At 38.5% G+C, this 62,231-nt stretch overlaps 6 protein-coding genes and 1 non-coding gene across 7 annotated transcripts; 2 read left to right on the forward strand and 5 right to left on the reverse strand.

The window, feature by feature from the left end:
* The first annotated feature begins 748 nt into the window (after nt 1-748).
* LOC145469447 (uncharacterized) lies at nt 749-12,119 on the forward strand. The gene is made up of 15 exons (XM_081453168.1): nt 749-915; nt 1,852-2,175; nt 2,763-2,933; nt 3,017-3,187; nt 3,501-3,818; nt 4,547-4,717; nt 5,204-5,369; nt 6,202-6,422; nt 7,157-7,341; nt 7,863-7,955; nt 8,669-8,794; nt 8,999-9,213; nt 9,435-9,475; nt 10,299-10,395; nt 10,469-12,119. The coding sequence occupies exons 1-15, from the start codon at nt 774-776 to the stop codon at nt 10,662-10,664; spliced, it is 2,637 nt and encodes an 878-aa protein (XP_081309294.1). The 5' UTR covers nt 749-773; the 3' UTR covers nt 10,665-12,119.
* Nucleotides 11,223-11,295, forward strand: Trnas-uga (transfer RNA serine (anticodon UGA)). Its single transcript has one exon. It is a non-coding gene; the product is annotated as a tRNA-Ser (tRNA).
* Nucleotides 12,120-15,741: 3,622 nt separating the features above from the next.
* On the reverse strand, nt 15,742-21,605 carry LOC145469274 (mast/stem cell growth factor receptor-related protein Kit-like; the record flags this gene model as incomplete). Its single annotated transcript, XM_081452957.1, has 8 exons — nt 15,742-16,240; nt 16,402-16,536; nt 17,315-17,407; nt 18,680-18,864; nt 19,133-19,350; nt 19,962-20,136; nt 20,735-20,905; nt 21,266-21,605. Coding segments are annotated over 8 exons (1,536 nt in total), but the record flags the coding sequence as incomplete, so codon positions are not given.
* On the reverse strand, nt 21,598-23,371 carry LOC145469444 (uncharacterized). Its single transcript, XM_081453166.1, has 2 exons — nt 22,804-23,371; nt 21,598-22,034 (listed from the first exon to the last, which is right to left on the reverse strand). The coding sequence occupies exons 1-2, from the start codon at nt 23,030-23,032 to the stop codon at nt 21,826-21,828; spliced, it is 438 nt and encodes a 145-aa protein (XP_081309292.1). The 5' UTR covers nt 23,033-23,371; the 3' UTR covers nt 21,598-21,825.
* Nucleotides 23,372-42,344: 18,973 nt separating this feature from the next.
* Nucleotides 42,345-50,328, reverse strand: LOC145469450 (platelet-derived growth factor receptor alpha-like). Its single transcript, XM_081453171.1, has 8 exons — nt 49,959-50,328; nt 49,191-49,361; nt 48,541-48,694; nt 46,664-46,884; nt 45,919-46,103; nt 44,623-44,715; nt 43,004-43,138; nt 42,345-42,831 (listed from the first exon to the last, which is right to left on the reverse strand). Exons 1-8 carry the CDS (start codon nt 50,305-50,307, stop codon nt 42,613-42,615), a joined length of 1,527 nt encoding a protein of 508 aa, XP_081309297.1. The 5' UTR covers nt 50,308-50,328; the 3' UTR covers nt 42,345-42,612.
* A 23-nt stretch (nt 50,329-50,351) lies between these two features.
* Nucleotides 50,352-51,308, reverse strand: LOC145469443 (ectin-like). Its single transcript, XM_081453165.1, has 3 exons — nt 51,136-51,308; nt 50,882-51,052; nt 50,352-50,795 (listed from the first exon to the last, which is right to left on the reverse strand). The coding sequence occupies exons 1-3, from the start codon at nt 51,191-51,193 to the stop codon at nt 50,572-50,574; spliced, it is 453 nt and encodes a 150-aa protein (XP_081309291.1). The 5' UTR covers nt 51,194-51,308; the 3' UTR covers nt 50,352-50,571.
* A 19-nt stretch (nt 51,309-51,327) lies between these two features.
* On the reverse strand, nt 51,328-54,542 carry LOC145469442 (uncharacterized). The gene is made up of 3 exons (XM_081453164.1): nt 54,284-54,542; nt 52,196-52,519; nt 51,328-51,560 (listed from the first exon to the last, which is right to left on the reverse strand). Exons 1-3 carry the CDS (start codon nt 54,468-54,470, stop codon nt 51,328-51,330), a joined length of 744 nt encoding a protein of 247 aa, XP_081309290.1. The 5' UTR covers nt 54,471-54,542.
* Nucleotides 54,543-62,231: the final 7,689 nt, after the last annotated feature.

The raw sequence follows: 62,231 nt of genomic DNA on the forward strand, positions 1-62,231 counted from the left end.
AAACAATAGTCTACATTTGTCTCAAAAAATATGCACGGATATTTGACAGTGGACCAAGTTTTCATCTTTCACTTTTCGCCCATTATCTGTATTGCACTGTGCGTAAGGTTGGATTAACAAGTCTTTTTACAATTATTGTAGCATATTGGCCAGCCCGGATGAGGCGTTCAAAATGCGACTGTAAAAATTATAATAAGAATGAACAACGACACGGTACTACCATATATCTTTCTGATTGTTTCTCTGATAACGTGTTTGTCTAGTGACATATCTGAATATTGATCTGAGCGCGTCATAATCGTGATGACAAGAAGATTAATTAGATCTTTTTCGCGCACAACTTAGGCCAAAAGTGCATTATATTCCACCTGAGACCAAATCTTATAGGACCACAGCAAACGTCTAACTGAAAAATCACATGGCAGTTTTCCCAAAAAGATATTAGAAGCTAGGTAACACAGCTGAATTTGTCTGGTTTTCCAACCTGTTTCAACTTTCTGCACGAAACCACATTAAAAATCTTATCGTCAGCTTATTGAATTTTGTTTTCTTATATTTTCGCTCTTGAAAAATGACTGACTAATCGTCTTAAAGTCCTCGATACAACATCTTGTAGTCTGTTAAATAAACAATTGACTGGCGTTTTTTATTATTGTTGATTCTTAAATGAAATATTACCTCAACATCATCTGTTAAAGAGCGAATTGAAGGAGATTATATTCAGGTTTGCTGTAACTTCTGCCACGACTGTTTTTCTCCTCAGAGCTATCGCGATGCGGGTTCTTTCACTAGAGCATTTCAAGCGAGGGATCGTTTCCAACGAAATTTTTCATTGCGGATTGATGTTCATCGGAATCGTAATACTACAAGCTTGGCCGAATGAAGGCATCTCGCAGAGCAAGACATCGCAATCAAGTACGTATAGTCATAACACACGGTTTTGCAAGCAACAAAGATATAAAAACATTTGGCCAAAGAATAGTTCCTGTCAACGTTTTTTTTTTTGTCAGTTCTGTATCTTTATTCCATCACTCACTCAGAGACATTGTCCATGGAAACATTTTTCACGAGACGTTTAATATTATAGATGATTAGTTTGTTTTAAATTAAAACATCGCAAAATATATCTCTGACTAGGATTTTTAACTTTTCAACTGAAGAAAACAGGCTAAATATCAAAGAAAATTCAACCGAAAAGAAACTGATAAATCTTTCACAAAGTATTGTTACTTGACTTCAACGCAAAGCTAGTGCTGTTAACATATTCTAACGTCACCATTGTTTCAAGGACTGCAAACGACGGTTTCAAGTACTGTCTTCAAAGTTTTGAACCAATGTATTACGGCCTTCCCTATAATCACTACTTCGACATGGCAGAATTTTTAGTGTCGTAGTCCTGTGCTACTTACGTCATGCAACGTGTTTGTTCTTCCAGAGGATCTCACACAGAGTTCATAAATCAGTGATGTAGCAACCCTTCTTGCCTTAAGTGAAGAAATAGTTACCAAATTTATTTTGCCAGGGCTCTGGACTTTTTGTGAAGTCGGTAAACAGCTTGTTGCATATAGGCGGGAGTATCTCTTAATGGACTGGCTGCATGAGCTGTGTTTTATGATTAAAACGATATGGCCATAGCAGTTTACTTGCTTGAGCGCCCCTTCTAGTACGATGGCTAAATAAAAAATAGTGGTTAAGGAGTAAACGAGTGACTGTTAATGCCGCAAGATTAATAGGATGGTAGAGACTTGAGGACTTCTCGTGAAATGAGCAGCAGGAACCACCCGCTATGTGGGCTGCTAATTTATAGCTTGATGTCTCCACTAAATGACTATCTGTTCTTTTTTTGCGCAGATACAACGGTAGTGTATCCGTATGAACCAATAGGTTGTTTCAAAGATAAAAGAAATCGACGCGTTCTACCAGTAGAAGTCAAAACGTTCTCTGACATGATCAACGAATCAGATTTGGCCAGTTCATACGCAGCCATAATTCACGCGTGTGCTACCGAAGTGTACAAGAACGATTTCTGGTATTTTGGCGTGGAATATCGCCACCAGTGCTGGAGTGGGGTGAACGGTGCCATGACGTACAACCGACATGGCCGATCCGACAATTGTTTATCGAATTATGGCGTGGGAGCTACATGGACCATATTTGTTTACCGCTTTGTTGAAGGTAATTAAAGTACCAGTTCATCACTTCACCGGGAATTTAGCGCTCTGACAAGAAGTCATGGATGCCGGTTAGCCAGATATTTAGATTTTTTGCCATCTGAGATTAGTTGTTTCATTTATTTTATCGGCGGCCGAAAACTGTTGTTCAACCTATTTCAGGTTTGTTATTTTGCCTTTCGAATCAGTGTTATATTATAGTGTTGATCGATCTGGAAAATTCAAATAAGATAACAATTTTCTTGCGATTTGTTGTAAAAAAAATTAAACCTTTTCATTTTGCTTACTAATATTATGTAGGATTATTAGCGTTTGCGTCCGCAACAACTGATCTAAATATCAGCTTCCGTTAGTTCTAAACATTTGTATCAAAACTGGTATTACGCAACTGCCATGTTGAGGCTCTTGGCTTCTCCAGTCTATTGGATTGGAACGCTCAATAAAAACCGTAAGCATTTTTATCGGAACCGTGATTTGTTTTTGTACAAAAAACTCTATTTTAGAGCATAGGCCGATCAATTTTCTCTACAATCCAAAACACTAACTGTTTATACAGCATTTTTGTTATGGATTATTTCTTCTAATCATCAGTGAATGGCAGTTGGAGCCAGTGGTCGCCGTGGCAACCATGCAGCGTGACGTGTGGAGGGGGAAACAGGACACGTGCCCGCACCTGCTCTAATCCAGCGCCAAAATGGAACGGTATGGATTGCCCAGGTACAAATATCTCCACAGAGAGCTGCAATTTGCACAAATGTAAAGGTAGGTCACTGAAACTCTAAACGTCAACAGTTTATACACTTTTAAAGCTTTTTTTGCGATGAATTGTTTCTTCTAATCATCAGTGAATGGCAGCTGGAGCCAGTGGTCGCAATGGCAGCCATGCAGCGTGACGTGCGGAGGGGGAAATAGGACACGTACTCGCACATGTTCTAATCCAGCGCCAAAATATAATGGAGAGGGTTGCCCTGGGACAAATATCTCCACAGAGAGCTGCAATTTACAAAAATGTAGAGGTACTAGATGTCTTTATTTGAAAGTATTTTCCTTAAAATGATTCCGCTTTTTTTGATGCTCTGGTATGTTCCTTGCTTTTCATTCCCAAGCTGAGTTAGTTTCTGATTTTTTTTTCTAATTATTGCCTGGGCGCCCCTTTTCGACCATGAGAAATGTTTATACGAAGAGGTAAACGAGCGACAATGCCACGAGATAAATGGTATGGTGGAGACCTCTTCTCGCGAATGGCGCGGCAAAAGCCACAGGATATAAATCAGCAACCTGCATAGCTGGACTTCTCTACAAAATGATTTTGTGGTCTTTCCTACACAGATACAACGGCACTGCATCCGTATGAACCAATCGGTTGTTTCAAAGATAAAAGATATCCACGCGCTCTACCATTATCAATCGGAAAGTACTCTGTCAACGAGACAGATTTGGCCAATTCATTCGCCGACATAATTCACGCGTGTGCTACTAATGTGTATGAGAATGGCTTCTGGTATTTTGGTGTGGAATATCGCCACGAGTGCTGGACTGGAGTGCACGGTGACATAACATACAACAGATATGGGCGATCCGACAAATGTTTATCGAATTATAGCGTGGGATCTGAATGGACCATATTTGTTTACCGCTTTGTTGAAGGTTAGTTACCAGTTAATCACTTAACAGGGTATGCGGTGAGAGTCTGCGAGCTAGTATCACGGATGCGTAATTAAGAGCATGCCATATAATGGTTCCCATGCTTCTTCACATGAAGGTTCAAAACGCTAGTTCATAGGTGAATGTTGCTACTTTGTTAAATGATCAAAGATTTTTCTACGGTTCAAATTACTGTTGCATTTTAATCAGATATTTATTTTTTTGCCATCTGAAATAAGCTTTTCATTTCTTTTACCGATTTTGCCAAGAACTTTCTGTGTTTAACCTATTTCAGGTTTGTTTTATCTTTCAAATCAGTGTTAGCTTGATCTGTCTGGCAAATTTTAAGAAGAAAGCAATTTTCTTGCGATCTGTTTTAACACAAATTTAAACGCTTGTACTTCGCTAACTACTACTGAATATGTAGGATTATGCGTTTGGGTCCCCAGCCAACTGATCTAAATATTAATTTCCGTTAGTTTTGAACATTTGTAATCTGGTATTAAGCACCAGCCTTGATGGGGCTCTTGTCTTCTCCAATTCATTGGATTGGGATATTTAACAAAAACTCTAAGCCTTTTTGTCGTGAACCGAAAAGTCTTTTTGTACAAAACGCCATCTTACAACGCCGTTTTAGAGCATAGGCGGATCACTTTTTAAAAATTCAAAAATTTTGCAGTTTATACACTTTTGAAGCTTGCATGTCATGGATTGTTTCTTCTAATAATCAGTGAATGGCGGTTGGAGTCAGTGGTCATCATGGCAACCATGCAACGCGACATGTGGAAGAGGACACAGGACACGTGCTCGCATATGCTCTAATCCAGCACCAAAATGGAACGGAAAGGATTGTCCTGGGACAGATATCTCCACAGAGAGCTGCAATTTGCACAAATGTAAAGGTAGATAGATTCCTTTATTTGATGATTTTTCTCTAAATTGATTCTGGCTTATTTTGACGCTCTAGTGTGTTCTTTGCTTTTCACTTGGAGCTGAGTTAAATCTTGATTATTAAGGCGACTTTAAGGCTGAAGCATACACTCGACCCTCCTTGCGACGGACACCAAAGAGGCAGAAGTGAGAGTTTGCATCATGGAGGTGTCCGTGAGGCGAGGTTCCACCCGAAAGTGCTATTTAAAATGCTTACCAGAATGTTATTAAGACGTAATGTCAAGAAATGATGAATTGATATAAGCTATAGCGTTTGTCGAAGTTTTTGTACAATCAGTGTGTTTATTATATTAATATTTGTATCTTTCATGTTGTTTACGACTAAGGAATATTGATAGTACTATTAAATATAGTGAAATTCATATTCGATATTGAGTCGCAGAGATAAATTAATTTTAAGCAGGGTGTTGTCGTATTTCGTTCTTTATTGAATTCAGATTCTACAGGAGATGATATTCTCTACAACAATGAGACTTATCATGGTCAGGGCACTGGGGAATCCTCTCTGCCGCTGGTAGCGATGATTGTGGGCGGCTCGCTCTTGGCTTTGCTATGTTTAAGTGGAATATTATGGTTTGCTTTTAGACATCGTAGAAAGAGTCTGTGAGTATTTTATTTTTCACTGATTATTTATTGTTACTTTTATATTTTTAATTTGAAGCGGTGAGTAAGAAAAATAATCTTCATCGATTATAGTTAATTGTGCGTCCAGTTCATTTAATAATAAAAAAAAGGAACCCAGGTGTTATTTAAGATAAATATAAGAACGTATGTAAATTGTAGGTAACTTGTAGGTAAATTGTGTGACGCATAAACTTGTTGCAACACGATAAACAATGGTCCTTTTTCGGCGATACGGCGGCTGGGATGCTTATGCTTGTCCCCTGAGCATCCCATAATAGCTATTTAAAACAATAGAATTCAAAATGGTCACCTTATCGCCGAAAAGAACCATTTAAGGCTGTGGTCTAGACCACATGAAAGTAGTACCTATAGATATTACACCGCTTTCAGTGTGCATAGCGACTATCTTTCGACATGCCTTCTCTCGACATGCCACGTCAAAAATGTAAGCAGAACTGACTTCTTTACGGTCGAACTCGACTTTTAGTCAAGAAAGATGGACTTATTTGACATCAAACTAAGGCTAGGAGTGTCAAGAAAACATTCTGTGAGAAATAAATAGACTGTTTTGAATGTTTATTTACATCTTTCGAATATTAATTGAGCGGTAGCGGCCCAATTCTACCGTAAGTCACCATTGAGAGCCCATCGACTACAATAAAATCATTTGAATTATCCTGTAAATCGTGTTTAAAATTCTTATCAGGTCGGACTCAATTTACTGTTGAAATTTCGCATGGACGACTTCACAGAAGGAAATTCAAGAAAACCACAAATATAAAGATTCTTATACATGTATCCATGTTTTCAGATCCAATTCAGAACTCTTCCAGGATCCGTGGGAAATCCTATTTGATGAAATTTCCTTGAATAGGATAATTGGAGAAGGGGCTTTCGGGAAAGTATACAGTGGCAGGCTTATGAAGCAAACTATGGAGGTTGGAAAGGGACGGATTTCTTCGCAGCGTAAAACAGATAAGGAACAGCAGGAAATGAAGATGGGCCTGGCCGTTGCTGTGAAAATGTTGCAAAGTATGATTTGCTTATGTCAGCTTTTTCTAACCTACAAAATAGCTGTATACAGCTTTGGTCTTCTCCTCCAAAGATGTTACAGACATATTGGCATATAAGTGTGCGTGCACACTGTATATAAACTAGCAATATCTAAACATCTTTCCGTCTATACATGTCCTATGTTATCTAAAATTTATAAGCTAGCGCTCAATTACAGGGTTTATATATAATAATATATTGTCTGAGAGATGCATTATTCTCGAAGCCCTCAAAAGCTTGAAAAAAGGGCGGGAAAATCTGGCGGGAAAGGCATTGGTGTTGGGGTTCTGATTAATTCTTATTGGCTCAAACGATCGGCGACCTGTGTGGTAACAGCATAGTGGATGAGGGTCTTCAAAAAGCCACTCAAATCTTTACCTACGCAAAATGAAAAGTCAGAAATAGAGAGATATTTAGATTAAAGTTATAGAGGGGCCCGCACTCAGGATGAATAATGTATATAAAAAAGATCAAAAGTATATAAAAAATGCAGTCTTCAACGGGCGAAATGGCGCTACAAGTTCTAAAACATATATAGTGTGATAAAATACAACAGAATAAAATACGACAAAATACAATAGATTAAAATCGTGGAATAAAAGAAATATAATTTTGTTTCAAATTTTTGCGTACATTTGTGTCCTTGCTGAATATCCTTTTCTAAAAGATTGCCACGACAAGTGCTTTTTGTTTGTTTGTTTTTTCTCTATTAGATGGTGCCACTGAAGAACAAATGCAAGAATTCCTAGAGGAAATAATGCTTATGAAACAAATCGGGTATCACCAGAACATATTGAATTTATTGGCCTGCTGTACTATGACAAATCCCCTGTTCCTTGTAGTCGAGTTTGCAAAGAATGGGGATTTACTTCAATACCTCAGGAAAAGAAGAGAGCAGGTACAATAAGATTTAAAACACCTACTTACTAGCAGCTTCGTACTGCTCTCATTCAATATTCTTTAAGTTCGGAAAATTTGAAAACATAATCCAATTAGAAACACATAGCTTGGTTGAACGGTTACAGAAAAATAGTTCCGATCTCTCAGATTGTGTACATGTTTTGCTTCTTCAAGTTGTTTTGGGTTTCCTTCTCTACCTGGTTGTTTGATCATAATTTTTTCGGAAAACGCAGAAGATATCACAAACAATTTATTTCCCTAAGCACGTTACATACCCAAATTTTATAAATTCGAAAAATTATCGCCCGTGTAATTTTGAAAGGTTGCCTTAGCTTTCACAATTTGCCAGTACCCATTACATGTACTACTTTTAGGTATAGAGAGAGAGAGAGAGAGAGAGAGAGAGAGAGAGAGAGAGAGAGAGAGAGAGAGAGAGAGAGATTGTAAAAGTACAGGTTCTTGCCGAAGAGATCGCTTCTCACACCATTGAGCTTTTTATTCCTTTGTTTTACATTTCAGATCAAACAAGCTTTTGAAGCGACGGGAGAAGCAGCGCCCCAACTCTCAGTATATCAAAACAGAGGTGTCATAAATGAAGGCAACTTATATGAAGTAATTAATTACTCTCGTTTTATTCGCTTTGCACTCTTTGTTCTATGCAAAAAGAGAGACTGCGATAACCAGTAGTGGTCTGGGGTACAAATCCTCTAGTCCCTCCCTCTAAATGGATTTGTGTTCAGTAGTGCCGAATTCCAAGTTTTTTTGAATTAAAGGCATCACGGTCTAATACCCTCTTACTAACCGAGAGCGAGGGCCATACTGGGGAATATTGGCCCGAGGTCGTGACAGAACGGACCGAGCGCAGCGAGTTCTGTACAACTCGAGCAAGCTAGGTTAGTGCGTAGTTTATTATATGGCACTGAACTTTCCGACATTCGAAAGCAAAAGTTATACGGCTTATGACCGTTTCCATCGAAACGGTCCGTATGACAAAATCCCAACTAGGACAGAACCAATCAAAACGCTCGGATTTAGCGATTTTCTTTGAAGATTTTCTTGCCATAAAATAATGAGAATTAGCATTTGAGATTTTGGATCATGTCCTGAGACTCTGATAACCATCAGCCTGACTGAAATTTCTTGGGTTGTGCTGTAAATGGAAGTCTTCTACAGTTGAATTTTTTTGCATACTTTATTTAGAAGCAGTTGTTGGAATTTATCTTCCTAAAAAAAAAAATTCAGGATTCCGATCAAAGTTTGCAGGAAGACCACAGTTAAAAGCTGTGAAGGTTAATTAATCGTTAAAAAGTGTTATTACTTTTCAGTGCACCAGCAACAAAACCAGATCTGCAACATTAGCTGTCAAAACTGATACTGACAACTTCCATGATGATGATACTCTGGCACCCGCTGACCTAATGACGTTCGCATGGCAGATAGCAAAGGGAATGGTACGGTTATGTTTAAGATGTCGAGATTGCCCAATATGTTTTCAAGTTGCAATATTAAGATTGATACTTTGACGATTAGTTTTAACATCTTGCTGTTTTTGCTTGATATTGAAATGTTTCTTTTTATGTGAAAATGGATTTGATTCATATGAATTATGAACCTCTGTTGCAATGACCAAAATTTGTCTTTCTTATTTTACCTAGGAGTTTCTGTCGCGGAAAGGATTCGTCCATCGTGACCTGGCGGCGAGAAATGTTCTCGTTTGTGAAGGCAAGCTAGTGAAGGTAGCTGACTTTGGATTGTCGCGTAACGTGTACGTTGGGAAAATGTACCATTCTGCAAAGTCCAGAAAACTACCAATCAAATGGATGTCACCGGAAGCCATTCATGATCAAGTGTTCAACGCAGAGAGTGACGTGTAAGTTTAAGGCCATTGCCGAGTTACCTTGTACTTCTGCTTCAAAACAAGTCTTCGTTCAAAGCCTTTCATGGCAAAATGAGTTTGATTTACCAGAATATGAACCTGTATGTTCACGCAAATTTTCCAAGTTTGGCAGGTTGCTTAGCTTGATCGATGGTTCAGTTTTTTCCTTCCCTCTTCGAGGTATTTACCAATGTCTGCGTTATTTATATCAACAGGTGGGCGTATGGTATTCTGCTTTGGGAGATTTTCACAATCGGTGTGTACATCATTTCCACTCTTGACTTTTGCAATATATGTACTGTACGTTTTGCTTCCTAGCTAAGTTGGCAGAGTGTCACACCTGAGATCGTGGCTAGAATCATTTCATCACTCCATGTTCCACTCGACTGCAGTTCAGAGGGTTATAATTAATTATATTTAGCTCTTATTAAGCGAGCAGGAGGTCTGTATGGGAAAATCTTGACCGAGGTCGTGAGTACAGACCGAACGCACTGAGGTCTGTACACACGACCGAGGTTTAAGATGCTCCCAGAATGACTTAGCTCAGTTCAAACAAGAAAAAATTCAATTCGTTTAATGTAACTGGTTTGTACTAGATGACATTTTGCTTGCGATCGGCGATGAGCTGAACCTAAATCTAGCAAAGTTTGCTTGTTCTCTTTACTTTTTTTTCTCATCACGCGTTTTGACACTTCCACCAATACTTTTAGATGAAAATAATCAATGTCAGTTTGTATTTTAGTTTGTAACTTTTTATCGCAAAATGTAAGCCGTCTAGATTAATGGACGATTGCAGCAATCAGTGCAATAAGCTTCATCCTACAATGGGATAGTTTCCAAGTTTCCAAGCCTGCCACTCAAACTGACGAAAATGTTGTTATCCTAGCCTACTGGACGCTAACCAATTAGATAATTGCAAGCATGACGGAGCAATTGAAATCGGTGTCACCGATCACAAATATAGCTAGGGAAGAGGGTCGGACTTGAGTTCGGGACCTCCGGGTTATAATACTACCAACGCTCTAAACGACATGCTCTCGCTGCCCCATAAACTGATCTCCTTCTTTCTCTGTATCTAGGTGGGACGCCATATCCTTCGATAAGTAATCATAAACTTTTTGGAGCTCTTAAAGCTGGATACAGAATGGAAAAACCACAGATGTGCTCGGATGAGATGTAAGCTTCCTTTTTTACCTCACCCCGTTCGATTCATGAAATGATAACTGACACATGCCACTCATTTTCCCAGGTATGAATTGATGCGACAGTGTTGGAAAGAAAATCCCGCTGAAAGGCCTTCATTCACTGACATCCGGGAACAACTGGAACGGATTATGCTACACCATTGTCCTTATTTGGATATGGCTGACGCGAAGTATAGTTACGCGCCCTGTTATGACGTTGACAGTGACAAAGAAATGGAACTGGAAAATACTGCCGTGTGACTTAATAATACTGCCGTGTAACATGCTTATCTGCGTGTAAGATTTTTCTACTTGATGAGAAGTCGCATTTTGTATATACGTTTCTCCGCAGTACAAATTAATTTAGGCCCTTAGCAGGATAAAATAAGGGGTCCGCTTATTTTGTTTTCGTTCTAAACGTACCAAGATTATTTTGAATTTTATAGATACCCCTCAACTTGCCTTGCAAGATGAAATTTGTTTTTACTGGCTCTGATGTCATTATATCAAATGACGTCGAAGCATAGCCATATTGGATCCTCCATCTTACATTTCACCACTTTCCTAAGTAGTCAAAAAAATGAATTAATACAAAGCAAAAAGGCACATCTACAGCTAGTATTTTCAGTTCTTCATTTTATTATTCTTGATCTTCATTTAACTTAGAATTGATCAAAGACCATAACTCTGATGTAAAGTAACGGCCATGATTCTTCTATTTTCTTCTTATTGTTATTGTCCCCAGAAATGATCGCGGGCGAATGATTGAGCCCTTTCCTCCAGGGGGCTTATCATTTAAAACTAGCCAATAGACTTGGAGGCAGCGTGGCCGAGTGGTTAGGGCACTGGGCTTGAAACCCAGAGGTCGCAGGTTCAAGTCCTGCTCTTGGCACTTATATAAGCTGGAGTTGTTTCCCGGTAGACCCTAGTTCAACTCCTCGGTCATGCTTGTAAATAGCCAACTGGTCTGCCTTCCGCTAGTTGGAATTTTATAGCCTAATATGTTTAGTTCGCTTTCTTTTTTTCAGTTTAAGTGGCATGCTTGTGAACTAGCTAGGTGTAGCTAAGCGCATCGGCCATTATAAACAACATTTGAACATTTTTGAACAGTTTAAATGGAGGCCATATAGCCACCATCGTTAGGGAGAGCACAAGATTGGCCTCTCAACAGAGGCTGCATGGTCACTTGAGGTTTCTTGAGAAAGTAGCATAAGGCATCGTAGAAACTAACTTGTTTGAATACAAAACCACACGCAAGCTTAGTTATGTAAAGGCAAAGATTAACTCGTGATTGAGTGTTGTAATCATGCATTGGCTAAGTCAGGGGGGAGCGGACATCCCTTTCCTAAGGAACAGTTTTAGCTATAATGGTGCTGTGGAATGGTTCATCTGTCAAACTTCGCAAGTACAAACTCTCAGCAGTTTGTCAGTTTTTCAAATCCGGCTGCGGCGGTCTCTTCTACAACGTGTAAATAATTATATAAACATATGGCATTGATGGAAAGCAGGCGTTTTGTTTAGTTTTAATTGCTTTTATTATGATCGAACTATCAGTTTTCTTTTTAGAGCGGTTTTCAATTGAGTCTCGAAAGTCATTTAAGCAATTACTCTGGTTTTGGTTTCGATTTTTCTACGGTTTGAGATTGGCTGAGTGGTGTAATTGGTAAGTAAGCTAATTGGCAAGGTTTTGGTTTTGGGGCACTAAATTGAAAACTGCCCTAATACATTGTATTTATAATGGTTTTAGGATGTAATAGAGTCTATAGATGTGATTAATTTATACAATAATAGAGTTTTGTAATTAAGGCGTGACGTTTTTACCGAGTCTAAATAAAGTTATCTATCGATATCTCCAGTTTGCATTGATGGGCTGGGTCGTCTTAATCGGTTGGTTTACCTGATTCAGGTCAGGTCATCTGATCCAGCTGATTCATCTAAGTAAAGTGAATCATGTGAGTCAGCATGATTTGTTTGAGCTAAGTGAGTAATGAGAGTGAAATGATTCATTTGGGTTAGGTAGGTCATCTGAGTCAGGTGATTCATCTCTATGAGGGTGGGTCTATTTCTGAGCCATCTGACTCTGGTGGATCATCAGCGTCTGTTGGTTAGCCTGTGTAAGTTTGGTACTCTGAATCAGCTGTGCAGTCTGAGTCAGTGTCTCAGGGAGAGCTATGTGAGAACTTTATTTCAATTAGGTGAGTCATCTGATTCAGGTCGTTAGTCAAGTTGTTCTTCTGATTCAGGTTTGTTATCAGCGCGCTTCGAGCGAATCATTTCTCTCAGGTGAATCATTTGAGTGAGCTGGTTAAGGCTAGTGGGCTGAGAAGCCGCTACTAATAACAGGTCTGTTCCCGCCAAACAGAACAGCAAAATGTTATATCTGATTTGCTTTGCAATCAAGGTCTTGTCTTTATCCCCATTATCACCAGCGCATTCATCAGGATCGTGACAGGAAAGCCTAGGATGTTCAGGATTATTGCTGTGATGGCGAAGGCATTCTTTTCCAACTAATACTCCTGCTCCCAAACCATCTCGTTCAAGGGACACATTTTAAACAAGGGTCCCGCTTTAGATTCAATTACGTTCATAGCGAGGTTCTTTTTTTTGTCAAAATACGGCCTTCAGTACCTCTTCAATTCCAGACGAAACAAAATGTTCTTTGGGAATATGCCTTACAATATCAGAGTCTGAGAAACCTACAGGTACAAAAACAATGAGCATCTCACGAGTGTTATTGAACTTGTGTGAACCATCATCTCCACTTCCCGCAACATTGAAATATTACTGGGTCAGCAGGTAATATTTTGCTTGCAGTTTTACTATTTTGAATTATTAGTTTTTATTTTAATTTTTGGCCTTTATCAGAACTTTATTGCTAACTCCTAGGATACATCAATTACACACTGTACTACAAAAAGTAGGTTACAAGAATAATACTTTCAGTGTACATTTTAGACACAATTCTACTATACAAACATCTTTACATTAAGTATATTACATCATCTATATGCAAACTATTTTTCCATCAGTTTCCACTTGCTGATGATTTTATCCTGATTAGAAACGTTACATGTATATTTTTCAATTATAGTGAAACTTAACGTAGCTTTGCACGCCAGCAAAATCGGGAATATGTAGCCCAAACCTAAAACGCCTAACCCTAAAACCATTTTACACTTATATACGAAAAACTTGATTAATATTAATAATAGCATTAATCGCATTTTTACAAGGCATACAGTTTGCACAGCCTAAGAGAAAAGACGATTTACAGGAATATAATGAAAAAATAAAAATACTGGCTATATACGGGTTGTTTTTTTACATTCTGTAATCATTTTATTGACTTCCTGCGAGGGTGGTGAATTCTAAGATGACAATTCCTCACGGCGAGGTATGAATTGACCCTTGAATCTGAGGGGTAACATTAATAAGATGTGTCACGACGTCGCTAAATCTTACATACAAATTTACATCTAAGTTAGAAAGCACTACTTTCATCCAGTTCCATTTTTTCGTCACTGAGAGTTTCATAAAAGGGCGCGTAACTATAGTTTGCGTCAGCCATGTCCAAATAAGGACAATCGTGTAACATCATCCGTTCAACTTGCTCCCGGATGACACTGAATGAAGGCCTTTCAGCGGCTTTTTCTTTCCAACACTGTCGCATCAATTCATACCTGAGAAAACGAGTGGCAGGTGTCAGTTATCGACTCATGAAAGGAACGCGGGCAGAGAAAAGGAGGCTTACATTTCATCTGAGCACATCTGTGGTTTTTCCATTCTGTATCCAGATTTCAGAGCTTCAAACAGTTTATGATTACTTATGGTAGGATATGGTGTTCCACCTAGGTACAAAGAAAAAGGGCATCTAAGAAAAAGGTCAGTTTAAGGGGCAGCGAGAACATGTGGTTTACCGCGCTGATAGCGTTGTAATGCGGGGGTCCCGAACTCAAGTCCGCTCCCGTACTCTGGTTACATTTTTGATTGGTAGCACTGATTTCAATTCCCCGGTCATGTTTGTAGATATCCAGTTGGTTAGTCCTCTACAAGCTGGAAGTTTTAACCTTGATTTCGTCAGTGTGAGTGTCATAACTTGCTCATTGAAGATCAAAGGTGAGGGCATTAATCATGATAATCATACATTAATATGTCTAATGTGTTATTTTAAAGTTTTACTCCAGATGAAATTAGTAATGATGTATAATTGAGATCATTCATAGGCTCTCTTAACTACAACCAGGTACAATATGGAGTGATGAACTACAGGTGCGTTTATAACCTGGGGAGGGGATACTCCCAGAAAAATTGGGTGGGGGTTTACGGCCCGTTTCCAAAACTCTTATCCTATCTATGACCAAAATTTGCGATTTTTCCAACCCTTTTTATGACCTAACAAAGAAAATTGGATCGATATCCTATATATCACCGTTGCGGCTGGCATAGTTGTTCTAAACACAGTTTATAAAGGGCTTTTGTTGATGGTCTTATCGATAAAGATGGAAAAGAAGCTTCTTCCAAAGAAAACATACCCATATCAAGACTACAGTGCAAAAACCATACCCTATTTATGACCAAAATGGCCAAAAATCGATACCCTATTTATGACCAAAACGGCTGAAAAACCATATCCTTTGGGGCCGCACATATCTATGTGGCCCATATAAGGGAGAACCCCTAGCCCTTCGGGATTTATAACTGAGTTAGTTTAATTTGGCATGCGTCATTGCAAAGAAACCTAAAAAATAGTGAATTTCTGAAAACGACGAGTTTAGTAACTTAACAAGGAAGCTAAAAGTACATAGATTCCAAAATGGCGAAATTAATTAAAGATAAGGTAAAGGTAAACTTTATTTAGCCAGGGTGGCCCATTCAGCGACGAGGCTGATATCCAGAAGGGCCCTGGATTTAAAAATATAATAATCAAAAATACAAGACATCGTGATAATTTAAAAATACAAGATAAAATTTAAAAAATACAAGATATAAATTCAAAAATACAAGTAATAATTAAAAGTATAGAGTATAAACGAGCATGCAATAATTTATAAAAATCCAGTCCCTATATAATTTAAAAATTGTAGGTGTCAATTGAAACTTTGAAAGAAGAAAGTGACTCGGCGTTTTGAATGCTACGGGGTAAGAGGTTAAAAAAAGCTGAGCCCGAATATTTAAAGGTCCGATTTACAGATGCTACGCACCGATTGTTAAAATCTCCCAAAGCAGAATACCATACGCCCACCTGTTGAGATATAATCATATAAACTTTATCAGATACCCAGTTATTGTTTATTGCATCTTGAGCCGCAATATGTATGTACAATAAAAAAGGACGCTATATATCTGACAAATTCATTATTTAATTCACATCTTAGTCAACTTGTGGCAACGTCGAATTTGAACTGTGAGCACTTCAAATTTATGTATTTTCGCACTACTTTTCTCACCAAATTACGTCAAAGCAGTAAATGTAGGCTAAAAACGCTAGGATATCTTTAACTCTCTTTATTAAGACACTCGAATCAGCAAACTAAATGTGTAGCGATTAACTTGGATTTGATGAAAACCGCTGATTAGGAACCTCGCGCGCCGACTCCCTCTTCGTGATAGTTTCAAACTTACACGTCACTCTCAGCGTTGAACAACTGATCATGAATGGCTTCCGGTGACATCCATTTGATTGGCAGTTTTCTGTTCTTTTTAGAATGGTACACTTTCTCAGCGTACACGTCACGCGATAATCCAAAGTCGGCCACCTTCACTAGCTTGCCTTCACAAACGAGAACATTTCTCGCCGCCAGGTCACGGTGGACGAATCCTTTCCGCGACAGAAACTCCTATGTTAAGGAAGAAAGGGAAATTTAAGTCACTGCAACAGATATTGTTAATGAAAAGGAAAATAAGACTCAAACAACAATCTGTGAAAAAGGCAATCAAAGCATTAATCGTAACACTACAATTTGCAAACACTACAATATGGATGTAATCCAGCTCGTACCATTCCCTTTGCTATCTGCCATGCGAACGCCATTAGGTCAGCGGGTGTGAGAGTACCATCGTCCTGTAAGTTGTCAGTATCACTCTTGATACTCCCTTGGGTAATTGCTGCACATTCGTTTTTGTCACTGGTGCACTGAAAAGAGAAAATCACTCATTTATTGATTAATTAGCTGCCACAGCTCAACCCTCGCCTTACACCCCTACCGGGATAGAAGAAGGGGGCAGATGGAATGTAATAAGACATAATTATTTTAATTATTTTGCTTTAGAAGATAGTCGTTGGCTTTCTCTGCATGATGACATACTTTTATATGACTTCATGTGACCGCATTAAGACCGCCATCTTGGATTTAACTAAAAGTCGGAAAATAACGTGAATTCATGGGAGATTATCCAAAACTGATACTAGAATCTAAAATGGTACTGGCCTTGTAATGTTACCCGTCGGAAAAAAAAAAAAAAAAACGAAGAATTCTGTCATAAAAGGAGACGTTTAACTAGCGGTTACTAAGGCAATGTCAAATGACGGGGAGACAGCTGACATGTCAAAACCTCGGCGAAGGTTGGAAAAAAAACCCGTTTCATTTCAAAAAAATCTCTGGGGGCGGGGGAAGGGGTGTTATATGGTTAAACTGCAGCCTACCTGTAAATTTTGAGTCGAAGCATGAAATACTTCTTCCAACAGAAAGGACTTTAGAAACTTAATTCCAGCTCAAACATTAATGCTCGTGTTAATGCAATTTTGATATTTCAGCGCTACTTAAAAGCGAGGAGGAGCTGAATTCAGCACTACCGTACACAAATTCATCTAGTGAGAGGGACCAGAAGATTTGTACTCCAGTTCACTACTGGTTGCCTTCTTATTTTGCATGGAACATAGAGTGCAAAGCGAGTAAAACGAGATTAATTACTTCATATAAGCTCCCTTCATTTATGACTCCTTTGTCTTGATATCCTGAGAGGTGGGGCGCTGCTTCTCCCGTCGCTTCAAAAGCTTGTTTGATCTCAAATATAAAACAACAACACGCACTCTATTACCAAACTAGAAAACTCTCAGGTACCAAAAAAGATAAATGATATTTTTTAGCCTAGTTTCAACGTGTATAAATGTCTCTTTTATCCTAAAATTTTAATCAGGTATATACTTTTTCTTTTTTTCTATTATTTTTAGTTTTTAATTTGCTGTATTTATCTTAGTATTATTAATATTTGTAATTTAGATTGAGAGTCACTGGTTTATCAGTTTTTACTGTCATGTGCTACCCTCGAAAAATAAAGTTGTCACTTATACTTACTTTAATTCTTACTAATTGAAACAGAAAATTAAGTAAATTAATCCACAATAACTTAGAAGTTAATGGAGCTGAGTGAAATTAAGTAGTATCTATACCAAGAAGTTGGTTTGCCGTAAAACTTTAAACGAGGGGGTCAGTGAAGAGAGAAAATGAGGGAAAAAAGAAAACAAACAATAAATAACTGAGCGGAATAAATGAGTAAATCTCAAAATACTTAGAACAAAAAAGTAAATTAGTAATAAGTAAGTCACTAGTAAGTGCCAGAGTAGAGGAAAAAGGAAAAGAAGAGGAAAGAGTCTTTACTCTCACAATGTTTCTCTCCACGTGCTCGCAAATTATATGAGCGAGCGAAACCTGACAAAACGCTATGAGTTTGGCGGTGGGGGTGGTAACCTGCGGTGGGCGATAATCTAGAGGGGGAGGGAGGTAACATTTTCTCTCTCATACTACAATGGACCAGATAAGCAGGAGAGGCTTCAGAATTGTGGAGTTAGGTCCCTAATTTCGTTTTACAGCCCATGTTGATTCATGGCGCTTTATGTTATACGGGCGAGAAATCTTCTTGAAATTAAAATTTACAACATTCTGGTTTATATCAAGCTAGGAAAACGAATTTTTTATGAAATCTTTGCATGTTTTTCATAGAAAACTTTAAGTAGACAACCGGCATGAGATGAGAGCCCGCAAAATCTCGAAGGACGTCTGAATAACTGTTCCGTTCCCGTCCAACTCAACGGCCCCAGAGCATTCTTATTTGCTCGTGTTTCCAAAAGAATACAGAATACAGTCAAACCTCTCCACAACTCCACCTTGGAGACAGAACAAACTTTGGAGGCCGCTGCATAGAGATGACCGTTATTGGAGGGAGGTCTGTATTGAATTCAATCAATAAACAGTTTGGTAAGTAGGCCGGATTTTTAAAACTTACTGCCATGACCAAATTAATTAAAGGAGGTAAGATTTTCAATTATCTCCCTTTACCTTGTCTCTTCTTTTCCTGAGGTAATTAAGTAAATCCCCATTCTTTGCAAACTCTACTACAAGAAACATGGGACTTGTCATAGTACAGCAGGCCAATAAATTCAATATGTTCCGGTGATACCCAATTTGTTTCATAAGCAGTATTTCCTCTAGGAATTCGTGCATTTGTTCTTCTGTGGCACCATCTAGGAGAGCAAAAATTAAAAGCATTTGTCATTACAAGTTTTAAACATAATACCTCGCAAATACAAGGGCGAGCTTCGATTAAAGCTAAAAAAACTAAACATGATCACAATTTGACGCCTATTTCATGAAACTGCCAAATTGGTTAACTCAAAATATATCACTCTTTCAGACTTTTCATTTTACCCATATCAAGACCGTTTGAATGGTAGTATTTAGAACCTTATGCATATTTATAGGTTATAAAACGCTGAAATCACCAAATCATACTTTGTAACATTTTCACAGCAACAGTCAGGCCCATCTTCATTTGCTGCTGCTCCTTATCCGTCTTGCTCTGCGAAGATTTTCTTCCTTTTCCATCCTCCACAGTTTGTTTTAAAAGCCTGCCACTGTATACTTTCCCAAACGCTCCTTCTCCAATAATCCTATCCAAGGAAATGTCGTCAAAAAGGACTTCCCATGGATCAAAGAGTTTTGAATTGGATCTGAAAAAAGTGTATATAATAATCAAGAGCTCGAGCCTTCAACATAGGAAGTACTTAAGATGGCTCCTTGGGGTAACCATTTTATCTCGTAACGCGTGCTAGTTTATCTTGCCTTATTTTATTATTTTTTTTATTTCTTTCTGCTGTGACAAAACCGGTGTAACAGATTTCCCTGAACAATGAGCTCCAACTAAGGCAGAATATTTATTACCAGTGTGCAAATTTTGACAGAATTGACAGAATCTCACGCAATAAAACACGTGAAAATTCGTTGAGGGAGGGAGCCACCTTTAAATCATAAATATAAAACAATCGATTTAAAGTAATGTTAATTTTTCTATAGCTAGAACACTTTCTTGAAGTTTCTTTGGCTATTTGGCGCGATAATAGAAAATCGAAAATATTTATTTTACTTTTTTTTTGTTAACCAATATATATTGGTATTACTTTTTGTGGTCTAGACCACAGCCTTAGATTTTTTACTGTGTTGGAACAAGTTTTTATGCGTCACACATGTCACCTATAAGTTACCTACGTTCCTATTTTTTTTTTTATAAATAAACCACACGCATTATTGACTGAAGCCGATCGAGAATGTTCTTCATACTCACCGACTTTTTCGACGATATCTAAAAGCAAACCATAATATTCCACTTAAACATAGCAGAGCCATAAGCGAGCTGCCCACAATCTTCGCTGCCAGTAGCAAAGAGGATTCCCCAGTGCTCTCAGCATGATAAGTTGCATTCTTGAGAACAAGATTACCTTCTGTATGGTCCGAGTACACTGAAAGAGGATGATACGACAACATATACGGAAATTGAATTTATTTCTTTGACAAAAATATTCAAATATTTAAACATTCTAAACTTGAACCAGTCCATGTTGTTATCATTATTATTATTCCAGCACCGCCTGTGAGTTACTTTGGAAGTAGCTCGCTCACAACAATATTTAATAAGCTATGAATCTGCCCCAGTGGTAAACAACATAAATGGTGCAAAGTCTAATATAATGATAGCAATGATTATACAAAAACTTTGGCAAATGCTATAGCTTATATCAATTCGACATTTCTGGACGTCGACTTTACGTCTTAATAACATTCTGTCGACAAACATTTTAGATAGTAATTTATGGAGGAACCTCTGCTCACGGACACCTGTATAATATAAGCACTCAGTTCTACCCCCTAATGTCCGTGCAAAAGAGCTTTGAGTGTATATATATATATTAGTAAGGCTTGGAGCCACCTTAAAAATCAAAAACTAACTCAGCTCTAAAATAATGAAAAAAAAAGGAACATACTAGAGCGTCAAAATAAGCCGGAATCATTTCTTTACCAAAAAAACATTGCAAAAAAGGAAAAAAGACACTGATCTACCTTTGCATTTGTGCAAATTGCAGCTCTCTGTTAAAATAGTTGTCCCAGGGCAATCCTTTCCGTTCCATTTTGGCGCTGGATCAGAGCATGTGCGAGCACGTGTCCTGTGGCCTCCTCCACACGTCACACTGCATGGCTGCCATGACGACCACTGAGTCCAACTACCATTCACTGATGATTAAAGGTTACAATTCATGGTATGTAAACTTTAAAAGTGATGATGGGATACCAGTAAAGGAAATGAAACTGGGTCAGTGAGCTAATCTCAGGTTAAAAGAAAAAAAAAACTAAACATCTGGATAAAATTCAACAATAATGTGGAACCGTGAGAAATCTTTGATCATCCAACAAAACAGCAACATTTCGTCACCTATGAACTAGTGTGTACTGTGTATTTAGCCTTCATGTGCAGAAGGATGGGAACCGTTATACGGTATGTTCATACGCATCCATGACAAAAGTTCCCAGCAGACTCTTAGACTTCTTGTCAGAGGGCTAAATTCTCTGCGAAGAAATAAACTTTTCACTGACCTTCAACGAAGCGGTAAACAAATATGGACCATTCATCTCCCACGCTATAATTGAATAAACAATTGTCGGATGGCCCATGTCTGTTGTATTTCACGTCACCGTTCACTGAACTCCAGCACTCGTCGCGATATTCCACGCCAAAATACCAGAAGCCTTTTGCATACACTTTAGTAGCACACGCGTGAATTATGGCTGCTAGTGAATTGGCCAAATCTTTCTTGTCGACAGAGTACGTTTGGACTAATATTGGTAGAGCGCGTGGATATCTTTTATCTTGGAAACAACCGACTGGTTCATACGGATGCAGTGACGTCCTATCTAAGTAGAAAAGGCCACATAATCATTTAGTAGAGAAGTCAAACTATAATTTAGCAACCTGCTTAGCTGCGTATTTCACATGAAGTTCTCCAGTCTCCAGCTTTCCATTTATCTCGCGGCGTTAAATGCCACTCGTTTACCCTTTGGCCGCTGTATTTCATTTTGTCATCTTGCAAGAAGGACCCCCCAAGAAAATAAAAAGAAAGGAAGATGCTAGAGTGTCAAAATAAGCCGTAATCATTTCAGGAAAAATATTTAAAAGAAAAAAGGCATCTACCTTCACACTTGTGCAAATTGCAGCTTTCTGTGTAGATATTTGTCCCAGGGCAATCCTTTTCGTTCGATTTTGGCGCTGGATTAATGCATGTGCGAGTGCGTGTCCTGCTTCCCCCTCCACACGTCACGCTGCATGATTGCCATGACGACCACTGACTCCAACTACTACCATTCACTGAAGATTAGAGGGTACGATTCGTGATATGTAAGCTTCAGAAAGTGCCTAGTATTATGACTTTTCAAATTCAATTTGTTAAAAATTGATCGCCTTAATGCTCTAAAACGGCGTTTTAAGATGGCGTTTCTGTACAGAAAGACTTCACGATTTACGACAAAAAGGTTAATGGTTTTTATTCAATACTCCAATCCAATTAACTTGAGAAGCCAAGAGCGTCACCAAGGCTGGTGCTTAATACCAGTTTACATAGACATTTCTTGAACTAACTGAGATTAATATTTAGATCAGTTGACTGGTGGCCAAAACGCCAATCATCCTACATAACCGAGTTAGCAAACAAAGGGCTTAAATTAAATATATCGTTTTAAAAGAGCTCGCAAGAAAATTGTTGTCATATTAGAATTTGCTGAATGGATTATCAACACTATCGATGACTGATTCGAAACCTGAAATAGCTTAAACACAGGAAGTACCTGACCGTGCCGTTAGAAGAAAAACGAAAAAGCTAATCTCAGATGGCAAAAATAATAAATATCTGGTTAACATTCAGTAGTAGTATGGAACCATGAAAAATCTTTGATCATTCGACAAAGCAGCAACATTTCTTTACCTATAAGGTAGTGTTTTCACCTTTATTTGTGAAACATCGGAACCCTTGTACGGCATGCTGTTATGCATCCATGACACTAGTTCCCAGACTCTCAGACTTCTTGTCAGAGTCAAATTTAATTTCCTGTGAAGTGATCATGATCAACTGTTAACTAACCTTCAACAAAGCGGTAAACAAATATGGTCCATATATATCCCACGCCATAATTCGATAAACAATGATCGGATCGTCCATGTATGTTGTAAGTCAAACTACCGTTCACTCCACTCCAGCACTCGCGGCGGTATTCCACGCCAAAATACCGGAAGCCTTTCTCATGCACTTTAGTAGCACACGCTTCAATTATGGCTGCGAGTGAATTGGCCAAATCTGTCTCGTTGATCATGGTAGGGTAGTAATTGATCCATTTTGGTAGAGCGCGTGGATCTTTTTTATCTTTAAAACAGCCCACCGGTTCATACGGACGCAGTGCCGTTGTACCTGTGTAAACAAGACGAGATGGTCAATATATATTTAGAGGATAATACACGGTGGCGAGAAGATATGAACTTTATGTTCGAGTGGCAAGAAAAATAAATTGTTCTTGCCACGAGAACATAAAATTCATATCTTCGAGCTAACGTGTAATATTCTTTTTATTATTTAGACATACTGATGACGGCGTTTTTGACCATTCTCCGAAGATATCTGACCACTTTCCGAAGATTCTCCAAAACTTTCCGAAGGTCACAAGAACGTTGCCGAACATTTCCGAAAATTGCCGAAAATTGCCGAAGATTGCCGAAGACTTCCGGGAAGACCCTAAGCTGTTTCGATGATACACCAACGAATCTAAATTTTAGAGACAAACTTGATAAAAGTGAAATAATCTATATCTTTTCTAGTGAGGATCTGGAAAGTCCCTGATGTGGTTTCGTATGACTTTTTCAGTGGTGCATTTTCAATAATTAACAAATAAAGAAACCTAAGCCGTGTATTACACTGTGATAAAAAACGACTCGAGAAATGTAGAAAACACTCGCCTGCGGCTTGTGTTTTGTACATTTCCCTCGTGTTCTCAAATGTCCACAGTGTTTTATCACAGTGTAATTAATACAGGGCTTAGGTTTCTTCATTTGCTTTATGGAGTTTCACAGCTAAAGCAGAGGGAACTGAAACAACGATTAAAAACAAAACATTATTTTAAAGATTTTAAATTCAACGTAGTGTCCGCCTCAACTGTGCGGCATCGTGATGATAGTTTTATTTGTATTGGAACGTTTTCTGACGTGTAAATATTGTAAATATAGGTCAGGTTCTTATAATCAATGTCAGTAGTTTTTAATTTTTACTTATTATCACATTGTTATTAGGTCTTTATTTTATACACGACCCACAAGCTTTTGGCTTTAAAAACTTACCGTATTTAAATAAAGGCTATTCATTCATTCATTCATTCATTTATGATAAAGAGGTAATATGGCGAAAAACAATAAAACAAGCTTTTTGTATGCTTTATACTCTGTTAAAACATTGTTTTTTCACCAATCAGAGCGCACGCAGGGTCCTATCTATATTATAAGTAAAACACTCGTGTCTATATAATAAACGTAGAGAGGTCAAGCTATAAAGTAGCAACAAGCAGAACTTATGGTTCTTGCTGCGCATTGCATGAGAACTCAAGTCTCCAGCTTCCCATTTATCGCTCGTGTCCCACTTCGTCACCATATTTCTTTTTATTTTCGAGCAAGAAGGGGTGCCCAGGCAAATATGTTGTCATGGCGATATCATTACAATCGTAAAACACATCTCATGCGGCCAATTTTTGGAGAGATACAGGCCCACCTGTATGCGATAAGCTTCTCATTGACTTTACTAAAAGTCCAGAGCCCTGTGCAAAATTAATTTGATGAATATCGGTCAGATTAAGCCAGGAAGGGTTGCTACATCACTGATGTATGAACTCTGTGAGAGATCCTTTAGAACAATAAACACGATAAATGACTTAAATAACTTAGCCTGGAACTTTTAAAATTCTGGTCTGGCATGCTGAACTAATTAACACCCGAGGTACTCGTCATACCTTGTAGGTTAAAAACGCGGTTGTGGTACCTCTAAGGGTGTTAAGCCTCAAAAGGTCCACAGCGGGATCTTTGCGGTATCATTTTGATGTACATCACGTGTACATGTTAATGTACATCACGTGTACATGTTAATGTACATAATGTGTTATGTAAGAATCGGCACCTCTTAGGGGAGAAAAAAAAATAAGCCAAGCCCACAAAACAGGTTCTTGATACCTCTTAAAGGTTCTTTTCAAAATTTTCAACGAGTACCCCCGTCCTTTTTTATATGGGAGTTCCCCCGGGGTTAATACAGCAATAGCTTTAAAGGTCAAGTTTCTGTTAAAGAAAAGACACAGATCCTGATCAGAGAGATTTTTTCTGTGCCTTAGTTTTAAACGAATTACTCACCTATAATGTTAAACTTTTCAAGAAATTTTTTTCATGGACAATGTTTCAGAGTGGGCGATGGAATAAAGATAAAGAACTGACATTAAAAAAAAAACGTTTGGCAGGAAATTTTTTTACGGCAAAAATTTGAGCGTTTTTGTTGCTTGCAAAATGGTATCTTATGATTATACGTACTTGTCTGTGAGATGCCTTCATTCGGCCAAGCTTGTAGTAGTACGATTCCGATGAACACCAATCCGCAATGAAAAACTGTGTTGAAATCGATTCCTCGCTTGAAATTTACTCGGCAAAGGATCCTCATTACGATGGCTCTAGCTAAGGAGTAAAATAACACACACAGTCGTCATAAAAATAGTTACAAGGCTGCTACAATTTAATTGCTGCTGTTTAATTAATAGGTGATATTGGTTTATTTTTCTGTCGACACGCTTTCATCTAAGTGAAGAGCGGAAATATAAGAAAGCAAAATGCATTAACCGCCAATAAGGTGTTTTAGAGTCGAAAATGGCTGTCAGACAAATTCAGCTGTGTTAGCCACGGTAACCTAGTTTCAAATATCTTCAAGGGGAATTGGAATGTGATTTTTGCAGTGAAATTTTCGCTCCGGTCTTGTGAGACTTGGGCTCAAGTGGAAAATGATACTATATATTGGCCTTGGTTACGGAGGAAAAGAAGTTAATTGCACTTCATACGGTAACGGTTTATGATGACAATAAGTACTAAATTAAAATACATCTGCGCAACAACTTATTAACACCCACCTATGATATTGCGCACCTACTTATTATCGGACTACTCAGTCATTAACGAATTCATAAACGGTACACTACCAAAATTCAAGTTGACATCTTACACGATATAGAGGGATTACCGACGACGACAACTTTAAATGCAGATTATTATTTGTAAAGAGCCTGATATCGTTTTTATTGAAGAATTTTAAATACAATATCACGTACGAGCGAGTCTCCGAGCTAGTGTGCGACATGGTATTTAAAAATCGTGAATAAAATGATATCAGGCTCTTAACATGTTATAATTTGTTTATTACCCGCATATCCGAAAAAGTAGGACGACAGGACGTTCTTTAATGAATCACTTCCTGGTGCGCAGAAAACCTTCGGAAAGAGCAAATGTCTTAGCAATTTTATCATGAGTGTTATTGTGACCGGATATTCCCTTCCGAAGCACTCCACAGATTGGATTTGGGAGGTGACATTAATTGAAGTAGTGTTTTCCCTTGAATCTGTTTTCTTGGGCTATACAAACTATAAAATTGCATTAAGCTCTATTATCTTTTTCTCAGCTCGTGAGGGGGCGGAATTCAACAAATCCTGCAATCTGATTGGTTCCTGGAGCGGGCGGAATTTTTTCATCCGAACTGCCACAGCGGGCGGATTCCGTCGAGTTGATCTATTTTCGTGAACGTATTAGCGATAATCGTCGATCTTTCGCCCTATTTACCCTTCCATAGACGATTAATCAACGCAAGTTTATCTCTATTCACCTTTTAATGGCAAGTAAAGTCACTGTAGGTAAATTTAATTCCGGTTTTTGAAGTTGTGAGAGTTTGTTTGGCTGTTTGTAGCTCGGCGCTGTAATGGCGCGTAATCCTGTGTGTGTCTCTTCGTACAGTTTCAGAGTCAATTTCAGTCGAGTTTACCGCTCTGATCGTTGCTGTATTTGAAAGAATTTCTGTGGAATACACTTAACGAATTTCCTCGCTATCTGCTTCTCAATTTACGGTAGAAGAGTCTGAATTTGAGTGAGTAACTTTTATATAAATGTAAGATGGTTTTAGGCTCTAAAATGTATGTTTAGGGTTAGGTTAGGTTAGGTTAGGCTGGCGCCGGTTTCGGCACAGGTGAGTAACAAGAAAGGGGCGGGGAAAATAATAATATGATAGACATAATAAACCTACAAACGAACAAAGCGAATTACAATTTAAGTGACATAAGATAAAAAAAGTAAGGTAAAACGAACAAATTTTAGAAGAGAGCGAGTTCAAACACAGCAAATGATAATTGTTACAAGAAGTCAGTTATTTTGGCCATTGTTTAGACAGTAGATAGCATTTAATGTTGTAAGAAAAAAGCCCACTCATTCATATCTTTTAGGTGTTGTGAGATGGTTTTCCAAAAATCAATTGAATGAGACCATCTGCTTTCCAGTATTCGTTCTAACGTATGACTTGTGCAACTTTTATTGCTTTGCATTTGTAGTCTTGTAACTACGCAGGTCACTAGCATAATGGAATGTGTCAGGAAATAAATTAGGTAATGATCCTTTAAAGCGTATAGGAGGGAATAATGTCCAGCAAATTCAGCAGTGGTAGAGCACTCACTGTACTTTTACCATGTTTGTTGACAAAGAACATTATTATTATTTTTTTAATTTGGAGTTTTTGAAGGTGGAAATTATAAGGGCTACCCCATGCCAAAATTGCATATGATACATATCTGCAGGATATTTGAAGTTAAACTTCAGCTGCTTAAACTGCTTAACAGAGAAATGATGTCTTACGTTTGAAATAATCCCGATATTCTTGGAGATTCGAGAGCAAATGTACAAAATGTTATTTCCATGAGATATAGTCATCAATCATTACCCCTAATTGTTAAATATGATCGTTGCGGACCAGAACGTGGCAGACTCCACCCTCTTTTCTAAGTTGAATAGTTCCAGTGCATTTTCAAGACTAATGTATATAATGTAACTTAGTCCTCTTCATCCCGTGTGGGACATGAGGCGTGAACGATCTTTTTCCAACGGGATCGGTCCTACACAGTATGTTGTGTATCTCAAACCCATCTCTTTTAGCTCGGCCATCGCAGTACGCCTTTCAGTTGGTCTGGGCAGTCCTTTCTTCTTTTTTAAAGGTGGTGTCCATCTGAGGGCAATTCTGGGGATGCGTCCTGGTCCATTCTAAGGACACGCTCAAGCCATCGGATCCGGCGGCGTCAAATCTCCAGCACCACATTCTGGCTCTTCGTTTTCTTGTACAACTCTTCATTTGAGATCTTGTTAAACTAGAAGATGCGACATATTCTCCTGAGACATCCGTTGTGGAAGGTAGTGATCTTGTTCATATCGCGTTGCCAGCATTCGGAGCCACAAAACAAAACTTGCCTCACCATACTGTTATGTAGTCCAAGCTTCGTCCTTAGGCTCTAATACATCGACTTCCATATAGGCTGGAGTAAAGAGGGGTGAGAGATTCTCGCCCATATCAACTTTCTTTTCTCTCGTAAGTTCTCGCGCGTTTAGAGATGCGCCACACTCGCGTTTTAGGTGCAAGGATCCCAACAAATGCTTACCTAACTTTATAAAGATGCTACTTTTAGCCCTCCCCCAAATCTATACACATGTATTTCACTTGTGAAAGTCTTTCGATTTGGACAGTGCTTGGTGAGAGATTCTCGACCAAATCAAATTTCTTTTCTCTCGTAAGTTCTCGCGCGTCTATAGCCGCGCAAAACTCGCCTTTTAGGGTACGGAAATCTTAACAAATGCTTACCTAACTTTTTAAAGCTGCTACTTTTAGCCCTCCCCCAAATCTATAAACGTGTATTTCACTTGTGGAAGTCTTTCGATTTGAACAGTCCTTGGGTGAGAGATTCTCGCCCATATCAAACTTCTTCTCTCTTGTAAGATCTGGCGCATTTAGAAATGCACCACACCCGCGTTTTTGGAACAGGGATTCCAACCAATGCTTACCTAACTTTTTAAAGATGCTACTTTTAGCCATCCTCCAAATCTACACACGTGTATTTCACTTGTGAAAGTCTTTCGATTTGGACAGTGCTAGGGTAAGAGATTCTCGCCGATATCAAATTTCATTTTTCTGGTAAGTTCTCGCGCATTTAGAGATGCGCCACACTCTCCTTTCAGGTGTAGGGAAACCAACCAATGCTTACCCAACTTTTTAAAGATGCTACTTTTAGCCCTCCCCCAAATCTACACACGTGTATTTTACCTGAGAAAGTCTTTCGATTTGGACAGTGCTTGGGTAAGAGATTTCCGCCCATATCAAATTTCTTTCGTAAGTTCTCGCGCGTTTAGCGATGCGCCACCCTCGAGTTTTAGGCGCGGAGATCTTAACCAATGCTTGCTTAACTTTTTAAGGATGCTAGTTTTAGCCCTCGCCCAAATCTACACACGTGTATTTCACTTATGAAAGTCTTTCGATTTGGACAGCGCTCAGGTGAGAGATTCTCGCCCATATCAAATTACTTCCCGAAGATTTCGCGCGTTTCGAGATGCGTCACACTCGCGTTTTAGGTGCGGGGATCTTAAACAATGCTTACTTAACTTTTTAAAGATCCTACTTTTAGCCCTCCTCCTACTTTTAGCCCTCTCCACACACATTTTAGGTGCAGGGATCCCAACCAATGCTTACCCAACTTTTTAAAGATGCTACTTTTAGCCCTTTCCCCAGATCTACACACGTGTATTTTACCTGTGGAAGTCTTTCGATTTGGACAGCGCTTGAGTGAGAGATTCTCGCATATATCAACTTTTTTTTTCTCGTAAGTTCTGGCGCTTTCAAAGATGCGCCACACTCGTGTTTTAGGAGCAGGGATCGAAACCAATGCCTACCTAACTTTCTAAGGATGCTACTTTTAGCCGTCGCCCAAATCTACACACCTGTATTTCACTTGTAAAGGTCTTTCGATTTGGACAGTGCTCGGGTGAGAGATTATCGCCCATATCAAATTTCTTTTCTCTCGTAAGTTCTCGAAGTTCTCGAAGTTCTCGCGCGTTTAGAGATGCGCCACACTCGCGTTTTAGCTGCAGGGATCTTAACCAATAGTTACCTAACTTTTTAAACATGCTACTTTTAGCCCTCCCCTAAATCTGAACACGTGTATTTTACTTGTGGAAGTCTTTCGATTTGGACAGTGCTTGGGAAAGAGATTCTCGCCGATATTAAATTGCATTTCTCTCGGAAGTCTTCGCGCGCTTACTGATGCGCCACATTCGCGTTTTAGCTACGGGGATCTTAACCAGTGCTTAATTAACTTTTTAAAGATACTACTTTTAGCCCTCCCCCAAATTTTTACACGTGTATTTCACTTGTAAAAGTCTTTCGATTTGGACAGCGCTTAGGTGAGAGATTCTCGCCGATATCAAATTTCTTCTCTCTTGTAAGTTCTCCTGCGTTTAGAGGTGCGCCTCACTCGCCTTTTAGTTGCGGATATCTTAACCAATGCTTACTTAACTTTTAAAAGATGCTACATTTAGCCCTCCCCCAAATCTACACACGTGTATTTCACTTGTGAAAGTCTTGAACAGTGCTTGAATGAGACATTCTGGCCGATATCATATTTCTTCTCTCTCGTTAGTTCTCGCGCGTTTAGAGATGCGCCACACTCGCCTTTTTAGCTGCGGAGATCTTAACAAATGCTTGCTTAACTTTTTAATGATGCTACTCTTAGCCCTCCCCCAAATCTACACACCTGTATTTCAGTTGTGGGAGTCTTTCGATTTGGACAGTGCTTGGGGTAGAGATTCTCGCCCATATCAAATTTCTTTTCTGTCCTAAGTTCACGCGCCTTTAGAGATGCGCCACACTCGCGTTTTAGGCGCAAGGATCATAACCAATGCTTACCTAACTTTTTAAGGATGCTACTTTTAGCTCTCCCCTTAATCTACACACGTGTATTTTACTTGTGAAAGTCTTTCGATTTGGACAGTGCTTGGGTAAGAGATTCTTGCCTATGTTAATTTTACTTTCTCTTCTGACTTTTCGCGCGTTTAGAGATGCGCCACACTTGCGTTTTAGGTGCAGGGATCCCAACCAATGCTTACTTAACTTTTTAAGGATGCTACTTTTAACCCTGCCCCAAATCTACACATGTGTATTTCACTAGTGGAAGTCTTTCGATTTGGACAGTGCTTGGGTGAGATATTCTCGCCCATATCAACTTTGTTTTCTCTAGAGAGTTTTCGCGTGGTTAAAGATGAGGCACACTCGTGTTTTAGGTGCAGGGCTCCCAAGGAATGCTTGCCTAACTTTTTAAAGACGCTACTTTTAGCCCTTCCGCAAAGCTACACACGTATATCTCACTTGTGGAAGTCGTTTGATTTGGACAGTGCTCGGGTGAGAGATTCTCGCCCACATCAAAATTCCTTTCTCTCGTAAGTAATCGCGCGGTTAAAGGTGCGGCACACGCGTGTTTTAGTTGCAGGGCTCCCAATTAATGCTTACGTAACTTTTTAAGGATGCTACTTTTAACCCTGCCCCAAATCTACACACGTGTACTTCGCTTCTAGAAGTCTTTCGATTTGGACAGTGCTTGGGTGAGATATTCTCGCCCATATCAACTTTCTGTTCTCTAGAAAGTTTTTGCGTGGTTAAAGATGAGGCACACTCGTGTTTTAGGTGCAGAGCTCCCAACGAATGCTTCCCTAACTTTTTAAAGATGCCACTTTTAGCCCTTGCGCAACTCTACACACGTATATCTCACTTGTGGAAGTCCTTTGATTTGGACAGTGCTCGGGTGAGAGATTCTCGCCCATATCAAAATTCCTTTCTCTCGTAAGTAATCGCGCGGTTAAAGATGAGGCACACTCGTGTTTCAGGTGCAGGGATCCCAACCAATGCTGACGTAACTTTTTAAGGATGCTACTTTTAACCCTTACCCAAATCTACACACGTGTACTTCATTTCTGGAAGTCTTTCGATTTGGACAGTGCTTGGGTGAGACATTCTCACCCATATCAACTTTCTTTTCTTTAGTAAGCTCTCGCGCGGTTAAAGATGCGGCACACTCGTGTTTTGGGTGCAGAGCTCCCAACCAATGTTTACCTAACTTTTTAAAGATGCTACTTTTAGCCCTTCCGCAAATCTACACACGTGCATTTTACTTCTGGGAGTCTTTCGATTTGGACAGTGCTTGGGTGAGATATTCTCGCCCGTATCAACTTTCTTTTTTCTAGAAAGTTCTCGCCCGGTTAAAGATGCGGCACACTCATGTTTTAGGTGCCGGGACCCCAACCAATGTTTACCTAACTTTTTAAGGATGCTACTTTTAACCCCTCCCCCAAAAAAAGCTACACACGTGTATTTCACTTCTGGAAGTCTTTCGATTTGGACAGTGCTTGGGTGAGATATTCTCGCCCATATCAACTTTCTTTTTTCTAGAAAATTCTCGCCCGGTTAAAGATGCGGCACACTCATGTTTTAGGTGCCGGGACCCCAACCAATGCTTACCTAACTTTTTAAGGATGCTACTTTTAATCCCTCCCCCCAAAAAAGCTACACACGTGTATTTCACTTCTGGAAGTCTTTCGATTTGGACAGTGCATGGTGAGATATTCTCGCCCATATCAACTTTCTTTTCTTTAGTAAGCTCTCGCGCGGTTAAAGATGCGGCACACTCGTGTTTTAGGTGCAGAGCTCCCGACCAATGCTTACCTAACTTTTTAAAGATGCTGCTTTAAGCCCTTCTTCATATCTACACACGTGTATTTTTCTTGTGGAAGTCTTTCGATTTGGACAGTGCTTGGGTGACATATTCTCGCCCATATCAACTTTCTTTTCACTAAAAAGTTTTCGTGTGGTTAAAGATGCGGCACAATCGTGTTTTAGGTGCAGAGCTCCCAACCAATGCTTACCTAACTTTTTAAAGATGCTGCTTTAAGCCCTTCTTCATATCTACACACGTGTATTTTTCTTGTGGAAGTCTTTCGATTTGGACAGTGCTCGGGTGAGAGATTCTCGCCCATATCAAAATTCCTTTCTCTCGTAAGTTGTCGCGCGGTTAAAGATGTGGCACAGTTGCGTTTTAGGTGCAGGGCTCCAAACCAATGCTTACATAACTTTTTAAAAATGCTACTCTCAGCCCTTTTCCAAATCTACACACCTGTATTTCACTTGTGAAAGTTTCGATTTGTATAGTGCTTGGGTGCGAGATTCTCGCTCATATTAACTTTCTTTTCTCTCGCAAGTTCTTGCGCGTTTAGAGATGCGCCACAGTCGAGTTTTAGGGACAGGCATCCCAACCAATGGTTTTCTAACTTTTTAAAAATGCTACTTTACGACCTTCCCAAATCTACACATGTGTATTTCACTTTCGATTTGGACAGTGCTTGGGTGAGAGATTCTCTTCCATATCCACTTTCTTTTCTCTGGTAAGTTCTCGCGCGTTTAGAGATGCACCACACTTGCATTTTAGGTACATGGATCCCAACCAATGCTTACCCAATTTTATAAGGATGCTAATTTTAGCCCTCTCCCAAATTTACATACGTGTATTTTACTTGTGGAGGTCTTTCGATTTGGACAGTGCTTGGGTGTGAGATTCTCGGCAATGTTGTATTTCTTTTATCTTGTAAGTTCTCGCACGCTTAGAGAAGCGCCACACTCGTAGTTTAGGAGCTGGCATCCCAACCAATGTTTACCTAACTTTTTAAAAATGCTACTTTCAGCCCTCCCCCAAATTTACACACGCGTATTTTACTTGTGGAAGTCTTTCGATTTGGACAGTGCTTGGCTGAGATATTCTCGCCCATAACAACTTTCTCTTCTCTAGTAAGTTTTCGCGCGGTTAAAGATGCGCCACACTCGTGTTTTAGGTGCAGGGATCCCAACCATTGCTTACCTACCTTTTTAAACATGCTACTTTTAACCGTTCTTAAAATCTACACACGTGTATTTCACTTGTGGAAGTCTTTGTGATTTAGAGAGTTCTTGGGTGAGATATTCTCGCCCACATCAATTTTTTTTTCTCGTGTAATTTCTCGCGCGTTTAGAGATGCCCCAGAATAGCGTTTTGGGTGTTGGGATCTTAACCAATGGTTACCTAACTTTTTGAAGATGCTACTTTTAGCCTTTCCCTCAAATCTACACACGTGTATTTCATTTGTGGAAGTCTTTCGATTTCGACAGTGCTTGGGCGAGAGATTCTCGCCCATATTAACTTTCTTTTCTTTCGTAAGTTCTGGCACGTTTAGAGATACGCCACATTTGCGTTTTAGATGCAGGGATCACAACCAATGCTTACCTAACTTTTTAAAGATGCTACTGTTAGCCCTCCACCAAATCTACACACGTGCATTTCACTTGTGGAAGTCTTTTGATTTGGACAGTGCTTGGGTGAGAGATTCTCGCTCATTTCAAATTTCTTTACTCTTGTAAGCTCTGGCGCGTTTAGAGATGCGCCACACTCGCGTTTTAGGTGCCAGGATCTTAACCAATGCTGCGTTTATAGTTCCGAGACTTTAGGGAACTAATTTTCTCTTTGGCTTCATCGCGGCTCTTTCGACAAACTTGAGCTCCATTCCGTAAAAGGCCAATGATCGAGCAATGACTATTAATGACCTGTGCTTAACTTCAACAAACATCGATCGTTCGAGCTTATGTCAATTTGCGTGTCGATTCTGTTTTCTGTAGATCGGATGTGCTTTTTAGCGGGCTCAAATTTATCGGACAAAGTACAAAAGAAAGATGACGTATAGTTCTCAGTGTTTCTCGGTTTGAAGGGATAAATCGTGCTTGCGTTCGTGCCATTTCAGTCAGGTATGTTAAAGTGATATCCCTAATACCATAAGTGCTATCAATGATACAATAAATTATATCATTTCACTGCATTCAAATGATATCGTAACACTTCACAGTTTGAATTTTCCAATCAAATATTTCTTTTCAGTATAACTTCCGGAGGTGTATACAAGAATTGGACATTCTGATTGGTCGAAAAGCTCGGCTTATGACGCTATATTCACCGGCTAGGCGGTGAATTGAACATTTTCAAGGCATGGTAACTAAACTTGCCACCTGTGCAATCTCGGCAAGTAAACAGAACAGTTGCTAAACGAAATTTTCCTTTATTCGGAAGACATCACTCCAAGTGCTAGTCCAGGATATTTGAAAGGATGGAGAATTTTCAAAATGACTGCTGTCGCCTTTGGACCAAGAATCTTTGCAAAAACTCGTATTCAAGGCAATTAAGAATCGTAAACGCGGTGGTTACGTTGTTAGCCAGCAGGTCAGATCGATTGACTGAAATTTAGTTTTCTTCAAACTAAAGCTACTCGTTTTGTCACATTTTTAGACGATGATGACATCTTTGAATGAAGGCAACAACGATAAAATAAAGGTAGAGGATGAATTTGTTTTTCGTAGAGTTTCCCTTGTCCGTTTTACTGCTGAACTCGATGAGTAAATTGATTCACAATCGATCTACTTGTAAGCTGATTATTAAAACTACGGCTGCATACATGTATGCAAACGAACAATTGTCTTAGTCCGTTATTTTGTAGTCCTTGATATTCACCTCTGAATATTATAAAATAAATTGCTTAGACCAATCGAATTACACGTTATATATAAGATTTTTTTAAAAGCAAACGAAAATTCATATGAGCTCGAAAAAATAGGAGGCACAAGAACTGGATGCGTGTTTAGAGAATTCTATTCTGTCTGTGCTAAATAACGTTGTGAACTTGTTGTGAACGACCATCTCCATTTGTCGCGGTCATAAAAAAAATCTGAAGAAAAGCAACACATATTCTACTACCAGGTCAGCCGTGATATTTTGCTAAGTTTTTTTAATTATTAATTTATTTTTTTGCCTTTAGTGGCAACTTTATTACTTAAACCTAGGCCACATACAGTGTAGAGTTTTAAAAAAAAAATACAGTGTACTACAAAAGGAAAGTTGCAAAAATAATACTAATAATAATACACTGTGCATTTAAGACGTTATTCTATTATGATCTACTATTGTTACATCTCAACATTACGTGTATTACATCACTTATTGATAAATTAATTTTTCATCAGTTTCTAGTTGCTAATGATTTTATCAAGATTAGAAATGCTACACTCAAATTTTTTAACATTATGGTGAAATTTAAGGTCGCTTTGTACGCAAGCAAAATCAGGATTACCCAAACCCTAACCCTAACCCAATATTTATATATGAAAAACATAACTGATAAAATCATAGAATTAATCGCATCTTTACAAGGCATACAGTTTGTATAGAGCTATAGGCGTGTAGTTTTTTTATCTTTTATTATCATTTTATTGACCTCCTGCGAGGGTGATGAATTCTAAAATGGCGGATCCAAGATGGCAGATCCAAGATGACGTATGAATCATAGCCAAATGATAAAACATATCAAAGCAAGTTGAGGGTTATTAAAGAACAGAGTACCTACTAATTTGATTTGTCCAGAAAGAAAAATCATGGGGAGGACCTCCCTCACATCACGATGAGGTATGAATTGACCTTTGAATCTGAGGGTTAACATTTATAAGACGTATAATGACGTCGAAAAATCTAAGTTACAAAGCTGTGGTTTCCAGTCCCATCTTTTCGTCACGGAGAGTTTCATAAAGGGGCGCGTAACTATAGTTTGCGTCAGCCATATCCAAATAAGGACAGTCGTGTAGCATCATCCGTTCAACTTGTTCCCGGATGACACTGAATGAAGGCCTTTCAGTGGGTTTTTCTTTCCAACACTGTCGCATCAATTCATACCTGAGAAAATGAAAGACAGGAATCAGTCATCAATTCATGACAGAAACGGGGCGAAGGAATAAAGGAGGCTTACATCTCATCTCTGCACATCTGTGGTTTCTCCATTCTGTATCCAGCTTTAAGAGCCCGAAAAAGTTTATGATTACTTATTGTAGGATATGGCGTCCCACCTAGATACAAAGAAAGACGGAGATCAGTTTATGGGGCAGCAAGAGCATGTTTTTTAGGGAGCTGGTAGAGTTTTAATCCGTAGATCCCGATATCAAGACCACTAGCTCCCCTTCCTCTAGCTAGTGATCGGTAGCCCTGATTTTATTTCCTCGGTCATGCTTGTAGATATCCAACTGGTTAGCTTCCTACAAGCTGGGAATTTTCACCATGGTTTCTTCAGTTCGAATGGCAGTCCTGGAAACTAGCTTGCTCAATGGAGATCAAAGGTAAGTACATTAGCTTGCAGTGATCATTATAATTATACATCTAATATATGTTATTTTAAAGTTTCACATCCAAAGCGATACAGCAGGTCGTGCAGGTGACACTATAATATGCCTGACAAGTGATGCATAAGTGAGATCACTCATAGCCTCTCTGAACTCCGGTCAGGTGGAACATGGAGTAATGAACTGATTCAAGCAGTTTTGTTTATAAGTTAGTATAATTTGGCATGCATGCGCAATTGTAAAGAAACCTAACAAAATAGTGCAAGGAAGCTAAAAGTACATAGATTCCAAAATGGCTGGTAGAAAACAAGAAATGCTACGCACCGATTGTTAAAATCTCCCAAAGTAGAATACCATACGCCCATCTGTTGAGATATAATCACATAAACTAGATCACATTCCCAGTTATTGGTTACTTCCTGAAGCAAATTTACATCCTAAGCCACAATAGTGCGCCTTCATATGCTGACGTCCGATCTCACCTCTCTGGTTCCTCCGCAATACAGCCTCTGGCTGCAAGGGAGGAAATTGGCACCAACTCTCTATCTATCTATCTATCTATCTATCTATCTATCTATCTATCTATCTATCTATCTATCTATCTATCTATCTATCTATCTATCTATCTATCTAATATTGATTGTAATGCTGCACAATAGAAAACAGCAATAGAAGTTCAGACTGAAAGGAGCTAAGTCATGGTGTGTGCATCTTGAAAAGTCTAGCCTAAATGTTGGTACAGATCTTTCGAAATAAATCAATTTAAAAGAAAAGTTAGACACGGCATTCATGGAAAACAGGATTAGTTTAATATTTAAATTAGGATTTACTACTTCAATTTTTATTAATTAGTATTTAGCATGGACTGTTTATTAGTAGTTTATTAGTATTAATTTATATATATATATATATATATATATAAACGTTTGATAAAGCAAGGGCGGACAACTTCTGACGGTAAAAAAAGTTAAAAAGTTAAAAATTTAATAGAAAAACGTTTCGGTCTTAGACCTTCATCAGTTACAAGAGAAAAAGGACGAAAACTAAGTTTAAATACGGTTACAGTGTGGGAGATTACGTAACGAAATGAAAAATACAATATTGTGCTATTAACACATCGTGATTAATACAATACAGGAAGAAAATGCAAAACGAGAAATACAATGCTGTACTATAAATTGCGTCATACAGGGTGATAATTAATAGACCAAACGAAAAGAATACAATACTGTGCATAAATTACATTATAGAGCGTGATAATTGCAGAACTAGGTTAAAAAAGAAGAAACCTACGTTTACGCTGGACAAGGTTAATAACAAAATCCCAAATCGAGGCCTTTGGAGCATTAAAGGGTTGACAAACAACAAAATCCCTGGAGGGGCCCTTAAACAATAAGCTGTAATAAGATCCCAGGCAGGGCCTTTGAGCATACCTAACACCCAAAAAGCTGACAAAATCCAAGGAAGGGCCTTTGAACTGCCTTATGGCGCGAACGCATATTTACACAAGAGAAAGTTAATTATAACAAATTCTGTTTTTGGAGTGAAATTCTTTTCTTTTATTTAAGCCATGGGGAGCCAAAGAGAACAGTTGAGCACTCCAATAAGCCTCTTTCGTAATTAAAAACCTATCGATCTCGTCTGAGTCATTAGGGGCCTGCACCTGATCAATGCATTGGAATTCAAAATCATCCAAGGAGTGTGGAATTTTATTGAAATGTACTGCTACCTCACAAGTGGTTTTGTTTGTGAGCATAGCAGACTTGTGGTTACGAAACCTAACCCGAAAATCGGTGGTAGTTGATCCTATGTACTGTAAACGACATTTCTTGCAGGAAACTAAATAGATCACGTTTTTAGAATCACAAGAAAGCCTTGAATGAATGGTGTATTTTCTGCCCGTTTTAAAACTTAGAAATGATTTAGATTCAACAAAGAAATTTCGACAGAGATCGCATCTATTTCTTTCACATTTAAAGCAGCCATTGTTTGGCTGAATTGTTTGTCCCTCATCGGCGGTTTTAAAACGAGATGGTGGTAATAATTCTTTCAGGTTTTTTGTTCTACGAAAAGATGGTATGATAGAGCCTTGAGGGAAAAGTTCTTTCAATTTAGGGTTGGATTGCAAAATCAACAAATGCTTTCTAATTATGCTACTCACATTAGGCAAATTAGGATTAAATGTGAGAACAAATGGAAATAATTTCTTCGATTGTATTCCGCGTTGCCGTAGTAAATCATTCCTAGAAATGGTGGAGGCTTTGGAGAATTGATCGTCAACTAATTTGGAGGGATAACCCTGATTAACAAGATAACCCTTGTACTCAACTGTTCTCTCGGCAAGGAAAGTTTCTTCAGAGCAATTTCTCTTCAATCTAGTTGGAGTAGCGACTCCAACTTGAAGGGATTTTGTTGTTTGTCAACCCTTTAATGCTCCAAAGGCCTCGATTTGGGATTTTGTTATTAACCTTGTCCAGCGTAAACGTAGGTTTCTTCTTTTTTAACCTAGTTCTGCAATTATCACGCTCTATAATGTAATTTATGCACAGTATTGTATTCTTTTCGTTTGGTCTATTAATTATCACCCTGTATGACGCAATTTATAGTACAGCATTGTATTTCTCGTTTTGCATTTTCTTCCTGTATTGTATTAATCACGATGTATTAATAGCACAATATTGTATTTTTCATTTCGTTACGTAATCTCCCACACTGTAACCGTATTTAAACTTAGTTTTCGTCCTTTTTCTCTTGTAACTGATGAAGGTCTAAGACCGAAACGTTTTTCTATTAAATTTTTAACTTTTTAACTTTTTTTACCGTCAGAAGTTGTCCGCCCTTGCTTTATCAAACGTTTTTAAATTCATTTTTGCGGTGAGGCTTGGACTGTGAATCTTCATTGATCCTCCTGACGCAGTGGCATTCTTTGTTGGCTTGAGGCATTTTATAACCGTTATATATATATATATATATATATATATATATATATATATATATATATATATATATATATATATGTCTGAATTTATGAAAACCGTGTTAAAGACTTTGCACCAAAATAGCGGGCATGTTTTTGAAAAAACGGTTAGAAAATGTACATAAATATGGCCATGTCGCACCGAGAGTGCTATCTACCTCGTGTACTCTTAATAGAGTCCATACCATGCCTATACAAGCCTTTAAAGTCGCTGCAAATGAGTCGAACGAGCCAAACAAAACTAAATTAGAGCTTAAATTGATCATTTGGTTCGCCGCGGCACTAATTTAGACAGGCTTAACCTCTGCGATTTCACCTAAATGACCTCACTAGGTCTTTACTGTGGGTTAAATTAGCCAGTCACGCTAACAAGAGCATGGTAAGCAGTGGAATCGGTTATTTACCTCTATATTTCAGCCAAAAAGTAGCCGTTACGTGACATTTCATTTCAATATCTGACCGGATTCGCAAAAACATAGCCATAGAATTTGACTTGTCACTGATAATCTAACTTGCTACAATTCTGTCCTAGAGCTAGCTTTCCACGAGGCTTATCGTAGCTCAAATAGCAGCAAATAACTCTCCTGTATGCCTTTTGAGGCCAGGAAGACTAAATTCACCGTCTTTTCGTTGAATCATGAATTGTACAATTTAATTAAGAGTGCTTTTAACATGAAATTGGACTCTAAATCAACACGAACGTACAGATATCAAAACCGCGGCGGAGAGCTAATCTATCGCTTTCTAAAGGCCTGCATCGTCCTAAATGGACTGAACAAGAGCTTCCTACATCGAGAATCGATTGAACTTCAGACAAACTAGGCCATAGTTAGCAGTAAGCGAACACTCAACATGTTGTCGTTACGTCAATTATCGCCCGGAAGCCACGCAAATAAATTTCTTCCGCGCTAGCGAATCACAGACAGTTCTGATACTTAGCTAAGCCGAGAACGCCTAAAATTGATAAAACAAGGAAATTCTACTCACGATCAGCGCTTGAACTCATGTTCTTCTCTCTCCTCGTGGCCATGTTTTGCTCGCAAATAGCAATGTCCCGGATGTACTTCAATTTTGTCGAGCGCGGAATGGCACATCCAGATTTCAACAGATTTTTTTCTAAGTCTTTAGCTACATCAAAGTTCAAAGCAAATGACGCCAACAGCAGCTAGAAATGTCTAGTCCATTGCACGTCTAAGCCCTAAATTGATGTGGCGGAAGATTTTTGCTGTCTAAAGCAAGCACAACATTATCGCCACAGGGCAAACGGACTTCTGTTACGGGACTAAATGTGACCCGTACAGTTTACACATGTCCTCAGGCCCGCCTCAGGTACGATAATGGACGACGCTTACTAGCAAATCGTTAGACTTGGGCCTTCATTGGACTTAATGATGTCCTCGGGCAGACTTCCTTTAGACAGCAAATACAGAACGCTAATCGGTCGCTCCTTGTCAGAGTCACCGCGCGAACTGAATTCAGACGAGTGTAGCCTGGGCTAAACTTAACGCAAATTGAAAAAAGAGGGGGGGGGGGTCGATAAATAATGAAAAAAATACCTAAATAAATGAAACATGCGGCAAGGAGTTCCTACATTTCATGCTAGGTAAGATTTACAAGCTGCTGTCATAGCGAAAGCAGAAAAAAAACAACAACAAAGAAATGAAAAAAAAAAAAAAAAAAAAAAAATCAAAAAACACCTGATTCAGTCTTTAACACCGTTTTCATAAATCCAGACATATATATATATATATATAAATTCTATTTCCTTGTGGTGAATGGATTTCAAAAAGCGCTCAACTCTTAGAGGAGCATAGTATATTCATTAAATGTAGTTCAGGACTTCAGGAGTGATTCATCGCTTTATTGCTACAGACCTGTTTCGTATGGTCAACAAGTGACCACACTCATCAGGCAACATCAATGAATGATGTTGAATGATGTTGAATGATGTTGCCTGATGAGTGTGGTCACTTGTTGACCATACGAAACAGGTCTGTAGCAATAAAACGATGAATCACTCCTGAAGTCCTGAACTACATTTAATGAATATATATATATATATATATAACTTTAAATATTAGTATTACCTGATGATTTTTAACCGTGTATAAAGAAATGCTAAATAAAATAAATAAACACAAATAAAATTTCAAGTTCGTCGTTTGTAATTCGCGTTAATCTTCTCAATCCTTAGCCATCCTTATTCCTTTATGGTCTACTATCATCTGTTTGGTCAATAAATTCACTATTTCAGGTTTCCTTCAATTTAAAGGAAATTTTGCATGTGGCCAAAATAGCTCAAACTACTGTGACTAAGCTCCTTTAATCACCCTTTTTATCAGTGACAAATTAATTATTTAATTCACATCTTATACAGGTAACACGTTACAACGTCGCTTTTGAACAGTGAACACTGCAAATTTATTCCTTCTCTCACTACTTTTCTCGCCAAATTATGTAGCCAAAAAACGCAAGAATATCTTAAGCAATCTTAATTTAGAGACCTAAATCACCAAACCCGGTATGTAGCTATTAACTTGGATTTGATTTAACCGCTGATTAAGAACCTAGCCGACTCCGCCCTTCACGTGATAGTTTTAAACTTACACGTCACTCTCTGCGTTGAACAACTGATCATGAATGGCTTCCGGAGACATCCATTTGATTGGTAGTTTTCTGCTTTTCTTAGAATGGTACACTTTCCCAGCGTACACGTTACGCGACAATCCAAAGTCGGCTACCTTCACTAGCTTGCCTTCACAAACGAGAACATTTCTCGCCGCCAGGTCACGATGGACGAATCCTTGCCTTGACAGAAACTCCTGCGTAAAATAAGAGAGGGAAATTTTGTCACTGTAGCGGACGTTGTTAATGAAAGGTCATGAAAAGGAAAATAACAATCTGTTAAAAGGGCCATCAAAGCATTTATATCAATATTACAAATTGCAAAGATATTGGCCAATCTCTACAGTATATACGTAATCCAGTTCGTACCATTCCTTTCGCTATCTGCCATGCGAACGTCATTAGGTCAGCAGGTGAGAGAGTATCATCGTCACGAACGTTGTCAGTATCATTCTTGATACTCTCATGAGCAATCGCTGCACATCCGTTCTTGTCACTGGTGCACTGAAAAGAGAACATCAACAACACTTATTTAATGATTAATTACCTGCCACAGCTCAACCCTCGGCTCACACCCCTACTGGGCTAAAAGGAGGTGGTAGATGAAACCTTAATTTCCCCTGGGTTTTCGTTGTAATATGATGTTGGTTATTCTGCTTTTAAAAGATAGCCCTCGGCTTGCTTTGCAAGATGACAAATTTTTACATGACGCCATACAATATGATGTCATAAGACGGCACTAAGGCCGCCATCTTGGACTTTATTATTTTCTCAGAAAGTCGAAAAATAACGTGAATTTATGGGAGATTATCCAAAACTAATACTAGAATCTAAAATGAAACTAGGTTTGCAATTTTATCCAAATAGACTTGAGAAAATGAAAACTTCTGTCAAAAAAGGCGAAGTTTAACAAGGGTTTACTATGGCAATGTCATATTACGTGGAGGCAGTTAATATATCAAAATCTCGGCTATGTTTTTTTCAGAATTCTGAAAAAAAACTGTCTGTGGTCTTATACGTTCGAAGGTTACATTGCAGCCAACATGTAGCTGAACATTTTTGAGTGGAAGCCTGAAAGTTCTGAAACAAGATAAATTCAAACAACTCCTCCTAAATAAATGCATGAAATCAAAATCGTTTTCCAGCAGAAGGTATTAGAAATTTCTTTCATCAAACATTAATGCTCATTTTAACCCTCGGACCTACAGGCTAACTCATACCCAAAACATGGTACAAGGGGCTGGGGGGGGGGAGGGCGTTGATGGAACCCTGCCATAGGTTTTCATTCTGTTAAGTCACAGCAAGTTATATAAATTTACATTGAATAGACAACCCAGAACTTGCTCTACAAGATGACATCATTTTTGTTGGGTATGACGTCATATAACGTCATGTGATCCGCCACCTTGGATCCGTCATCCTGGATTTCATTATTTTCTTAAAAAGTGACGAAACAACGGAAATTAAAACAAAATCAAGCCAGAATGCTAACGGCTGGAAAATTGAAGAATTATCTTTAAAAAAGTCTTTATTTGGCCAAACCTTCCTGAAATTTGTGGTTGTCGTGGCAATGTAAATAATAATTGAGGCACAATTGACATATCAAAATTTTTGCGGAAGGATAAATGAACAGCTAGTGAAAGTTTCAGCCTCTTAAAGTAAACTGCCTTTTCAAAACTTTGAAAAAACCTTATGCGGGTGGCATCCACCCCCCTTGTACACATACAAATTGGTCCTAGCGCCAGGTCACGCATAACCCACCCGCCCTCCCCCCCCCCCCCCCAATTGTACGTTCGAGGGTTAATATTCGTCTTGTTTATATTCAGAGCAAGTTGAATTGAATTCAGCACTACCGGAGTTGAGTTGAATTCGGCACTACCGAACACAGACGATCTAGTGGGAGGGACTGGAGGATTTGCTGTCCAAAGCACCACTGGTTACGTCAGTCACTCTTTTTGCATGCAACAAAGAGTGCAAATAATAATTACTTCATGTAAGCTCCCTTTATTGATGACTCCTTTGGTTTGATATATTGAGTGGTGGGGCGCTGCTTCCCCCGTCGCTTCAAAAGCTTGCTCGATCTAACATGTAATACAATAACATACGCTTTTGTTAGCAAAATAGCAAAACTCTTAGTTACAAAAAAGATAAAAGAAAACTAGGTAAATTTACCATCAAAAATTTAAAAGCTAATCGAGCGAAATTAAATAGTATCTATATAAAGATGTTGGTTAGCAATAAAACTTAAAAGGGGGAGCAGTTGGAGACAAAATAAATAAAATCACTAAATCACTAATTACCAAGAAATAAAGTAAGTTAGTAATTAATAAGTCACTAGTAAGTGCCAGATGAAAACTTTTAAACAAAAACAAAGTAATACAAAGTTTTATAGCTTTTGAGGCGTTTTGTTTGGTAAAAGTCTAATGTCACAATGCCTCTCTCCACCAAAAGGTATTATGGTTACTTGGAAATTATGTAAGCTAAGCTCAACCTGACAAATAGCTATGAGCGAGACAGAGGGTGTAACTTGCGGTGGCCGACAGCTTAAGGGAGGGGTGGTAACAGTTCAAGTGGCCTCGTGCTGCAGAAGACTAGATAAGCAGGAGAGGCTTCAGTATTAACTTTTGGTTTACAGTCAACGTCATTTCATGGTTTTCTATGTTATACGAGCGTGACGTTTTCTTGAAATTCACATTTATAAAATTTTTGTTTGTTACGGGCGATTAGGAAAACGAATTGTTTATTAAATCTTCACAGGATTTTCATTGAAAACTAGAATTACAGTGGAACCCCGCATCACGGCCACACCCTTAATACGGCCACCTCTCAATTACCGCCACTTTACTCTGACCCGAAGAAGAGCTAAGCGAGTCATTTTCCTACTAAAAGAAGTACTTTAGTACGCGGCCACCCCGTTAATACGGCCATACTTTTGTGACCCCATAGTGACCGAGCGGGGTTCCACTGTAAGCAACCAGCATGAGATAACAGCCCAAAACAATTCGAAGAATGTCTGAATTACTGTTCTGTACCCGTTCAACCGCGCCAGAACATTCTTATTTCCTCGTGTTTCCAAATTTTCTCAACTTAGAGAATACGGTCAAACGTCTCCACAACGCCAGCTTGGAGGCAGAAGAAAGTGGCGTTGTAGAGAGATGGCCGTTAGTGGAGGTTGGACTTTATTGAATTAAATCAATACAAAGTTTTAGTAAGTAGGCCGGTTTTCTAAAACTTATTGACCAAATTAAAAGCTATAGGTAAGATTTTCAATTATGTCACATTACCTGCTCTCTTCTTTCCCTGAGGTAGTGAAGTAAATCCCCATTCTTTGCAAACTCGACCACAAGGAACATGGGATTTGTCATGGTACAGCAAGCCAATAAGTTTAATATGTTCTGGTGATACCCAATTTGTTTCATAAGCATTATTTCCTCTAGGAATTCCTGCATTTGTTCTTCTGTGGCACCATCTGGTAGGGAAAAAAATAAAAAGCGTTTTTCGCTACAAGTTTTAAACATACATGGGCGAGCTTCATTTAAAACTGAACAATTAACTTCAGTGGGAGATCACAACAACAACAGGTAAGCAGTAGAGGAAAGGGCCAGACAGACAGTCCGTTCCATTTATTGAACATAAATTGACTTAGCAGGACCAGTACACTGCAATCTAACAATCATGACTAACCATGAGGGCGTGGGTGGGGGGAGGGGGGGGGGGGAGGGAAAGCCAGTTAAATCGAGCACATCTTCAGAGTCCTTGCAGCGTTCTAACAGTTCTGCAGTGCAGACTCGGGCAAACTAGTCCCAGGCTTCCCTCCTCCCCAGGGTTAAATGTAAATAAAATGAATATTTATACTACTAAAACACGATCACAATTCTACGCCTATTTCATGAAATAACCAAAATGGTTAATTTAAAATATATAACTCTTTGCGACTTTTCATTTTGCCCATATCAAGATCTGAATGGTCGTTTTAAGAACCTTATCCACATTTAACGCTTTTAAGACGCTGTCATAACCAAATCGTACTTTGCAACATTTTCACAGCAACGGCAAGGCCAATCTTCATTTCCTGCTGCTCCTTGTCCGTCTTACGTTGCAAAGATTTCCTCCCTTTTCCAACCTCCATAGTTTGTTTCAAAAGCCTGCCATTATATACTTTCCCAAACGCTCCTTCTCCAATAATCCGATGCAACAAAATGTCATCAAAACGGACTTCCCACGGATCCTGGAAGAGTTCTGAATTGGATCTGAAAACATGTATACATGTATCAGAATCAACAGCTCGAGCCTTCAACATAGTAAGTAATTAAAGATAGCTCCTTAGGATAATCATTTATCGATAAAATTAAGCGAGCTAGTTTATGTGGTTTTGTTTTTGATTGTCTTGAATTTCCCTCTGTGAAATCTTCCATGCAAATTTTAACAGCATACCGGATCCGCTGGATACGAATTTTGAAAGGGATAACAGTAAATTTTGTACTGGCGGGCGTTTTTTTTTTTTTTTTTTTCGAGTTTTGCAAATTTATGTATTTTCCTACTGTGGAAAAACCGGTCTGACATATTTCCCTGAACAACGAGTTTCAACTAAGGCAAAATATTTATTACCTGTGTGCAAAATTCTTACTGATTGCAACAAGTGAACATTCACGATAAGCTTGTTTCGTTCATGTCATATAACATGGAAAACCACCGTATGTTTTCCTTTGAGCTCGCGTTGAGCTTTCACGTCACCCAAAGCGAGCGCACGGTCGCACAACTATATGTGTAGGCAGCTACCTTAAAATAATGAAACAATCGATTTAAGATAACATGAATTTTTCTGTAGAATACTATCTCAAAATTTCTTTAGCTATTTGGCATGGGAATAGGAAAATTATATATATATTTTCTTAGTTTATTAATATCTATTGGTATTACTTTCATGGATTGTGGTGTAGACCACAGCCTTAAATTGATTGTGTTGCAACAAGTTTATGCGTCACACTAGCCACCTATAAGTTACTAACGTTTCTTTCTTTTTTCTTAAACAAAAACGGCGCAGAATTTACTGAAGCCGATCAAGAGTATTCTTCATACTGAATGTAAAATGTGTTTTTTGCCCTTTTGGTTAATTAACATATATTGTTTATTGTGTTGCAACAAGTTTGTACGTCACACAAGTAAGTTACCTACGTTCCTATTTTTCTTAAATGAAGCACACCCATTAATATATAGATTTAGGCCAGCCTAAAAGCGTAGCTCCTGGCCCGGGTTGTTCAAAGCCCGATTAAGCTAACCCAGAAAAAGCTAGAATTTTGATTTGACTTTTGTAACTTTGCGGTGAGGTTTTCTGTATATTGTTTGGCCTTCTGTTTTGAGTTTTAATAATTACCATATACACAAAACAAAACAGCAAGAAACGTTTGTATAGAAGAAAAAGTTATATTTTGGTTAACTTTTAATCCTGGGTTAGCGTTAACCGGCTTCCGAACAATCCTGCCCTGTTTCCAACAAGTTAACCTTGTATGAACCCGCAATCCAATCGATAACCAGCACTTGGTCAGAAGAGCTGTAAATTTGAGCCCGCGATGTGGTCACGTGATACTGGTCAGCGGATACCTTGTTTTGACAGTTGTCAATTGATCATAACATGGATGTCCAATATCAAGGAAGTACACGGTAAACCAAGGCTGCATGTCTCTGTCAACGTATTATTTGGAGTATGGCCGCCATGTTGGGCGACTCCGCCGTCGTCGTGCGTACGCACCCACGAGCAATACCGCTAGCCAAGATAACCACGAGAAAATCAACTCATGGGTTTCCTTTTCTTTCCTATATGAGTATGGGGCTCCGCTTGGCAGCCCTTTGGACCGCCGGAGCTCCGCAATTGACTGAAGCCGATCAAGAGTGTCCTTCATACTCACCGATTCTTCCTACGATATCTAAAACCAAACCATAAAGCTCCACTTAAACATAGCAAAGCCAAAATGGAGCTGCCCAAAATCTTCGCTACCAGTAACAAAATGGATTTCCCAGTGCTCTGACCATTGTTGTGAAGGATATTAGCTCCTGTAGAGTCTGAATGCAATAAAGAAAGAAATACCACACCTTGCTAAAAATAAATTTATTTCATTGACACCTCAATTTGTTTACTTTTGAAACTTGAATCAGTCAAACTTGATGTTATCATCATTATTTCAATGCCGCATAAATATTACTTTGAATGCTCAAAACAATCTTTAGTAATACTATATATATTTATATACCTTAGTGGTAAGCAAAATGATCACAATGATTAACAAAAACTTTGACAAACGGTCTAGCTTATATCAGTTCTTCGTTTCTCACCCTTTCCTTCTTAAAAACATTCCCGCAAGCATTTTAAATAGTACTTTGAGGGGGAATCCCTCCACGCGGACAATTCCATAATACAGACCATCATGCCTCTTTGGTGTCTGTAACAAGGGGGGCACTAGCAAGGAAGTTCAAGTGTATGCTTAAGACTCAAAGCCCCCAGAGCGTCAAAATAAGCCAGGATAAATATAAGGGAAAATCTTCAAATAGAGGCATCTACCTTTACATTTGTGTAAATTGCAGCTCTCTGTGGATAGATTTGTCCCAGGGCAATCTTTTCCATTCCATTTTGGCGCTGGATTAGAGCATGCGCGAGCCCGCGTCCTGTTTCCCCCTCCACACGTCACACTGCATGGTTGCCATGACGACCACTGGCTCCAGCTCCCATTCACTGATGATTAGAAGAAACAATCCATGACATGAAAGCTCTAAAAGGTGTATAAACTGCTGAAGTTTGGAATTGATAAAACTTGATCAGCTTTTTAGAGAAGGCGTTTTTCTATAAAACGACTTCACGGTCGGCACGACAAATAAAAGGTGTTTGGTTACGTTTTTATTCAGTAATAAAATCCAATGGACTGGAGAAGCCAGGGGCCTCGAGGCAGGTGCTTAATACGAGTTTAGAAATGTTTACAACTGAGAGAAATTAACATTTAGATCAGTTGGTTGGGCGGACCCAAATGCTAATCATCCTACATAATATTAGTCAAAATATAAGGGTTTAAGGGAATTGTTTTCTTAGAAGATTTTCGCCAGATAGATCAACAACAGTAGCTAAAAGTTATTCCAAAGACTAAGGAAACCTAAAGTAGCTTAAACACACAAATTTTTTGGCCATACCGGTAAATATCTGGTTAAACTCCAACAATAATCTTGAACCATGAAGAATCTTTGATCATTATACGGCATGCTCTTACGAATCTCCCAGGCTCTTACGTTTTTTGTCAGAGAGCTAAATTTCCCGTGAAGTGACCAACTGGTAACTAACCTTCAACAAAGCGGTAAACAAATATGGTCCATGTAGCTCCCACGCTATAATTTGATGAACAATTGTCGGATCTCCCGTATCTGTTGTAAGTCCTACTACCGTTCACCCCACTCCAGCACTGGTGGCGATATTCCACGCCAAAATACCAGTAGCCAATCTCAAAGACTTCAGTAGCACACGCGTGAATTATGTCGGCGAATGAATTGGCCAAATCTTTCTCGTTGATCATGTCAGAGAACGATTTGACTTGTATTGGTAGAACGCGTCGATTTCTTTTATCTTTGAAACAACCGACTGGTTCGTACGGATGCAGTACCGATGTATCTGTGTAGAAAAACCACAAAATCATTTAGTAGAGAAATCAAGACACAAGTTAGCAACTTGCATAGCTGAGGATTTTTTGCCGCGCATTTCGCGCGAAGAAGTCTCCACCATACCATTTATCTTGCGGAATTGTCGCTCGTTTACTACTTCGTATATCTTATTGCCATCGTGCGAAAATGGGCGGCCAGGCAAATAAGATGTCATTGACAGATCGGTACAATCATAAAATATCCTAAAAACCAAAAACTAACTCAGCTCGGGAATGAAAAGCAAGGAACATTCTAAAGCATCAGAAAGGCAAATTACATTTTAAAGGAAATACTTCCAAATAAAGGCATCTATTACCTCTACATTTTTGTAAATTGCAGCTCTCTGTGGAGATATTTGTCCCGGGGCAATCCATTCCGTTCCATTTTGGCGCTGGATTAGAACATGTGCGAGTGCGTCTCCTGTTTCCCCCTCCGCACGTCACGCTGCATGGCTGCCATTGCGACCACTGGCTCCAACTGCCATCTACTGATGATTAGAAGAAATAACTCATGACAAAGAAAGCTCTAAAAGTATATAGACTGTTGACGTTTTGAGTTTCAGTGACCTACCTTTACAACTGTGCAAATTGCAGCTCTCTGTGGAGATATTTGTCCCAAGGCAATCCATTCCGTTCCACTTTGGCGCTGGATTAGAGCATCTGCGAGTACGTCTCCGGTTTCCCCCTCCACACGTCACGCTGCATGGTTGCCATGGCGACCACTGGCTCCAGCTGCCATTCACTGATGATTAGAAGAAACAATCCATGACACAGGAGCTTTATAAAGAGTATAAACTGTTGATGTTTTGATTTTTTGTGACCTACCTCTACAATTGTGCAAATTGCAGGTCTCTGTTGAAATATTTGTCCCGGGGCAATCCATTCCGTTCCATTTTGGCGCTGGATTAGAACATGTGCGAGTGCGTCTCCTATTTCCCCCTCCGCACGTCACGCTGCATGGCTGCCAATGCGACCACTGGCTCCAACTGCCATCTACTGATGATTAGAAGAAATAACTCATGACAAAGAAAGCTCTAAAAGTATATAGACTGTTGACGTTTTGAGTTTCAGTGACCTACCTTTACAACTGTGCAAATTGCAGCTCTCTGTGGAGATATTTGTCCCAAGGCAATCCATTCCGTTCCATTTTGGCGCTGGATTAGCGCATGTGCGAGAACGTGTCCTGTTTCCCCCTCCACACGTCACACTGCATGGTTGCCATGACGACCACTGGCTCCAGCTGCCGTTCACTGATGATTAGAGGAAGCAATCCAAAACATGAAAGCTCTAAAAGTGTATAAACTGTTAAAGATTTGAATTGTGGGAAAATTGATCGCCTTATGCTCTAAATTTGTATAAAAACAATTCACGGTTCCGATAAAATTGTTTAAGCTTTTTATTCAGTGTTCCAATCCAATGGACTGGAGAGCCCAAGAGCCTCAACATGGCAGGCGCTTAATACCAGTTTACATACCATTTTTTTGGAACTAACGGAAATTAATCAGTAGATAAATTGGCAGGGGACCCAAACGCTGATCATCCTGCATAATATTAGTTATCAAAATAAAAGGGTTTTTAAGTTTGTTGTTGACCATATCGCAAGAAAATGTTTATCTTACTAGAATTTTTCAGATCGTTCAACACCAGCTAACACTTATTCGAAAACCAAAATAATAAACCTGAAATAGCTTGAACACAGAAAGTTCTCGGGCATACCGATAAAATAAATGAGAAAGCTAATCTCAGATGGCAGAAAAACTAAATATCTGGTTAAAATTCAACACTAATTTGGAACTGTGAAAAATCTTTGAGCATTCGAAAAAGCAGCAACATTTCGTCAGAGTGCTAAATTCCCAGTGAAGTGATCAACTGGTAACTTAATTACCTTCAACAAAGCGGTAAACAAATATGGTCCATGTAGCTCCCACGCTATAATTCGATAAACAATAGTCGGATCGCCCATGTCTGTTGTACGTCATGCTACCGTTCACCCCACTCCAGCACTGGTGGCGATATTCCACGCCAAAATACCAGAAATCATTCTTGTTCACTTCGGTAGCACACGCGTGAATTATGGCTGCGTATGAACTGGCCAAATCTGATTCGTTGATCATGTCAGAGAACGTTTTGACTTCTACTGGTAGAACACGTCGATTTCTTTTATCTTTGAAGCAACCGACTGGTTCATACGGATACACTGCCGTTGTATCTGTGCAAAAAAAGAACAGAGAGTCATTTAGTGGAGACCTCAAGCTATAAATTAGCAGCCTGCATAGCTGGTGGTTCTTGCTGCTCATTTCACGGGAGGTTCTCAAGTCTGTGCCATCCAATTTATCTTGCTGCATTAATAGTCGCTCGTTTATCCCTTCGCCGCTTCGCTAAAAGGGGCGCCCAGACAAATAAACTGCCATGGCTATATCGGTTTAATTTATTTATTATTTTATTAGGAAACTGTACAGTTCTGCTGGATGTTCAGAAGCATACGTCGTATAAAATTATATAATTAACAATTATTTACCGAAGTGGAGGTAAATATCCATCACTTTCACCGACACTGAGGTGAATAATTGTTTCAGTATATACCACACAAGCTGAATAATTAGCGGACCAAAACGAAAACGTTATTTTATGTGTGACAAGCGGTCGGAAATTTCAACATCTCTCGCGCAGGCTGCTCGGAGGTGAATAGTACTTGCTAATCACCTCCAATCAGAGAGCGCGAAAAACACTATTCACTTGTGTGGTGTATACTACTGCTGCTGCTGCTGCTGCTACTACTACTACTACTAATTATTATTATTATTATTATTATTATTATTATTATTATTATCATTTTTATTACTATTATCATGTTATTATTATTATATTATTATTCAAAAGCAAACAATTGTCAAATACTTGTGAAATGTTCGTGGCTAGTCTGACACGACGTTTCGTCTCGGCCAAGAGACTCTTCAGAGACCTTTAGAATTCATAGGCAAACTCGTTGAACATCACGCCTAAAGTCCCGTTCGCAAATTCTTGATGTTGACAGTCTGGCCCTCTATCACGGAGGGATTCCCAACCGTACATTCACGAGTTAAATTTGTACAAAAGCAAACAATTGTCAAATACTTGTGAAATGTTCGTGGTTAGTCTGACGCGACGTTTCGTCTCGGCCAAGAGAACGGGAGTTTGGGCGAACGGGACTTTGGGCGTGCTGCTCAACGAGTTTGCCTATATATTCTAAAGGTCTCTGAAGAGTCTCTTGGCCGAGACGAAGCGCCACGTCAGACTAGCCACGAACATTTCACAAGTATATTATATTATTATCATTAATCCTAAAATACAACTCATGCAGCCGATTCCTTAAGAGATACTCCCTCCTGTATGCAAAAAGCTGTTTAGCGACGTCACAAAAAGTCCAGAACCCTGGCAAAATAAACTTGATAAATATTTTTCACTTAAGGCAAGAAGGGTTGCTACATCACTGATTTATGAACTCTGTGCGAGATCCTATAGAAGAACAAACACGTTCAATGATGTGAGTAGCATAGGACTACAACAATAAAAGTTCTGGCCTGTTGAAGTACTTAGTAAAGGGAAGGCCGTACTACATTGGCTGTAAACTTTAAGGACAGTACTTGAATACGTCGTGTGCAGTCTTTGAAATCGGGGTAACGTAAGAGTATGTTAACAGCAATAACTTTACGTTTAAACCAATGAACAATACTTCGTGAATTTTTTTTTTTTTTTTTTCAATTTCTTTTCGGTTGGGTTCTTCTTGTTATTTAGCCTATTTTCGTTTGTAGAAAAGGTACAAATCCTAGTCAGAGATGTATTTTTCGATCCTTTAATTTAAAACAAATTACTCATCTATAATATTAAACTTTTCGTAAAAAATGCTTATATGGACAATGTTTCTGAGTGAGCGAGTGGCCAAAATTTCATCTTCACTGGTGCTTGCGAAACCGTGTCTTATGATTATACGTACTTGATTGTGATGTGTTGCTCTGCGAGATGCCTTCATTTGGCCAAGCTTGTAGTATTACGGTTCCGATGAACATCAATCCGCAATGAAACATTGTGTTGGAAACGATTCCTGGCTTGAAATTTTCTCGGGAAAGGAACCTCATTGTGATGGCTCTATAGCTAGGGAGTAAAATAAAACATGCAGTCATCACAAAAATAGCTACCGCAAACTTAAGACAAATAATGATAATCGAATATTTACCCAGGATAACCCTTCAGTACAAAGTATTCTTAGCAACGGGGCTCTGTTGACTAAGAATTAAAAACCAAAGTTATATAATTAAAAAGCTATTAATTAAAAAGCACCCGCAATTCGCTGTTTAATTAATAGGTGATATTGAGTTATTCTCTGTGGACACGCTATTCATCTAACTTAAGAGCGGAAATGTAAGAAAACAAAATGCACTAAGCCGTCAATATAAGGTGTTTAATGTTGTTAAATGCAGACACTTACAGAGTTGAAACTGGTTGTCAGACAAATTCAGTTTTGTTATCCGCGGTAACCTAGCTTCACAAGTCTTCGTATCTTCATGGGGGATTGGAAGGTGATTTTTGCAGTGAAATTTTCGGTCCGGTCCTGTGAGAAGCGGTGTCTACTATATACAGTATTGGCTTTGGTTATGAAAGAAAAAGAGCTAATTACTATTTATACGGTCACGGTTTATAATGATAATAACTGCTAAATTAAAACACATCTCTCGCATCCTCTCATTATCACCCACTTATTATATTGCGCACCTTTTTTATTATCGGACTGCTTAGTCATCAACGAATTTATAAACTGAGTACTACCAAATTACAAGCAGAAATCTTCCTCCGTATCGAAGGATTGCCAACGACGGCGACTTTAAATGCAGATTATTACATGTTAAGTGTCTGATATGGTTTTTATTGACGAGTTTCAAATACCACATCACGTACGAGCGAGTCTTCGAGCTAGTGTGCGACATGGTATTAAAGACTGGTGAACAAAACGATATCGTGCTCTTAACACATTATAACATATGATTTGTTTATTGCGCGCATATCCGAAAAAGTAAGACAACTGAATTGGGTTTTACAGGATGATATCGAAATCACAGACCAAAAGGATATAATTAGAGTACAGAAGTGTGTTTTAACAGGCTTTACACACCCCTGAGAAACTCAATTTAGCGATTAGTAGGGCAGACAATTTTTCACGTTTTTCAATCAAGGTTATTTAAGGCTGAAGTTGACTCATAAAGAAAAGGACTCTTGCAAGGGTAATATTTCTGCCAAGGAATGTTTACACGCCCTCAATGTTATGGGTGATGGTAAAATTCCTGAGATGGATGGTTTAACTGTGGAGTTGTATAATATTTTTTCTGTTAGGACCCAGCCACTATTTAGTGCTGGCAATTTCTTATATAACATTGTCGATCACTCAGAAAAGCGCGCTTATAACTTCCCTATACCTAAGCCAAACAGGACAACATTTACTGTAAAAAAAATGTCGATCACTCAGAAAAGCGCGCTTATAACGTCCCTGTACCTAAACCGAACAGGACAACATTTTCTGTAAATATTGGACTCCAATTTCTTAAATTGGAGTTGATTACAAAATTGCTTCTGCTGTCACCGCAAATCGTATTAAGGTCCTTCCAACCATCATATCACACACCCCAAAACCTGGATGAACCCGGTTTTTTCATGTTACCATCCGAATTGATTAAGAAGTTTAATTAACAGTGTACTTTCCTAGAAGCTTATGGTATTTTGTTTATGGAAATTAGAAAGGAGAAAGCTTGGTAAACTGTTACCTGTGCTCAAATCTCAAAATATAGATAGACCTGATTTAAAGCAACTAGGGTGACCGGTTTAACTTACGGCACCTTGCGAAGAGCCAACTAAGGTGCAGCGTGAAAGGAATAAACATCTTCCGGTCCGCCTCCGGTTTGAGATTGGTCTACCTATTTCAGAATCTCTTTCGTATGCAAAAATGCTAGTAAGCTAAGAGGCTTTCAATTTACTGTTGGCAAAAATCTATTGTTAGTAAAAATGGACTATAGGGATCGTAATGACTGCTTTTTTGTCATAACAGACCTGAAAGCAGAAACCACCTGTTTTGGTATTGTGACCGGATATTCCCATCTGAAACGCTCCACAAATTGGATTTGGGAAGCAACAGTAATTGATGTAGAGTTTTCCCTTGAATCTGTTCTCTTGGGCTATATAAACTGTATGCCTGTAAAAATGAGTTAAATTCTACGATTTTATCAGTGACGTTTTTTACATCAAAATGTTATATGGTTTTAGGGTCAGGGTGTAATGTTAGGCTAGGTTAGTGTTCAGTGTTAGATTGCGTAACACCGAATTTGGCTGGCGTTCAAATCTACCTTAAGTTTAACTATAATATTAAAAAAAAAACTGCATGTAACTTTTCTCATCAGGATATAATCATAAGCAAATGGAAACTGATGGAAACAATAATTTGTCGATAGATGATGTAATGTACGTAATGTAGAGATGCAAGTGTGGTAACTTTATGGTTCCAATGTACACTGTAAGTATTGTTTTTGTAATTTACTTTTTGTAGTATGCCGTGTAACTGATGTATCGTAAGTGTTAGTAATAAAGTTGTAATGAAGGTAAAAATAAATGAGAAATGATCATCGCAAGCAAAACATTACCGGCTGACCTGGTAGTAAAATATCTGTAGTTTTTCTTCAGATTTTTTTCCATGGTTGCAGCAAGTGGAGATGATCGTTCACAACAAGTTCAACCTTATTTCTCACAGACCTTATTTCTGTTAACACGCATTCAGTTCTTGTGCTTCTTCAGGAACCGCAAAAATCTCGCCGAAGCCACAATTTTACTCAGAAAACTGGAAAGCGAGTGCACCCGTATCAGTTGGCGTCAGCATAAATATAACGTGGAGCCCGATTGGTTTAGGCCATTTATTTAACCATTATTCGCCGAAGGCGAAGTTAACATTGTGAATATTCACCAAGACGGAGTCAAGGTGAATATTCACCAATGATCACTTCGCCTTCGGCGAATAATTGTTTTAGCATAATTTTCAGAGCTGAACAAAGAGGACTACAGAATAACGGACTAAAACATAAAAACACCGACGTAATTGCATACTCGTATGCAGCCGTAGTTTTAATAATAAGCTTACATGTACATCGATTGTGAATCAATTTACTCATCGAGTTCGGCAGCAAGAAAAACAAGCGAAACACTACGAAAAATAAATTCATCCGGTACCTTTGTGTTATCGTTGTTGACTTCATTCACAGTTTTCATCATCTTCTAAAAAATGAGTAGCTTTAGTCTGAAGAAAAATAAATTTGGGTCAATTGATCTGACCTGCTGGCGATCAACGTAACAACTGCGTTTACGATGCTTAAATTCCTTGAATACGATTACTTGAAAGGCTTTTTGGTCCAAGGGCGACAGCAGTCATTTTGAAAACTCTCCATCCTTTCAAATATCCTAGACTTGGAGTGATGTCTTCCGAATAAATGAAAAATTCATTCAGCAACTGTCCGCCATGTTTACTCAGGCGCGAAATCGCAAAGATGGCACGCTTAGTTACCAGGCCTCGAAAATGATATATTCACCGCGCGATAGCGTCATATAGGGAATCGCTCAACCAATCAGATTGCTGGAAACTCTTTCTCAGCTCTGGAATTATACTAAAAGGAGATATTTCATAGGACAATCAAACCGTGAAGGGATATGATATCATTCCACTGCAGCGAGCGGCACTGGGAATTATACGCCATTTTAGTCTTGCAAGCGGAGGAATCCACATTACAAATGTTCTACCCTTTATTTCATCTACATTAAGGTGGCTCAAAACAGTTTCCAGCACTTAGATTGTGATGGGTCGTTATAACCACTCTTTATCACTTGATGCTACAATCATGGTATCAAAAAACTGCCCAATCATTGGTGAACACGTTGTTAACATTTTCGTGACCCAACAGGTTACCATAGCAACAGTATGACCTCCAAAAAACAACCTTAATTACAGCTTTAGGAGCCTATAATTCAAAAACGGCACCACGATTTTTTTTTACATTATCAACTTTTGATAAGCATGATAAGACGCAACTTTTGGCAAAGTTTGAAAAAATTTCGTTGTTTTAAAAGCAACTTTTGTAATTTTGATTAAAGCCGTTGAGTGCGTTGAGTACGCGTGCGTTTGAGATTTCGGTCACAAAAAGCGATACTGTTTGCAGAATATGTGACTCTGTGTTGAACGTTTACATTTTGCATTGTTGTACGGTGTAACAAAAAGCCTAAAAAGCTGTCAAAGTTGGAAATTTAGGAGCAATCCGCGGCCTATCAGGTTCAAGAATTTAGGATTCGGGACCGCTAAGATGCTGGAGAAGAAAATAATAAATCATATTATTTTTTTTTTCTCGAGCATCTGAGCGGGCCGGAATCCTAAATCCTCGAACTTGATTGGCTAATCATACGCACGTGACCGGTCCAGCTTTTTACGATACGGTCCACGGGCCGGATTTTTTTTCCCGCTGCCTGAATTTCGCTCCTAAAAGTTAGCGGAATCGTCAATCTTTTGCCTTTTTTACACATCCATCGACGATTAGTCAACGCAAGTTTATCTCTGTTAACTTTAAAATGGCAAGGAAAGTCACTGTAAGTAAATTCAATTGAGTGTTTTTAAGTTTTGAGAGTTTAGTTAATTGCTTGCAGCTTGGCCCTGTAATGGCGCGTAATCCTGTTTCTCTCGCCGTAAAATTTGAGTTAATTTCAGTCGAGTTTACCTCTCTGATCGTGGCTGTATTTAGGAGAATTTCTGTGGAATACATTTAACGAATTTCCTTGCTTTCTGCTATTCAATTTAGGGTAGATAAGTGACGAAATGATTTTAAAAGCAACGACTGACAGAAATTGTTTTCGTAGTAAAACTTCAAACCTCGCACGAAATTTCACACCGCAAAAACAATTTTGGAGAACTTAACTGGTGAAATAAATGAGCTCGGTCACAGTTTTTCACCATACGGACCTTCCAGCCGGCAAATAACATATATATATATTTATATATCAAAATGCTGATGAATAAAGATCAAGTGAAATATTTTCAATACAGGCTAATCACATTTATCGAAGTGGTGTTTAATATTTTCCGTCACGCATATGAAACGCCCTACTTTACAAAACACGATACATCTATACTATACTTCTATTTTGTGAAATTTTGCTCTGAAATACGGGGGATGACTCAATTTTGCCAAAACGTCTTGAAAATGGTTTAAAGATACTATGCCAAAAGAGTCTTTGTAATCTGGGAAATCCTACTTTGAATTTGCGAAATTGTTTGTCACTTTAGAAATGGAACTTCAAGTGACCTTAGAATTGCATGGCAACTTGCCAAATCGAGTTTCAAAATATTACTTCATTATCCTTTTCGAAATCTTACCTTTCATGTCGGCTCTGGCAAATACTACTTTGCGAAGACTTTGCGAATGCGAAGTTCAGTTTTTCGAAATGATACTTCACGTTACTTTGCAAAATGCCACTTTATACTCTGTGAAATATTGCTTATTGACGCCTGTACCTCAATAACATATCTTGCTCATTGTTGTCGCAGCTGTTGGTTTCTCAGGCTGTGACATTTTAAGGCAAAAGAACGTTGACTTACGTCTGAAGTTGAAAAGGTACCAAAAGCTGTATTTTGAACAAACTCGTCATCAACGTAACTGAATCTAAAGCTGGATCCTTGGTTGTAATATGTTCCATGAACGGGATGCCGTTTGAAAGCAGGAGTACCAGGTGGAAAAGATCGCTAACACCATGACAGCAATAATCCTGAACATTCCAAATTTTAATTATTTCCTTTATTTTTTTTTAATTTAAATTAAATCAAGCTGAATCATTTCTTTTTTCTTAAAATGAAAGTTTTTCTCACTGTGAAAGTCTGTCATTCCTTTTTTCTTTGAATTTTTGTTTAATGTTGGTTTTTATTGGGATGTCTTCACTATCATTCATGCTACCTTGATAGAAGTTATTGTATTTGTTATAATATAGAAATAACTATTATGGTAAGTCTATCTAAGTGTTTTTTTTATCAAAAATGGTTTGAAATCTTTATACTTGAGGCTATGGTGACTTAATATATGAATACAAAAGTAAACAAAATGATCATGACAATAATGGCTTGCTGGAAGATATTTTTAGATATTTTTAAAGTGTATGGACAGACTGTTGTTAAGTTTAGGTTTATAACTCAAGTGGAATAAAGTCGCCTTAATTTAAGTCATCCAAAGTCGCCTTAAATCGCCTTAACTCGCCTTTAGACTTTTTTTTTCTGCCAGTTTTTCTTAAGTCATCTAAAGATTTAGGCATGATGATGGTAGTAAAGGCAACGCCTACATTGCAAAGCGATTATAACATTTTGCTAGCCTGTTTGGCGGGAACAGACCTGTAAGTAGGAGCGGCTTCACTGCTGAGTTTCATCGAGGAACAAATTTATGTCGTAACAAGTTTATTTCTAACTGAATACTACCGATACCATAATCCCCATCTTTTCGTCTCTCTTTAAGTATCGAACAGTTTGTAGCCATGAATTACTGTTTTCGCTATGAGACAATTGTTACGGGACTTCGTTTATATAGAAATAGCCGTTGTTAGTTCCTGGGTAATTATCTGTTTACCACCCTTTCTGCAAAGACTTTCTGAAAATTACCATCAAAATGCGCGTACAGGTTCTTTGTTTCTATTTACAACCTTTCGTTGGCACTTTCTGCCATTTATTGTTATTTTTTGTAATCCACCGTCACGAGAAACAAATAAAACGTGAACAAGTTTCAGTACAAGCTGCTGCTGAGTTTGCAAAGGAAAAGAAAGCATTGAACACAACCAGGTTAAATGTAATACCTTTTCTTGGGTGCTTCTTCCCCTTGCCTGTCTATCTTGTTTGTGTATCTTTTAATTTTATTTTGCGAGCCTTTGTAAACGAGGTTTGTCCCATACGATTTCCATATCGTTGTACTCGCTCAATTCTCAGTGCAGTCCGGTCATATACTTCTATAGAAGTAAGACGTTTCGGGAGCCATGCAAGGAGATGCTTAAAATGAAACAAACTTTAAAGAGGAATAAAAACTAAAAAAAAAAACACTATGGGATGCGATATCAATAATCCAGGAGTTTATGTTGTTACAACACGGTAAAATTGCATGTGTTGAAATAATTTTCCTTGGTAATTGATTTAGAGTGTTGTGTGATTCATTGAAAGAGAGAATTACATTGGAAAACATAGCGAGTTTTGTTTTGTTTCGTTTTTCTTCCAGACGGCGCAAATGTTAATTGCAAATCCTGCACAATGAAAAACGGAATTTAATAGAATAATACAAGATGGGGTGTACATCTAGGAATGCATGGACAGGAAAATAGAAGCAACTGTCACTTGAAGATCATTGTCAAACATTTTGAGGCATAATATCTGAACTTCGTCAACGTTCCGTCATAAAAAAAAAAATGCCGCTTTAAAATTTCTTAAAAAACAGTATTGGATTTTAAAGTACGATATTTTTTATCTTGCGTTCTTATCGAATTTTATTTATTCTAAGTCACTCAGACAGTAAATTAGTCGGCGGCAACTGTCATTTTTAATGAACAAAGGCAAGACAAAAACTATATTTTAACAGAGGTTTCGATCAGGACAAATAATTATTAACATTTGTTCGGTGTTTTGATTGTGTTTCAGTGTTTACCTCTTAGGAAATTCTATTACAAGATAATTTAAAAAAATTTAATCGGAAGTTTGCGAAAAGTTGTTTGTCACTTTAACATATGGTGCTAAAAAAATTGGCGAAATGTTACTTTTTACGTTGAAAAATATAGCTTGCTACTTTGCAAAAAGGTGTTTTAAGGTGCTTTGCAAAATTTTTCTTCACGTTACTTTGCGACATGTC

The sequence above is a fragment of the Orbicella franksi genome, chromosome 15 (assembly GCF_964199315.1).
Source record: "Orbicella franksi chromosome 15, jaOrbFran1.1, whole genome shotgun sequence".
Taxonomy (NCBI): domain Eukaryota; kingdom Metazoa; phylum Cnidaria; class Anthozoa; order Scleractinia; family Merulinidae; genus Orbicella; species Orbicella franksi.

What these genes read in the sequence shown, in the direction of transcription:
- LOC145469444 (XM_081453166.1), bottom strand. Translation starts at nt 23,032, where the DNA reads ATGATCAACGAGACAGATTTGGCCAATTCACTCGCAGCCATAATTGAA. An exon ending in TGTTTACCGCTTTGTTGAAG is followed by an intron (nt 22,035 to 22,803) that starts GTTAGTTAACAG and finishes TCTAATCTTCAG; the next exon opens with TGAATGGTAGTAGTTGGAGT.
- LOC145469442 (XM_081453164.1), bottom strand. Translation starts at nt 54,470, where the DNA reads ATGACTGCATGTTTTATTTTACTCCCTAGCTATAGAGCCATCACAATG. An exon ending in GAGCAACACATCACAATCAA is followed by an intron (nt 52,520 to 54,283) that starts GTACGTATAATC and finishes TTTTTTGCACAG; the next exon opens with ATACAACGGCAGTGTATCCG. An exon ending in TGTTTACCGCTTTGTTGAAG is followed by an intron (nt 51,561 to 52,195) that starts GTAATTAAGTTA and finishes TCTAATCATCAG; the next exon opens with TGAACGGCAGCTGGAGCCAG.
- LOC145469450 (XM_081453171.1), bottom strand. Translation starts at nt 50,307, where the DNA reads ATGATTTTGTGGTTTTTCTACACAGATACATCGGTACTGCATCCGTAC. An exon ending in TGTTTACCGCTTTGTTGAAG is followed by an intron (nt 49,362 to 49,958) that starts GTTAGTTACCAG and finishes TCTAATCATCAG; the next exon opens with TGAATGGGAGCTGGAGCCAG. An exon ending in ATAAAGGGAGCTTACATGAA is followed by an intron (nt 43,139 to 44,622) that starts GTAATTATTATT and finishes TTCTCTTTTCAG; the next exon opens with TGCACCAGTGACAAGAACGG.
- LOC145469447 (XM_081453168.1), top strand. Translation starts at nt 774, where the DNA reads ATGCGGGTTCTTTCACTAGAGCATTTCAAGCGAGGGATCGTTTCCAAC. An exon ending in CAATTTGCACAAATGTAAAG is followed by an intron (nt 4,718 to 5,203) that starts GTAGATAGATTC and finishes TATTGAATTCAG; the next exon opens with ATTCTACAGGAGATGATATT. An exon ending in TGCTGTGAAAATGTTGCAAA is followed by an intron (nt 6,423 to 7,156) that starts GTATGATTTGCT and finishes TTTCTCTATTAG; the next exon opens with ATGGTGCCACTGAAGAACAA.
- LOC145469443 (XM_081453165.1), bottom strand. Translation starts at nt 51,193, where the DNA reads ATGGATTGCCCCGGGACAAATATTTCAACAGAGACCTGCAATTTGCAC. An exon ending in CAATTTGCACAATTGTAGAG is followed by an intron (nt 51,053 to 51,135) that starts GTAGGTCACAAA and finishes TCTAATCATCAG; the next exon opens with TGAATGGCAGCTGGAGCCAG. An exon ending in CAATTTGCACAGTTGTAAAG is followed by an intron (nt 50,796 to 50,881) that starts GTAGGTCACTGA and finishes AATCATCAGTAG; the next exon opens with ATGGCAGTTGGAGCCAGTGG.